A 72089-nucleotide genomic window follows, 5' to 3' on the forward strand; every position below is an offset into this window, starting at 1 on the left:
AGTTGTATGAACAAGTCGTCGAGTTCATCTTCAAAAGTTCGGAGATTGCCTTGGACTCGCCGAGTCTGTTCATACACTCGTCGAGTCCTATGATTTCCAGATCATGGCTCTATCTTAAACGTCACAACATTCCTTGGGACTTTTCTAATCTTCTGCTACACTCAACTGGGTTCCTTTGGAACCATAACAGAATGGGGACTCAAGCCTCAAACTCGCCGAGTTCCAAGAACAACTCGCCGAGTCGATGTAGTCCAAGTCTTATTTCTCGATTTCTGATGTACAACACTCATCCAAAAGATAGATTTGGGCTTCTAAGATCGATCTAGCACGTAAAGTTACGAACTTTACGTGCATGCATGGGAGTATAAGCTTAATGGACCCAAAATGAGGTCTAAAGGTGCATGGGGCTCTCTATGGCTACAAAATTGGCCACTTTATGCCATGTAGTCCCTTAAGGACCTTGGATCTGGAGTCCTAGCCCCCAACCATGCTTGCACTCATGATTGGTCACCAAAAATGGTTCCTAAAAGCCCTAATTCACTCCAAAAAGGGATCTAGAACATGAATGAGCAAGGTATCAGCTTTATACCTCTAAGGAACTGCAGATGCTGCACAAACTCGAAATCTTCTGGTTTCCTCTTGGCTCCTCAAGCTTTTCCTTCTTTCTTGTGATTACAAACCACCAAAATCACCAAAAAGGGCCTTAGATCTCACAAAACGATTAGGGTTTCAGTATGAGGTGTTTTGGGAGCATAAGGGACGATGGAGGCTGCATTAAGACGTTTAAATAGGGTGCAATCCCTTAGATTTAGGGTTTTTCCCAAACAGCGCCTACTCGCCGAGTCAGACTCTGACTCGTCGAGTAGGTCACTTAAACTTCCCGCGGATCCCGTCTCTACTCGACGAGTTGGGCCATCAACTCGTCGAGACCCAGAGAAAATGCATACAAATCTTAAATAAAATACATACCACGAATCCGGGCGTTACAGGGTTGGAAACCCTAATTAGGGTTTGGAAAATCCTAATGGCATAAAACCCTAATTTTGGGAATTGATCGGGACACACACGGGAATTATTTAATAAACCTAAATTAATAATTAATAATCATTGGTAAATTAAACTAAGGCAATATTGGACTTAATGGATTAAGTCCTTAATGGGTTAAGTAAGAAACACTTAACCCTAATCGTCATTTCATGTGGAAACCCTAATTTCACTTGGGCCTTGAGTGGGCCATTCTATTGGGCTTTGGTGATTGGGCTATTAATGGGTTTTCCAAGAATAAGTAAATGGACTAAATAATTGTATGGGTTTTAGGATAAGGCCCATGTGAGACTCTTGGGCCCAATTTGGAAAATTGGGCCATAGATGGGCCATAACTGGGCCTTTATGATTATGAGATATTGGGCCATTGGTATACCAATAGTTTGGACTAGAATTAATGGATGAGCCTTAAGGAAAGACCATGTAGAGGTCTGGGCCCAATTTGGAAAATTGGGCCATATGTTGGGCTTTGGCCCATTACTTGACTATTGGACCTTTGGAGTGTGAGTTGGACCTTGGGCTTGGAACCCAATTATTAATTGGGTATTGTTTAATGTTGGCAGTTCGGGAATCTGTCAATCGGCAGCTGGAGTTTCATCCGCGGGACTTCAGCAGTGCCACGTGAGTTATCCTCACTATACTAAGGGGTCTAAGGCACCAATGTCGGCCCATTGGATATGATATCCTAGCAGTTGGTAGTATGTTGAGTATGAGTTAGTGTTGCATGCTAGTTGCTATGTCAGTTAGGTAGATCTGTAGGACTACCTGTGTTATTATGTGATTATCTGTATGCGTATTAGTTGTGTTATATGTCGACATATTATGTGGGATGGGTTGAGGTGATACTGCTCCGTGCGGTAACCAACAAACCTGGGAGCATTCCAGATACGAGCTGAGAGCCAAGTGGGGCATGCTAGACTCGTACTGTGGGCTCGGTGGCAATCCAGATGTGAAATGTGGGCCCTGAAGGCAATCCAGACTCACACTGTGGGCCCAAGGGTAATCTAGTATGTAAAGTTGTGGACCCGGTACATGCTGTTATTTATATATGTGTTATTGCGGAGTATCGGTATTTTGGGGGAACTCATTAAGCTTTGTGCTTACGGTTTCAGTTTATTGTTTCAGGTGATTCAGATGTCTCGGCAAGGCGAATATGTGACCGTACACATCCTCATGTTTTGGACTTATGGTTTCTAGGATACTCTGATATTAAACTATTTTGAAAACATTTTGTAATAACTAATGACCTTTGGATGTTTGAAAAAGTTTTAAATTGGCTTGATTTTTATGGGTGTTACAACATATCACGCGTGGACGTTGCCATTGCAAAATAAAATATAAAAAAAATGTTAACTTGTGCCATGTGATGATTCAAATCCTATAATGGGAAACTTTTTAAAAAATAATGTTGTAATAATGAAAAAAGAAAGTATAGTGCAATGAGGAAAATTATATTTGTTGGAAATGAATTCCGTCAAAAATCGTATTTGAGAGATGTTATCATTCCTAAGGATGATGCCTAGAAATTAAATTCCACTTTCTATTTCTATGAAAAGACAAAACTACCCTTTCATGCCCTATATAATTAAACCAAGTAATGTAAACATCTATCTATATCATACTATCATACTATACTTATAAATGATGTATTTTTCCTTGAACCTCATGCATTTGAAACCCCCACAAAAATTTGCAAACACCTCATGCATTTGAAACCTCTTATTTTAATGAATACCACTCAAAAGTCTCTTAATAATGATTAACAATTCAAAGGTTTTATAACTTATATAATATGTTTAATAAACAATTAATGGTTAGTCTACTATAAAAAGCCCAATCTCTTTGAGTAGACACACAAATACAAATCACATACAAAATTCACAAAGAAAACATGTTTAAAGGTTTTTGTGTTGGTTTGAGGGCTTTGGACCATTTTTTGAGCCATGTTATTATGTTGAAGTTTTTAATTTGTAAGTTTGTTATATACTAATTCTTTTTTATATTTTCTTGGTTTAAGTATTCTTTTAAGAATATCATTGTATGTTGTGGTTTAAATTTAATGTAAATTAGATTAGATTCATGTTATCGATCATATATTATGAAAGATGATATATATATATATATATATATATATATATATATATATATATATAATATTTAATTAACTATTGTATACATGTTTGTATGTTCGTGTTGCTTCAAAGCAATAATTAACTAAAAATCATGGATATGTCATATTATCCATATTATCCGAGTAAGTCTCTTTTAAAATGTAAATGATCTATCTTATCACTTTATATTTTAGTATATGTTTAACATTTTAATTATAATAATAAGTGCTTTTTAAAAGTTTTCTTTCACTTATTAATAATAATAAGTGGTTTTAAAGTTAATGAACAATAAATATAAATAATAAAATCAAATTATAAAAATCATGAATATGTCATATTATCCATGCAAGCCTCTTTTGAAATACAAATTGTCTATCTTATCACTTTATTATTTAGTGTATGTTTCACATTTTAATAATAATATTAAGTGTTTCTTAAAAGTCTACTTTAACTTATTATTAAAAATAAGTGGTTTAAAACTAATGAATAATAATTTTAAAAGATAATAACATCAAATTATAAATTACATTTAGCTACAAATAAATTGTATTTTAAATGAACATCATTATTGAAATTAGAAAATGATCACATAAGTAAAAATATAATTAATCAATCATAATAATTGTTAAAAATAATACTAAATAAATCATTATATTTAATTCTATTAATGAGGAAGGTGAGTTGATGTCACTCAATATTATTGTTCAAAATAATTGAGATTATATATATATATATATATATATATATATATATATATATATATATAAATTAATGTCAAAATAATATCTAAAAGCTAATGTCAATAACATAACCATTTTAAACACACACACACACACACACACACATATATATATATATATATATATATATATATATATATATATATTTTAATATTTTAACAATATATATTTAAATTGCGTTGTGCAACGCGCGTGAATTCGTCTAGTATCTTATAATAGAAGCATTTTTCTAAGCACCACATTGATTTGAAACTCCTTTGTCTTTTCATATTTTCAAATGACTATATTTCTAAGCACCACATTGATTTGAAACTCCTTTGTCTTTTCATATTCTCAAATGACTTTTCAAATGTCTTCTAAGTAATTGATTTAACATTAAACACCAAACATGCTATATAAACTCTTACATGTAAGAAGGATGTCATAAGAAAATGAAAAGAAAAAATTTCAATAGGCACAATTATTTTGGAACGTATTTGCAGTGATGGAGTCCCTAAAAGAGCTCTACAAGTCAAGGTTGTGGATGAATGTATCATTTTTTACTTATAGTTTGATCTTGTTATATTTTTTTTCCAGTAGTATAAATGAGACCATTCAAAATCATATGTTTAGAGATATTTTGTTTTCTCAAACCAAACCATTCAAAATCATATGTTTAGAGATATTTTGTTTTCTCAAACCATATTGATTTGAAACCTACATAACTTTTTATATTCCTTAATTAATAACATTTATAATATTTATAAATTTTCAATAATTTTTTGCATTCTCTTATTATATATGTAGTTATATTAGTACATTTTTCTTACAAAAAGTCGTCATTTGGTTGAAGATATTGTGATTCATAAGTTTTCATATAGTTGAAGCATTCACGATCCAAATATGATGATTTGAAGAAATGGGTTATGTCGCATCGATGGTAATTGTAATATGATTTTTTCTTTCAACCAAAACAAATGAAGCTTTTCTATTTTTTCTTTATATTCAGTTTTCATTTGATTTTTATATATGATTTGTGTGTATTACTCAATCTTGAATGTGACTCTCCAAACATCAATGTTTTGCTTGGAATATCGTTTTGATTCTTCTTTTTCAAGAAAAACATTTTGATTGCAGGTTAGTGAAGAATTATCATCAAGTTTCTATGGTTGAATGCTGTTAAATGAATAAAGAAGATTCAGAAAACGGATATAGTTTTTTTTGTTTGAGCAAAGTAGACGAATGTTAGTTTTTTCTTTTGATTTAAATGTATATTTATGTAACATTTTTATTTATATATTCAACCACCCAAAATTCTTATTTATTTGATTGTAGTTTTTCTATTTTGATTATGTTTATTTTCTATTTTTTTTGTTGGGTTATCCTACATAACATATTTACAAGACAATATTTAAAAGATAACATAATTTTTAACATTTGATATGTAATTATGATTGACTTATCATGATATGTTCTTCATATGAAAGTAATTTATTCATATTGCTACGACAAGAATTACATATGACGTGTACGAAAATATATATTATATTGATTTGTTTAATATATATATGCACCTATGTATGTTATAAATTTATAATTAAATATTTTGATGTTTAATAATTAAAGGGATTAAAATGATGCATCAAAACCAATTATTTAGACTAATATAATAATAATAATAATAATAATAATAATAATAATAATAATAATAATAAATACACATTTCCAAGTACCACATTCATTTGAAACTCACACTACAACTCAAGAGTTTTCTAATTTATGTATATTTATTAGTTACAACTCAAGAGTTTTTAACTTATGATTTTTAATTAGTAATCACTAATAACTTTTTTTTTTTTTTTTATAAAGTTGTAGAGTTTTGCTCATTAAAAACATTAATGTATTTAAAGAGATTTGTGATTTAAATATAAAGAATTAATATAAATATTATAATAGATGTTTTAGTGTTTTTATGTTATTAAAAGTTGTAGTGTTTATTTTTCATATTTTTTTATGATTCGTTGTATATATATTTTTTTAATACAAATGTTATAATAGATGTTTTTGTATTTTTATGTTACTAAAAATTGTAGTTCATATTTTTGTTCATACATTTTGTTACCCGTTATATATAGATTATCATACGTTTGATATATAATTTACACAATTTTAAATGATTTATAAAATTATCAAATAATTGTATATATCACAATGACTTAAAAATTAAAACTATAATGTTTAATAAAACTAATATGTTAAGTATATGTTTGCTTCGCTACTTACATTTTGTTTCAAAGTAGAAATATTAAATAATAATTTTGTAAAAGTTATTATTTTAACTATATAATTGTATTCTCGCGCAACGCGCGGGGATTCACTAGTTTATCCAAAAACAATGCAACACTCAAAAGTGGCAATATTCTAATAGTGTTCTTATTCTACTTCTTGTAGGAAAGTATAGGGTTTGTAGTGGAGATCTGGATACCAACTTGGATCGTGAGAACATTTTCCGAACTGATATTTCTACCCTATGCCTGGGTTACAAGAAATTCAGTTTAGGATAATCCAAGTGGACACTTACGATTCTAGGCATAGAAATCGTAAGCCAAATTGCTAGAAAGATTCTGTGAGTGAATGAAAACCGAGAGCTAATTTTTGTGTGTATCTTTCTTCCCAAAATGAAGAGTCGTTTATATAATAAACGAGATTAGGGTTTCATTAGGGTTGGGTCGTCATCAGTTGCTTTGGAAGCAAGTCAGGGTAATCCGGATTTAAATGAGGATTTAGGGTTACCAAAACTAACAAGTTTCGTTAGTTTTACCATTATCACCCTCAAGAATCTGAATGTTCCACTATATTCCCATATGTAAAATTCGGAGAGGTTTTGGGGCGCTGCCAGAGGCTCTGCCCCTTGGACCCTGTTAGGGGTGCTGCCCTAGACCCCGCCAAAGGGGCGTCGCCCCTTTGGAAACCCCAGACCCCCGACTTATCGTCGAATCGACTTCTAATTTGATCTTATACATGCGTGCACTCCGCACCAACCCGTACATATATTAGAGTACAAATTATGAAGTCTGTTAGCTCACATGTTAATTCCAGTTACATAAAATGACATGATGACACTAAAATCATCAACACTTCTCTCATGTTTAAACTGATTTATAATATATCATTGTGTTTTATGTTTCGATTAACATTCCAAAAACAAATTGAATACAACTTATTTATTAAGCAAAATACATAAAAATGATTTCAATATAATTCAAAACTCATTGGTATAATGGGTAAATTATTTAAAATACAATTAGTGCTCTTGGTTTTATTTTTCTATCGATTTTATTTTAAATGATTGGACCTATGTTGCATAATGGTGATGTTACAGAAATTAAACGGAATTGGAATTCAAGATTTGATTCCATGGCATGTTTGGTTCACTTCCGTTGGAATCTATCAAATTCCATGTTCGATGGATTTTATCTTTCCTAGGGGAGGGTAAAAGAATTTCAATCCCATTCTTCTTTATTATTATATATACATATTAGTATATTTAAAATAAACAAAACTATTCACATAATAATAATAAAAATATATTTTTTTATTATCGAATTCAATTCCATTTCTTCCAAACACATTGTATGTCTTGAGTTGAGTGAACTGGTATCATTTGTTTCATGGCCAAAAATCTCTACTTTAACATTCCCAAGTCTATGACACTTATGTTATGTGTATGTATGTTGCCTTTTAATGGTGTAAATCATAGCACCTTAGAATTTACCTCTCAAATTAAGTGTGACTTTTCCAACATTGTAGGCATTGCTATTATAAAATACGCCATCACATTCACCTATCCTATCTCTTGTCAGTAAGTTTAAGTATATCACACCAAAATTTAATTTACTAAACAGTAAAAAAGCCACCCAAACCCAATTAAGGATCTTTCTTGACTGATAAGGTATCAAATACTATTAACAATATTTGACAGATATTATCAGCAAGTTGTTCATCCTTGCAATTGCCATTCGATATCAGCAGCTTTCAATGGTAAAGTTTATATGTTCTGTCCACAAGTTATATGAAACCTGTAAAATAAATAAATAAATAAACCCTTTTATTCTAACTAAAAAAAATAAAATAAACTGCGATTATTCAAGTATTAAATATGGGGATTTTAAAGAAAAAAAAAAACCTTTTTGTCAAATCACCTTCCAATCATGTTTTTTAATTGTCTTTTTGATTTTTTTTAAATTGGTTTATAATTATTAATTTTCTTTTAGTTTTAGTAAATCAAATATTTTTCCGATTTTAATTTTACGTTTCTTTTTTTTTTCTGTCCGACGTTTTATTTTCTTTCCGATTTTCTTTTTAATTTTATTTCTAAGTTTTCTCTTTCCTATTTTTTTCAATTAAATCAATTAACATTCCGATTTTTTTAAATATTTTTACAACTCTTTCTTGGTTGGAATAACTTTGAATTTTTATAAAAACAAAATCAAATTTTATATAGTATGAATCCATTATCATGCACAAAATCCGATAAAAACTTGTTCAGTTTTAACCGAAATCCAATACCCTAAAAACCGATTTTTATCATTCATTTTTCTAGAATAGAATTATTAACTACTATTACAGCCATTGGTAATAACATTTGATTACTAAAAAAATATATATTGTATTATTAATTGATTATTATAATATTATGACTAAAATATATATGAAAAACAATTATAAAAAAAACAGTAACTATACTCTCCAACAATAAATGACTAATCTGTTATATAAAAATGTTATATACAAAAATATTGAATAAATGATGCTAGTTTTATAGTAGTTGCATAAGTATATTGTTATTAAATTAAGATATGAAACTTGATAATTAAGATCTTCATTGCTGCAAAAAAAATGTTATATTAATTGGCTAAATACAAAAAGACAATAAATATACCACTTAACAAAAAAAATACTTATAGAAAACAATTATAATACAATGTTCAATCATTTTAAAGCAGCAGAAAGATCCTTATTTGCATCAGAATAATCATATCCTTTAATACTGATTTCTGAGCATATTACTTCAACTTCATTAAACCTCCCTTCTTCTGTAAGACCAATAACAAGCTCATTAGCAACACTTACACTTGGCAAAAACCCATTTCCAACCATTTCCCTATACCAAAAATACCCTTCACCAAACTTCTTAATATCACAAAGACCCTTAATCATAACATCATAAGTATCAGCTTTAGGAACTAATCCATTCGCCTTCATTTCATCAACAAGATCCTTTGACTCATGAATCTTTCCTTCCTTTAAGTACCCAATAATCAAGCAATTGTAAGCCATTTTATCAGGAACAATTCCCTTATTAATCATTTCATGAAACAATTCAATTGTCTTTTCCACAAAACCATGATCAAAATAGCAACGAATGAGTTCATTATATATCACCCGATCAAGATCCAAGTTCATATCTGACATTTCTTTCATGAGTTTCTCCACAAGTATTAACTCATTCTTGCATCCAGTAATTAGTGGATGATATGTATTGATAGTAGGTTTAATTCCAGATGATTTCATCTTTTCATGTAACTCTAAACACTTTTGGGTGTCACCCTTTATTGAATAACCAGATATTAAACAGTTATATGTAATAACATCACATTTTAGATATCCATTTGTGATTCTTGAAGCAAATTCTTCGGCTTCCTCAACCCTACCCTTTTTGCATAGCCCATTTATGAGTGTATTGTAAGTAACCAAAGATGGAACAACTTTATTTCTACACATTTCATCAAAAATCTTGAAAGCATCTTCTATCTTTCCCACATTACAATACCCATTAATAAGCATATTATACGTATTTGTGTTTGGGAAAATACCTCTACCTATCATATCTTTGAACACCACTTCAGCTTCCATAAGTCTTCCATCTTTGCACAATTGGTTCATTAGAGATCCATAAGTTACAGCATTTGGTTTTAAGCCATTAGTTTCCATTTCTTCAAGAATCTTGAAACATTTATCAAACTTTAAGTTTCGTCCAAATCCATCAATTAGTATGTTGTAGGTTACAACATCTGGTGAAGAACCCATTTCTGGCATCTTTTTTATCAATTCTTCTGCCTTTAAAAGATTACCAGATTGACAATACTTGTTGATTATTGGATTGAAGGTGAAGGAGTTTGGTGTTAAGCCATTGGATTTCATTTTTTCAATTGAGAAAAGGGCCATTTCTGTGTTACCTTCCCTGCAATGGCCATCAATGATTGTATTGAAGATTACCTGTGTTGGAACAAGTCCATTCTCCATTAAATTTACCAAAATCTCCTCAGCTTTGTTGGTTTTCCCTCCCTTGCATAGCACATTTAACAAAACACTGCAAGTGTATTCATTTATATGAATGCCATTTTTATCTATCTGTTTGTGTAATGAAATGCAAGCATCTATATCACCAGATATTGAAAACCCATCAAACATTAAGCTGTAAGTGAACCCATCGGGAACAAAGCCATGAATTTTCATGTCTTCAAAGACCTTCTTTGCCTCATCCATCCTCTTCCCTTTACAGAGACCACTGAGTAGTGTATTAAATGTAACAAGATTCGGCCCCACATTACAAGCCTTCATCTTTTCACGAACCCTATATGCTTCGTCTAAATTCCCGACTTTGCAATATCCATCGATCATTGTGTTATATGTAACCCTATCAGGAACTACATCTCTCTCAAGCATTTCATCAAACAGCTTTCGTGCATCCATCAATCGCTTCTGTTTACACAGCCCACCGATCAAAACATTATACACAAACGTACTAACATTCATTCTGCCAGTATTCTTCATGCAATCCATCAAATCCATACCCCGTCGCAGGTCTCCCATCTTCACTGCTGATTGCACAGCCTTCCCGAATGTAAACTTATCAACCCTGATACCCGAACTAATAACATGATCAAACAATTCCAACACTTTACTGTACTGACCAGATGAAACCAAACACTCCAGGAGTAAATTAAATGAAGCAATGGAAGGGAAAACACCATCTTTCCTGATTAACATGTACAAGTCGATGGATTCATTTGGGAAGTTTGCTTCTGCACAAACCGATAAAATCAAGCTTGAAAAAACTTTGGGTTTTTCCATATACTGAGTGTAGATATCAGAAGGAGAAGTGAAGATGGACTTGGAAGTAATTAGGGATTTGATTAGATTTTTGGCTGTTTGGGTTTGGCCTTGCTGCAGTAGTGTGTGAAGATTTCTGAGTTGTTCATGTGGATCATTGGTGACTGCAATACCATTGTTTTGGGAGTTTGAAGAGAAGAACTTAGGTTTCGAGATGGAAGAGGGAGAAGAAAGTGTTGTTGTGAGCTTGGGAAGGAATGGTAGCCTTCCTTTCGCCATTGCTACTCTCCTTGGGGTAGCGACTGAATTTGATCATACGAAGATGAAGCGACTCGACAGACAGAAGAAGATGTTAGTTGAGCAAAAGAAGACGACGACCAAATCGCTGCCCTACTCGATGGGTTTCGCGGATTCCGGTAGAATCCGAATTGGAATGGATGATTCTTCCGATACGTATTTGACATTCGGGTCGGAGCAAGGTTCTAAACAGGATTTAGGTGTGGTTTTGACAGGCACGGTCAAGCCTTATCAGGAGTTATGAATGACAGTTTTATGGTTTTATAGTAAAAAAAACAAATTTCTAATATCAAATATATCAAATTTCTAATTTTAAAAAATTTAACAAAAACTCAATTTTTGCATGTTTGATCAGGGAAAAAAAACAAACTCGTGTCTGCCATACTTTTTGCACGTCACGCTCACGCCTAACAGACGTCTTGCGTGTTTTCGAAACAACTCTCTCACGTCTCGACGTTATGACACGTCTTAGCGCCGCCGTGACACGTTGTTTAGAATACTAGGTATGGTAGAAATAGGACTACCAGATAATTCAAATGAATTGTCTTTATTTCTATTAAAAATATAAAATTATCCCTTTTATAAATAATTAAAACAGATTGTCACTTATATACTACAATTATATTGATTAAACTAACTTATATTGACATATCCTTAACAAAATAATCAATTTAGAATTTCACAAAATAATTAATTTTTTCAAACAACGTATTTCAGACTTGATTCCAGATTCCAAAGTTGTTATGAAATGGAATTCTAGAGTTTTCAAGTTTGGTATTTTCAATTAGAAACTACAAATTGTAAATACAATTTCACACAAATACTTATCTAATTAGTTGTATAAAATGAACAACCAAACTTTTACATTATATTTTATCTTCACCTACCACTTTATTATCATGCCTACACCTCCCTAACTAGTTATGATTTCTCACCTACCACTCAAATCCATTAAATTTACCACATACCTTTATATTCATAATCTATTTACATTAGTTTAAAGCTTACTTTAATTCACACCAAAATCTATTAAGCTACTCTTTGAAAATGTCTTTCGATTAGTCGAAATTCATTCTTAAGTCTAGCCGTCATTTAAGCTTCACCAACGAGCTAAGGTGTTGAGACATCTCTTAATCTATGAGGAAAATAGTAAAAGACAAAGAAGCATAGTACGGAAAATTGAAAGTGGGATCTAAGAGACTCGGACAACAAATGCAGGTTAAGTTATGAGTCATGGAAGACAAGAAAAAATGGATAGTTGAGACGAATAAAATAAATCCAACATGTTGAGCATCGGATAAAAAAAGGTTGGGCGTGTCCGTCATATTGTAAAGTATGAGTTTTGGCAAATTTGTGAGAAAATTGATGTAATTAAATCATGATTTTTGTTGCATAAACATATAAAACTACGAGTTGCCAAAGAAAACATATTTGATCATTTCTTTGCCAAAAGAAATTGCAAACATATTTTCCAAAAGCAAAGGTTAGCACATAATAATGAATATTTCTAACATGTAAAAAATGCTTTGATACCACTTATGAATTTTGACTAGCTAAAAACGATATTTTATATAAAACTATTATAAGCAGCAAACAAAAGAGATTTTAAAATAACATTTATTTTAAGACCATTTTAAAATAAAACTACCAATGATTTAATTACATGATATAGAAAGATTATAATCAACACATGAGGTGTTTAGGAGACAACCTTTGAAGACTTTGATCTCACTTGGCAATTGGGGAGTTAATTGTTGATACATGAAAAGTATCTCTTAGCAATCTGAAGTGAAGCCAATTCCGAGGTAGATGAATTTTAGGATGATACCAGTTCTGAACTGAAGATCTGTCCAAGACACATCCTTTTGTTGCTTGCTATCTGTATCTGTATAGTGCATTAAATGTTCCTAGTACTAGTTTGTCTTTTAGTAGTTGTTTTATTGTACAGTATATAGGACAAGATCAACAGATGCGGCCTTAGCAGTCTGTTGATCTTCAGTTGTCTTCTAGTCCATGCACTTTATGGGATTTGTCTTATTTGTCTCACTCCTTTTCTATTTAAGGAGATGTAAGTTTGATTGTTTACACATGTATGAGTGCAACATTCTCTATCATATCAATACCAATAATCATTCAGTCAAATCACTCTCTTTTATATTCTTATTGTTCTCAAGTCACTTTACATTGTTCATACTTATTAATCATTTTTATCTTGAATACTTTGTTGAATATCTCTATTCCGTGACAAGAATGGTTTACCAAACTTGACTGGATCTTCTTAGCAGCAGACATTGATCTTAAGTTAATTCCAGGTTTGAGTTTTCAAACCTTGTCCGCGTAGATCGTTTCTTGCTTTCACAATTGGTATCAGAGCCTAAGTGGTTGTCCTTTGAATCCATAAGAACAAATTCTAGTTGATTGAAGATTACCTTGGTATCTTAATCATTTTTGTGTTTAGGATAAAAGTTCTTCTATATACAACTTTAGCTCTAATATCTTAACCTCAATGGTTGCTTCAGTGTAAAGTAGCTTCATATCGACACTTGTGATACAAATAAACTGAGTGGGTCAGGTTGGGAAACCTGGTGAGTACATAGGGTTTTCAACCCACAATAATATAATTATTATGTTTAAACATCAAACAATCAACCCAATTACCCATCCCCATTATCTTCTTTACTCTTAAGGATCTACCCTAAGAATCAGCTATTCCTCGTTCATTTATTCCTAAGGATTATCCAAAGGAATTGGCACGAAATCCATCGTTGCCAGGGTTTTCTCAACGGGCACTAAATCCATAGTTACCAAGGTTTGCTCAGCAGGCGCTAACTCCATAGTCGCATGGGTTTAATCAACAGGCGCTAACTCCATAGTCGACGAGGTTTATCTCGTTTATTGACAGTATCGTTTTCGAGAGTCCACTCACAATACATGTCAATGGGTTTTTAGAGTACACCGGTGAACACATCGTTCACAACACTTACAGGTTGCGAGCCTGCTAGTGTTCCACTCGACTGTCTAGAATAATCTTTGGTTGTCATCCATACTCTGCTAGATTACGGGGCCAGCATTTGGGAACAAGGCTTCTCACATCGTCCACCTCTCACCCTTACCTAATGGTCTATATCACCTCTCAACTCATCATCCAACTCATATTTCATCTACCCATGTTTTACCCAACATATTATGTAGATATAAATACATATACAGTTTAAATCATATAAAACTTGTATAAAATCGTTCATCCAGCATAGATAGCAAGTATAGAGATAATATGCACACATAGCACGTAGTTTATATAAAATACTTCATATCTATGTGTAAGATGAAAGTAACTATGCACTCACTTGTTAAAGTGATGATTCCAAACTCGGGCAGCGCTTCGCTTCTAACGATTCTATTTTCCTCCGACGAAACCTAGTATTATTACCACTAGATTTTAGTCTAATATTTACCGTGACTAATTATTAGTCTTAGCATTATTGTTATTATATAAGCGTTTAAACAATATTTTCCAACCACTATGTACAGACAGGGGCCAGACATAAAACACCGGAGGGCGGGACCATTTTGGCATATAACACTTCTGAAATCCAACAACCCTATGCGGCCCTTTAAACCAGATTCCCCGTACCGAAAGTGGTTAAAAGATATTATAACGACACTTATATAACTCATAATAATAGCCCAAATACTTATTATAAGGTCCTAATAACATTACTATATTAAAACATAAGATATACTAACGATAGGGTAGGCGTAGCTCACTTACAGCGGGTCTTCACAAAACCAGGCTTCGCTGGAGCAGCGTTCCCGAGCCAAAAGGATCTTTTATCGGGGCTTCGGGAGCCTCGGGGTTTCCTTTGGGTTCTAGGGGTTTTACCTAGGCTTAGGGGGGTTTTGGAGGCTAGAGAGAGTTTAGAGAGAGAGAGAGAGAAGAGGTTGGAATGGTGTGAAGAATGAGGGAACCCGACACCTCTATTTATAGCCTACTGATCGCTTTGTTTAATTCTTTCGGCTTAAGTCAGGTGCTACATCGAACTTGGTTCTCGGAACCACGTAACAGACTCGTCTTAGGCGGACTCAAATTGATATGACCACTAGGGTCGGAATAACAGCAATCTTATTAGTCTTTACCGAAACAATGGTAACGACATACTTAAATAAAACGGAATCAATTACTAGCTTCTTGGTAACCTTGTGATTTTCCCTGATCCAAGTGCGAGTCATGTGCTTCCGGTAATATAGGCCTCTACTACCATTCACACCTACTCATACTCGTCCCAAGTATTGTCTCGCAGTTCTCCAAGTTATTATCACAAAAACAGTTTTAACACATACAAATGTGTCCAAACAATCATATAATTTTCTCTAGACTCTACTAGGACTTCTTCCATGCGTATCTTCAATCATCCATTATGCTTCAACTCGGTTGTCAGACAATGGGATAACTTCATGGATTATACCAAAAATCTTTCTTTTTGCTAATCGAAAGTGTACTTCTCCTGTACTAGACGTATTATTTATTAGAGGTATTCTAAAGGCAAGATATCACTCTTACGATATCTTCCGATAGGTATCATTCACTATCGTAAGCCTTCTCATTTCCTCTATTTACTCAATTCACTACGAGTCTTCACCATAACATTCTATACACCAAAGCAGGCGTTCAGTGTATCGAGACGAGAATATAGATAGAGGAGGGTTTAGATGTGTAATCCTCCTTATTACTCCGAAAAGTTACATGCCAGTTCTAATATCGTAATTAAACGTTTAGAAGTCTGAACACATAAAATTTCCAGATCCGGTCGGCAACAGACCATAGATCCGATCATATAATGCATATCTTAAATCATTTAGCACATAAAAGCATTTTAGGCAGCTTCCCTAATTAAGCTAGTGCTTGTGTCTATTCAGGTGTACTACCTAAAATATATTAGACACTCTTCTCATGATTATCGCTTAGCATTCTAAGTTTAAGTCTAGTAATAAATCCATATTCCTAGTTCGCTTAAACTAATGCTCTGATACCAACTGTGACATCCCTATTTTCACGGCCAGAAAAGACCGATTTTGTTTATGCTTTATAAAAATCAGAGTACCTCTTTTAATAAAAATGTTGCGAAATTTGTTCCCAGAAAAACATGATAAATACGTTATCAAAGCATTTCCGAAGAAATGTATTTTTATCCATTTTAAAACACATGGGATGTCATCGTCAATACAGAAACATAAGCATAAACAGAACTTACATTCATTTACACTAGTGATCTACATCTCTTTTAAATCCCTCAGTGTAAAGTAGCTTCATATCGACACTTGTGATACAAATAAACTGAGTGGGTCAGGTTGGGAAACCTGGTGAGTACATAGGGTTTTCAACCCACAATAATATAATTATTATGTTTAAACATCAAACAATCAACCTAATTACCCATCCCCATTATCTTCTTTACTCTTAAGGATCTACCCTAAGAATCAGCTATTCCTCGTTCATTTATTCCTAAGGATTATCCTAAGAAATTGGCACGAAATCCATCGTTGCCAGGGTTTTCTCAACGGGCACTAAATCCATAGTTACCAAGGTTTGCTCAACAGGCGCTAACTCCATAGTCGCATGGGTTTAATCAACAGGCGCTAACTCCATAGTCGCCGAGGTTTATCTCGTTTATTGACAGTATCGTTTTCGAGAGTCCACTCACAATACATGTCAATGGGTTTTTAGAGTACACCGGTGAACACATCGTTCACAACACTTACAGGTTGCGAGCCTGCTAGTGTTCCACTGGACTGTCTAGAATAATCTGTGGTTGTCATCCATACTCTGCTAGATGACGGGGCCAGCATTTGGGAACAAGGCTTCTCACATCGTCCACCTCTCACCCTTACCTCATGGTCTATATCACCTCTCAACTCATCATCCAACTCATATTTCATCTACCCATGTTTTACCCAACATATTATGTAGATATAAATACATATACAGTTTAAATCATATAAAACTTGTATAAAATCGTTCATCCAGCATAGATAGCAAGTATAGAGATAATATGCACACATAGCACGTAGTTTATATAAAATACTTCATATCTATGTGTAAGATGAAAGTAACTATGCACTAACTTGTTAAAGTGATGATTCCAAACTCGGGCAGCGCTTCGCTTCTAACGATTCTATTTTCCTCCGACGAAGCCTAGTATTATTACCACTAGATTTTAGTCTAATATTTACCCTGACTAATTATTAGTCTTAGCATTATTTTTATTATATAAGCGTTTAAACAATATTTTTCAACCACTATGTACAGACAGGGGCCAGACATAAAACACCGGAGGGCGGGACCATTTTGGCATATAGCACTTCTGAAATCCAACAACCCTATGCGGCCCTTTAAACCAGATTCCCCGTACCGCGAGTGGTTAAAAGATATTATAACGACACTTATATAACTCATAATAATAGCCCAAATACTTATTATAAGGTCCTAATAACATTACTATATTAAAACATAAGATATACTAACGATAGGGTAGGCGTAGCTCACTTACAGCGGGTTTTTCACAAAATCGGGCTTCGCTGGAGCAGCGTTCCCAAGCCAAAAGGCTCTTTTCTCGGGGCTTCGGGAGCCTCGAGGCTTCCTTCGGGTTCTAGGGGTTTTACCTAGGCTTAGGGGGGGGGGGGCGGGGTTTGGAGGCTAGAGAGAGAGTTTAGAGAGAGAGAGAAGAGGTTGGAATGGTGTGAAGCTCGAGGGAACCCGACACCTCTATTTATAGGCTGGAAAACAACTCTACTCATCGAGTAGGAGGTCCTACTCGTCGAGTCCATGGCCAGGTGTCACCACCTGGTGGCTTGCCTTGGGGAGAAAGCCTTGGCCCATATTCAGCCACGTCACCCGATTTCGCACAGCACCCTGCCGAATTCTAAACCCCGTAACTTTCGCATACGAGTTCTGTTTTCGACGTTATTTATATCCACGCATAGGTAAAAACAAGTTCTACAACTTTCATTTAGACTCTGTCGGCTAGTTCTCGACCCATCTTAAATTTAACAGTAGGAGGAGATTAGACTGTTAAATGACCGCGAAAAATTTGTAACTCCTTCATACGGACTCCGTTTTCGTCTGTCTTTTTACCGTTGAGTTCCTATTAATGAGATATTCAATTCTCATTTAGGTCGCGTAGGCCAAAACCGCTCGATCTAAAATTCGAGTTTCGGGTCGTGCACTGCTATGCCAAATCTTAAAAAATTCTTAATTTCCTCATACGAAGTCAGATTTGGGCGTTCTTTTTTTTTTGTATGTTCTCAGTTTAATGTATACAACTTTTGTTTAGATTTCTAAGGCTAAAAAAGTACTTCATCGTAAATTCACTATTTACGTCTCCCGGTGCCGTGCCGGTTTTGCCGTAAAACTTCGACGGGCCATAACTTCTTCGTTATAACTCGGATTTCGGCGTTCTTTATATGTACGGAACCCTTGAGACATATTCTACAACTTGGTTAAGATTATTTATTCTAAATAATCTTTTGTAGAAAAGTCGTTTTCGACCCCTATTATCTCTAAATTAACTAGCCCGGATCTACGGGCATTACACAAGACCAGCAGGGAGAGTGCTGAAAATGGGTCAGGGTGAAGCAGTGCAGGACCCAGCCGTTGTCACCGGTACGTTCCTACTTAACAACTCGTATGCATGAATCTTATTTGATAGCGGAGCAGAACGAAGTTTTGTGAGTAATAAGTTCAAACACTTACTAAAACAACAACCCCAAAAGCTTAATGAAGCCTTCACGGTGGAAATGGCTAATGGGAAGACGGAATCAACTAAGGATATCTATGTAGGGTGTACACTAACTCTAAACAATCACACCTTCCAAATAAACTTAATGCATGTAAATATTAGGAGTTTTGATGTAATCATCGGCATGGATTGGTTAAGCCCCCATCATGCCGATATTATGTGTCACGAGAAGGCCGTTCGCCTTCATCTTCCTAATCACGAAACCCTAATAATCTACGGAGATAAACCCGGTGCAAACCTTCGCCTTATCTCGTGTATCAAGGCACAAAAGTGTCTACAAAAGAAGAACTACGCCTTCCTTGCTCACGTGGTGGATAAAACCAAAGAGGAAGCGAGCATTCACAACATCCCAGTGGCATGTGACTTCTCGGACGTGTTTCCAGAAGATCTTCCGGGAATACCCCTAGAACGACAAATCGAATTCCAAATCGACCTAGTGCCTGGAGCCACTCCAATCGCCAAATCACCCTATAGGTTGGCTCCTGCAGAAATGCAATAATTATCAAGCCAACTGGGCGAACTCCTGGAGAAAGGATTCATCAGACCCAGCTTCTCGCCGTGGGGAGCTCCGATTCTTTTCGTTAAAAAGAAAGACGGATCCTTCAGGATGTGCATCGACTATAGGGAATTAAACAAACTCACCGTTAAAAACCGGTATCCACTTCCACGAATCGATGATCTATTAGACCAGCTTCAAGGAGCTAGTTACTTTTCAAAGATAGATCTGAGATCCGGTTATCATCAACTCAAAGTCCGAGATGAGGACATTCCTAAGACTGCTTTCCGAACTCGATACGGTCATTACGAATTCGTCGTAATGCCCTTCAGTCTAACAAATGCCCCCGCTGCATTTATGGACCTCATGAATTGAGTCTGTCGCCCATTCCTTGATAAATCCGTAATCGTTTTCATCGACGATATTCTCGTGTACTCTCGAAGTGAAGAAGATCATAGCCAACACCTCCGACAGATTTTAGAAACCCTACAGGCTGAAAAGCTGTATGCGAAACTCTCCAAGTGCAAATTCTGGCTCCGCAGTGTAAACTTTCTGGGCCATGTGGTCAGTCAAGAAGGAATACATGTGGACCCCTCCAAGATCAAAGCAATCGAAAACTGGGAAATTTCGTCAACACCAACAGAAATTCGCCAATTCTTGGGTCTTGCTGGTTACTACCGAAGATTCATTCAGAACTTTTCCAAGATAGCCAAACCCCTCACCACGTTGACCCAAAAGGGCGTACCCTTCAAATGGACCGAAAAGCAAGAGCTTGCCTTCCAAACCTTGAAGCAAGCCCTTTGTAGTGCTCCAGTGCTATCTCTACCGGAGGGAACCGAAGACTTCATAGTTTACTGTGATGCTTCGAATCAAGGTTTAGGTTGTGTCCTCATGCAACGAGAGAAGGTAACTGCTTATGCATCCAGACAACTGAAAACGCATGAAGTAAATTACACCACGCATGATCTCGAACTGGGGGCGGTGGTCTTCGCCTTAAAAATTTAGAGGCACTACCTATATGGTACCAAGTGCACCATCTTTACAGACCACAAGAGCCTCCAGCACATTCGAAATCAAAAGGAACTGAACATGAGGCAGCGAAGATGGGTTGAGCTGTTAAATGATTATGAATGTGAGATCAAATATCATCCAGGCAAGGCTAACATGGTGGCCGATGCCCTGAGCAGAAAGGAGTATTCAAGTCGTCGTGCGAAGACTCTGTCGATCACCATCCAATCTCATCTAGCCTCACAGATCAAAGAAGCCCAACTGGACGCATTGAAGACAGAAAACGTCGCTAGTGAGTCACTACGAGGAATGGAGAAGGAGCTCGAAGCTAGAGACGATGGAACCCGCTACTTCATGAATAGAATCTGGGTTCCCAAAATTGGGGGATTCGGAGAGAAAGTCATGCATGAAGCCCACAAGATGCGATATTCTATTCATCCGGGGTCAGATAAAATGTATTTGGATATCAAGCAGCAATATTGGTGGCCTAATATGAAGGCAGAGATAGCTACTTTCGTGGGCAAGTGTCTTACTTGTGCCAAGGTGAAAATGGAATACAAAAAGCCCTCGGGGCTATTGCAACAACCAGCGATACCCGAGTGGAAATGGGAAAGGATTACCATGGACTTCGTGACCAAATTACCAAAGACAGCAGACGGATTGGATGCTATATGGGTAATCGTCGATAGATTAACAAAATCCGCTCATTTCCTGCCAATAAAGGAATCCTACAAGATGGAAAAGCTGACCCGAATCTACCTTAAGGAGGTTATGAAACTCCATGGAGTGCCAGTATCGATTATCTTGGATCGAGATAGCATATTCACTTCAAGGTTCTGGCAATCTCTTCAGAAGGCAATGGGAACACAGCTAGATATGAGCACCGCCTACCACCCACATACGGATGGTCAGAGTGAGCGACCATCCAGACACTCGAGGATATACTCCGAGCTTGCGTGATTGACTTCGGCAAATCATGGGATGCCCACTTGCCTCTGATCGAATTCTCTTATAACAATAGTTACCATACGAGCATCAAGGTTGCTCCCTTCGAGGCTCTCTATGGTCGTAAATGTAGATCGCCCCTATGTTGGGCCGAAGTGGGTGACACTCAACTAGCAAAAGGGCAATCGCCAGCCGGTGCTCTTACAGGACCTGAAATCATCGTGAAACAACTGAGAAGATAGTCCAAATCAAAGCTCGACTTCAGGCATCGTGAGACCGACAAAAGAGCTATGCTGACAAGCGGCGAAAGCCACTAGAATTTCAAGTCAGGGATCGCGTGCTATTAAAGGTATCTCCATGGAAGCGAATGATTCGATTTGGGAAAAGAGGAAAATTGAACCCGCGGTACATTGGACCGTTCGAGATTCTTGCCCGGATTGGTCCAGTGGCTTACAAGTTGCAGCTACCCGTCGAGCTCAGCAACGTACACCCACTGTTCCACGTTTCCAATCTGAAAAAGTGTCTATCATATGAAACCCTTGTCGTCCCTTTGGAAGAGATAGAGTTAAACGATAATCTCCTGTTCGTCGAAGAACCAGTCGAGATTATAGATAGGGAGGTGAAGCGTACAAAGCAAAGTCGCATCCCGATCGTGAAGGTTCGATGGAGCGCAAAATGCGGACCGGAATTTACGTGGGAACGTGAAGACCAGATGAAGCAAAAGTACCCTCACTTATTCTTTCCTTCACGATCCTAGTTTTCAAAAGAATTTCGGGACGAAATTCCCTCTAACGGGGGGATGATGTCACAACTGGCATTTTAGCTGGGAAATTCTATTCCTGTGTAACCATTCAACTATTGTAAAACATATACTCTAAGTAAATCTCACTCAATGCTCATTTAGATTCACCATTCATATTTATCAAAGAGTCTGAAGCCCTAAGATCCATGGTTTAAGTCCACATTGGATTAGGAGTTCCTTATTGGGCCTAATGGACCAATAAGCATCCAATTCAAATTTTTTTGGACTTAGAAGCCCAAATTGGATCCTAATTGGACCCAATTCATAAATCTAAAACATTTGGACCATTTGGGCCTAGAATGATTCATTCTAACCCTAATGGGCCTTATTGGGCCATAACTAATCCAATTAACCTTAGTGGGCCATAAGCCCATTCTATTATTCTATTTAGGCCGTGAATGCTTCCAAGGGCCCAATAGGTCAAAAAAGTTTATGTTTAGGACCCAAAGATCCTAACTAAAGTTAATGGGCCCAAACTACTCCACCCTTTCTTCTTGGCCCAAAATCTCGGCCCATGTATATGAAAAAAAAGTGAAATAGGGGGAGGGTTGACTTTGGAGGTGTCACCTCCATTTTGTACATCATGTATCCATGCAAGGACCTCCATACATCCATACTAGTCACCTCACCACTCTCTCTCCCCTCTCTTCTTCTACTCTCGGCCAAGAGCCACAACACACACACACTCAAAAATCCTCTCCAAACATCTCTAAAATCATCCTCTTCTTTCATCAAAGATCACAAGGTTTTGTTTGTGCTTCAAGAGTAATCTTCAAGGTTTCAACTTCTTAGTAAGTGTTTATTATATATAAACACATATTATCCATCTTAATGCTAAAAATCTTTTCTTACATAACCTTCCTTCATGTTCTAACTCATTAGAAGTCCCTAAAGTTTGAAAACTACTCAAGGGAGTTGCTAGGGCCGGAAATCACTTCATCTCTTTCCATTCTTCTTCAAAAACCAAAACATCAAGCTAAGGTGAGTTCATACCCCCCCCCCTTGTTTTTGGTTTTCATATGATTTTTGGGGGAGAATGCAAGTAAAATGTGTAGATCTATGTGTTATATGCATGTTTGGTGTGAATACTTTGTTTATTTGGTAAAAATGTGTTGGATCTTAACAAATCTCGAAATTCTAAGTATTATTTAGCAAAGATCTATGAACTATGACATTATATACATCATATTATCATGCAAAAAGTGATTACATGTTTTAGATACAAAAGATTTCAACAAAAACCTTGTTAAAGGTCAAAATTGTCAAGAAAACAAAAGATAAGGGCAAAAAGGTACGTTTTTATAAGGGCCAAACAGGTCCTACATGTATAAAAAGGTCTTTTTATGTTAAACACACTTTAAAAAGAGGCAAAGATGCAAATTTAAGCTTAATGGGCCAAAACTTTGGGCCTCACGGTTTTGGGCCTAATTTGCGAAGAAAAAGAAGTTTTGGGGTTAAAAATGTTATTTGGCCAAAGTTTGAGTCATAAATGTAAATAAACCAAGTTTAGGGGTAAAAAGAACATTTATTTTCAAATTGGATCAAAAATGCAAAGTTTTCCAAAATTTGGGCCGAAAGTGTAAACTTTTACAAATAAGGGGTTGAAAAGGTATTTTCTGCAAAACAGGGTTCTAAATGTAAAAATATAACTTTTTGGGCCAAATTCACGAAATTCCAAACAATTGGGACAAAATTACAAATTTTTATAAATTATGGACTAAAGTGTCATTTTTACAAAACTTTGGGCCTTAATTAAAAATTGGAGGATTATTGGCCAAAAATGTCATTTTACAAAAATGAAAGCTTCTTATCACCAATTTAATAAGCCTCGGACTAAAACAAACAACGAATAATACAAACGAACGAAATACGTCGATAACTATTTATTGAGCCTAATATACACGTTACTTGACCATTGGACCCTAAGGGCCCAATTAAGTGTATATTGAGCCCAATGTTTTCCATGATGTGTTTATTGGGTCTTGCGACCCACTTACATGTTAATTTGGGTCTAAGTCATGGATAACATGTTATTGGGCTTTTGTGGCCCATTTACATGCCTACTGGACCTAAATTACCCTCTTTCATGTTATTGGGCCTTTGTGGTCTAATTACATGCTAATAGGGCTTAGAATGGAAATTTCACACGTTAGTAGGCCGTAACTATACCATTGCGTAATCATTAAACTTCGTATACTTATATATGTACTTTTCGAATACAAAAACGTACCACATATATGTAAACATTAAACATAGAACAAAATGGGGTTGAGAATCTAGTGAGACATGTCGGTTGGCACCTCCGAGTGTACAATCGTAGCATGTAGTTATAATCAGAGTTTCATGGTAGGAAAGCGGGAGTTTGTGTATAGATCTATACGGGGTGACCCCCTACGCCTTAGTTGTTCGCTACAGCTAGACTAGGCCGGTCTAGGGCGACAAAATCCTTAGCAAGACCGGCATTTGGAAAAATACCAAGACGGGCGACCTAGTCATTATCATGCATGGTTATAACGGCTCATATAGGGATTCAATACCAAAAGTTTAACCTTTTGAAGATAAACTCTTTAATTGTGTCAATGCAAAACGACTTATCTAATGATACAAGAAACTAGACGTTGTTATAAAACAGAAAATATCGGATTTTCTAGGGAAATTATTCATATACACTTATCATTTATTCAAAATAAAATGAATCTAAACTACACTCATACAAGTTTTAACTATGAAATTCACACATGCATTTATACTTGATTTCCACATCATTTTCAAACATTTTACAGAAAATATCGGATTTTCTGGGTTTTTATGAAAGATACAAAGACTTTTACTCAAACATACTTATGAACTCACCAACATTATATATGTTGACCGTTTTCAAAATAACTTGTATTCTCAGGTAATCGTTAAGCTGGAAGATATGCAAGTATGTATGGTTTCGTTTTATGTAATAGCACTTATCGTACTTTTAACAATTTGAACTTATGTATTTTAACAATGTACTTGACGTGAACAATGCTAGTTGTATTATGTAATGTGGGTGATGATCGTGTTATGATTCATGTATATTCATTGTGATGATTATTCAATTGTTAGTCACACGAGCCCCCGGACGTTTCCGCCGTCTGGTTCGGGGGTGTGACAAGGAGGCATGGAGGCTGATAAGGAACAAGGCTTAAGAATAAAAGACGCTTAAAATAGGGGTAAAACCCTAAAAATGAGGGTTTCTAGCTGAAGGGAGTACGCTCGGCGTACTCAAGAACCACCCGCGACCAGACCAGGCATTACTCCCAACATACTTGGTGAGTACCCCCCGCGTACTCGACCAAGCTCCAAAACACCTAAACTTCATCTGGCCATAACTCCTTCGATCTAAGTCCAATTTCGACGAACTTTATTTCCACGGAAAGGTGACGAGAAGCCCTACACGTCTAACAACTCACCCCCGTTTAAGACTTCCCGAACAAAACCCAAAATTCATAAAGGCCCGAACTGCCAAATTACGATTATACCCTTGGGCTCCGAAACACAATTGAACACTCGGATCACTTAATCTATAATACCCACATCCAAAAAGGGCTAATTCTCTCTTCCTCTAAGGCCCGAAGCCTTAAGATAACTGATGAATAGGCCACAACCCCGAATAATGAAGCGATTCGAAACCGAATGTTACAGTGATTCTAAGTCCTTTTAACTAAATGCATCAACAGTCTCAAAGAAAAACGAACCAATTTAGGCATTTTCCACCAAGAACAAACCCTAACCTTAAAATTCACAAAAGTAGTAAAATTAACAAGATTAAAGTGTGGTAATCTTACCGAAATTGAAGAGGAAAACTGAAATTAAGAAAAGCTTGAAGAAAATTGGTGACAGAATCAAGTGTGGGGACCGATGGTTCTCGTTTGTGCGTGAGTAGTTGGAAGTGGTAGTCAAAGATTTGAGATTACGTATAAAATGGTCCCCCCGTGCTTTTTATATCTCACGTCGTGAGGGATGAAGCTCACGTCGTGAGCTGCAAACTGATTAAAAAAGCGGGTCAAATTTGTTTTCCACGTCGTGGGGCTTAGTCCCACGTCGTGATTTTGAAGTTTTTGACCAAAAACATTAATTTTATTAAAAAAATTAACCACTCTTGAATTTAACCCCACACTTGATTTTTTTTACTATCTATTAAAATTAAGATGATTATGATGACGACTTATCCTAAAACTTAAATGAAAATGAAAAAACTAAAATAAAATGAAAATGAAAACCGAGCTCGCGTTGCCTCCCGAGAAGCGCTTCTTTGTATGGAGTCATGAGCGGACTCTATGTCGCCCTATGTTGTATTGGTTGGAGGTACGATCTCCATTTGCACTTTTTGTTCCTTCCACCTTCTTTTGTAAGCTTGAACCCTTCTTATATATGCTTTTTTAGAATTTTCCTTCTTTGTTTTGGTATGCCTTCCTCCTGTTTCCGCTTCAACCCTTTATTCCTCGCAGCAGGTTGAGATTCTCCCTTTTCTTTTTGTTGTTCCCTAGCATTAACATCCAGCTTGTCCAAGGTTGGCTTGTTCAATTCTTATGTAATCTCATTGTCACTTACTTCTTCATCATCACTTGAGACCAAAGATACTTCACTTTCTTCATTCACTTAGGACCTTGGTGTTGTAAATGAGAAATCTTTAAAGATCATTGGAATTGATTCTCTTGGATTGGTACGCTTGATTTCCTCTCTTGTATGAATTTCTTCTTCCATTAATTTTTCTAACTGTTCAAGCTCATTATCTTCATCCATATAGAACACTTCGTTTTGAGCCTCATTCTTATTGAATCTGTCTTCAACTCCAAATGTCATCTTGTTGATAGAAGAAATTTGGGAAACACTTGAACAAATGTTAGTACAAGTTTATAGTTGCGGAATAAGTTAATCTCAAAGGATCATGAAAGCTCAACAATAATAAGTTAGATTTGTTAGAATGTTAGTTGCGGAAATTTAAAAGAAAAGTAAATGACAACAAGTTATATATCAAGTAAACACTAAGCTGATTCGTAACAGGGTTTGCATTCAAACACGAGTTAGTAAGTGAGATCAGTTTAAAGTGAAGAGGATCTTCGATGATGATCAGTAAGCAAGATATGAGAAGATGATCTTTATATTTCTAAGAGAATCAAAAGATCATAGTAGAGAAGATATAAGAGATAAGAAGGAGAACTGGAATTAGAAGTGAATTCAGAAGTGAGATTAGAAGTGTGTTGATACAAAACATGAGTACTCTATTTATAGATTCTCGAAGACTTACATTCTGAATAATCAATTAATAAACTACTGACTAATATGGTCATACAAGGTCCATTGGATAAACAAATGCTATCACACTAAGTCGGTACAAAAGTTAAGTCTTCATTACAGTTCACTTCTTGATTGCAGTAGCAGAGAAGTAATTGCGGTAGAGAAAAGAACAGGTTGTGGTAGACATAAGAGTTGCGGTAGTAGAGATGATTGCGGGTTGCCAAGTTTAAGATGGGCACTTTTTGCTTCAACACATCTCCTCTTGTCCCACTCGCAAAGTAAGTTTTGATTCACAAATATCTACTAATGCTCGCACGGTATTAAGTAGTGGACGTCCAAAGATAATAGGGACATCTTCATCCTCTTTCATGTCTAGCACAATAAAGTCGATTGGAAAAATAAATTTTCTAATTTTTACTAATATATCTTTATTCATGCCTCGAGGATGAGTCACCAAACGATTTTCCATATGAATTGTTATCCTTGTGGCCTTCACTTCTGGAAGGTTGAGCTTTTGGTAAAACGAATATGGCATTAAATTAATACTTGCTCTAGAATCGGCTAACGCAAATGTCTTCATGTTATATCCATACTCACATGGAAGTGTAAGGTGTCTTGGATCTCCCATTTTCTTTGGTATTCCCTCCATAATCACCATGGAACTTTGCTCACTAAGTACTACCTTTAAGGTTTTCTCTATTTGTTGACGAGTGTTGAGGAGATCTTTCAGAAATTTAGCGTATTCGGGAACTTTGGCGAAGGCTTCAATAAATGGGGTATTGATTAGAACACCCTTGACTTGATTCATAAACTTCTTATGCTCCTGTTCCAATGGATGTACTTTAGCTCGAGAAGGAAACGGTAATGGAGGATGATATGCTTTGACAAAAGAGATTTTTTTCTGATCAGACCCAACCCACAACGTAAGGGAAGGATCCTCACGACGTGAGAATTACGTGTCAACTGGTTCATTTTTTCTTCAGTTTTCTTTCGCTTTGGCTATGGATCAGGCTGCTTTGTGTCTTCTTCTAATTCCTCCAAAAACTCAGAAATAGTGTCTTCTTCATTGGATATGGCCATGACATGTGGTTGCTTCTTTTGATCGGGAAATTTAGGTGGTAACCGTTCGTGAACTAGTGTGGTCAATTGCTCGAGTTGAGTCTCAATATTTTTGATGGAATCTTGTTGGTTTCTAATTGTAACATCAGTTGCATCATGTCGTTTTTCAGAAGTCTCCATGAACCTAGTAAATCCACCTTCTTCTCGGGTTGTGTTTGTTCTCTTTGGTAGTAGCCTCGTCCAGTTTGCCTATATTTTTCATCTTTTTCTTTCTTGTACTCTTCATAGGGCAACCATTCTTTCTTTGGCTTTCTCCAATCTTCATCATATCGGTCTCCACTAGAGTAACAAACTTGCACTTTCCTATTCCCGTTTTCGTCTAAATGGCAATCCTCAATCAAATGCGGCCCATTGCAAATTTCACAACCCACACATATTGCATGTATGGATTGGTCCATCTTTGTCATTCTTCGATCCATGTTACTCAACATTGCCAAAGCAGTCGCGATGTATTCCGAAACACCATTTTCGATTCCCCATCTCCGTCTTGTCGAGGGTTGTGGTACTCCCTTGAATGCTTGGAAAATTCTTCGATTAGCTCCTTAATTTTAGCGGGATTCTTCTTTGTTAATGGTCCTTGAGAATCAAGGAGTTTCCTTGTCGTTACGTTTACCCCATCGTAGAAGATCGAGACTTCTTGTTGCTCGTTTAGATCATTTTAGGGACAATTCATTAGTAACCCCTTATACCTTTCCCATGCTTCATATAAAGATTCCCACGCTTGTTGCTCGAAATTGGCTATGACTTTCTTGAGTTTAGAAACCTTTAATGGTGGACAAAATTGTTGGAGAAATTCTACACGCATTTGGGCCCAAGTGGTGCTCGTACCAGTTGGGAGTGCCTTTATCCAATCTTGTGCTGCTCCTTTGAAGGTAACCAGAAGCATTCTTAACAAGACCGTTTCTCATGGTACATTCTGAATATTGAAATAATTGACGATGTCATTGACTTCATCGAGGTGCTTGTATGCATCTTCATGATCTTTTCCAGATAATGGAATATTCTTTAGTGCGTAAAGGATGCGTCCCTTAAGCTCGAAGGTGGCGGTGGCGGGAATTACGGGTTGCACAAGCCCTGGACTGGTGTCCTCACGTATTTTCTTCTTGTATGCGTCTATCGTCATGTCAGCTATGTCCTTCATGTTGTTTTCGGGCTCGATTTCGGGTTCGCTACTTTTGTATGTTTCTGTTTCGACTCGTAACCAGCTTCCTTTTTGTTAGGAGTCTTCTCAAAGCTTTCGAACGTGCTTTCCTTTTTTTGGCTTGTTGTTTGATCCTCCTACGTACTTGTCCTTCTTTTTATGGAATTTTGACTCATGATCTTCAAATGGTGGTGCCAATGATGTCTTTGATCCGCGGGTCATATACTACTGAAACAAAAACAAAAATAAAAACGTAAAAACGAACTAAAACTGATCAAAAAAGTAAAAACGAAATAAAATTCTGAGATATCAGATCTCACGTCGTGAACAATGGGAGCTCAAGTCGTGAGTTCAGTATTTCAGGAAACTTAACTAATGCTAAAAAGTAACTTTTTGCAGGGTTTAACCCACAAAAGGGTCGATTAACCTAAAGCAATTTAACTAATAACGGAAATAGCCGTTCCCCGGCAACGGCGCCAAAAACTTGTTGTGTGCAAAATATATCACCTATCTAGCTTTAAATTTATAACCTAACTACTTATTTACTAATGCACTTATAGGCAGTGTACCTAGTCAGTTTATACTATAGTAAAGTAAGTTGGGTATCGAACACAGGGAACAGATTCAATTTATTAAAATAACTACTAAAAATTAATCTAAAAGCAGGCAATAATTAAAAAGGGTTTTTTTATCTAATTTTTCAAGTTCTGATAAACTTGAGCACTCAACTAAAAACGATTGTAATCAATTTATTTAAAACACTTTTGTTTAGTTTCAAATCTACCTTTTTCCTATGGTTAGTTACTATTTATGGATTAATAAAGTTGGTTACCAGTTATTATGTAATTAGCAATCTTTGTCCAATCTACTAATATTTTCACCAATTCATGTACTACTATGTAATAGTCCTACACAAGCAAACACATAATTAGTTATTAATGATAATTGGACTATGTAAGATTTATCTAAGACAATTAAGCAAACACAATTATGATCACAATTATGTTCTCCAACACAACTAAAGTTGTTACTTTTATCACTTATCTAAGATGTGGTCACTCCTAGATCTAGCAATTTAATGGTCACTAAACTACTAGGTAAACAAGTTCATGTAATTTAATGGTAACTAAGTTACACTAAACTTGAATTTAAGCAACAAATATACAAACTTTAACATTCTAGGTAATGATAATTAAACACAAACACCAAACCAACTTTATAAAATCCAATAGATAGTAAACCAACTCATAGTTTCAAGGTTTCATCTAGCTAAGTGAAAGTAAACTAACTTAGCTACTCATGGCTGAAAGTAAACACACAAGTTCATAAGAAATTAACATGATTAAATAAGCGCAAACCGAATGTAATGAATTAATCCTCAAATTCTCGCTCTTCAAACAAGCTCTCATTCCAAAGATGTTTTTTCGCAAGTTTCTGACCTCCAAACTCGAGTATCTCAGAATATCCCTCCTCCCAAAAGCTCTCCCAATCGTAAATACAAAGGGATATATATAGTTTTCGTAAAACGTGGCTTACGTCGTGAGATTAGTAGAAATTCTAGTATCTTGCAAGGATTTTGGCTTCCGCGTGTCTATCTTCTAGAATCTTGCTCCTCACGTCGTGAGTTTGGTTTTTGCTTAAATCTTCTTCTTTTAAGCTCCAATCCTCCAAAGTTCCAATGTTTGTCGCTTCTAGTTGTGACAACCCGATACTTTCTAGTCAACAAAAGTCAATCTCCGTTAAATAAAATGCCGAATTTTGTTTATTCCATTAAGCTCTTGTGGGTTAGAAAATAATCTAATATATATAAATAAAATTTATATAAGTTTTAGGAACCAAAAACACTCGAAAATCAGCAAAAATCGTTCAGCCCAGTGTTTACGGTCGCACACCCGTTTACGGCCGTAAACCCATTCCCGACCGTAAACCCAGCCGATATATAAGATTTTACCGGAGAGATTCCTCATTTTTCATCTTTTTCACCCAAAAACTCTCTCAAATCTCTCCCAAGAACCTCCCAAGAACATTCAAATCATCAAGATCAAACCTTCAAATCTTCAAGTTTTACCTCAAGAACACCAAAACACCAAGAACAACCTTCAAATCTTCAAAGGCCACAAACCGTTCACAACCGAAAACCGTTCACGGCCGCAAACTCAGTTCACGACCGCAAACGGCCTTGAGCCGTGAACCTTGTCCACAAACCCTCGTTTTCCACAAACACAAGTCTCGGTAACATTCCTAAACCAAAAGCAAGTGTTTTCTAACACTTTAATTAATGGTTTCGCTAATTAAAATACAATTATGTGTTTAATTGTCATTAGGATTCCGTTAATTCCGCGTACAACAACTCAATGGTCATCTTTCCAGTCTCGCCGTCTGGAACATACACACAACCAACAGTGAGTTCATACGCCTACACCTTTACTCCTTTTAACGTTTTCATGGGGGAATACAAGCAAAACACAAAGAAATCTTGTGATTTTATATAAAGGATTTTTAACATGATTATAACTTATGCAAACAATAAAATCAAGAGATCATTACATTTTATAAAACACTTAGATATTTTATCCCTTTTGTAATATGTTGAGCATAAGGGAAGTTTTCAACATACAACCTGAATTGCAAAGTTTTCAGTATAATACACGAATTGAATACATAACATACATGAAAACTATAATAGGTATAGTTTGGGATTCCACACGCGGTTTTATCGATTCTAGAGTTTATACATTAACAAACATATAAACTATAAAGGTATAGTTTACAGAACAATTACATTATCAATGCACGAAACGTAGATACAATGTGAATAAACATATAAACTATATTAGTTATGGATTATACAAACAGTCTTTTAAATTCAGAGGATTCATTTTATTCTAAACTTAATCGTTAGTATAGCATTTTATGAGTGAGCATCTTCGCGTACTTACCTAAGTACTAACAAAAGTCCTGAGATTATAACCAGAGTCTCCTGGAGGGAGAACATGAGTTTGTGTATTGATCTATACGGGACTGACAATCCCGCACCGCAACTGTTAGCTACAGTTAGGCCGACAGGCCTGGGTGACAAAGTCATTTCGATTCCGACGCCTGAAGAACGTCGTTCAGGCAATTCTATGGTCAAGTATGGTTATATCAACTCATAATTTGGTACTAAATAATACGATTAATGTATGAATGGTAAACAACTTCAATTAGTTTTATTTTAAATTAATAGAACTACTATACATACTGGTGGATTCCAGGGTTCTCATACAAGAACATACTATACATACTGGTGGTAGCTAGGGCTTTCACACGGAATACATTATACATTATTGGTGATGGCCAGGGATTTCCTACCATAGTTTTCATACAAAACAATACTATACAATTCCACTGGTGGTATCCAGGCATATAAACTAACACTTTCATATACAACTACAAGAACACAGTAACGAACATACACTTTGGTATTAGGGTTTAAGACTACTTTTCAATACTAGAGAAAAACTGGATTTTCTTGAGAACATGCCAACATTTTACAGATTCACAGACAGGTTTTCCATACAAAAACATACTTATGAACTCACCAGCTTTAATGCTGATACTCTTTCAAAACCGCTTGTACTCTCAGGGAATCAGTAGGCAGGTACTCCCGCAGGCTTTTGTGAAGACGGAGCTTATAGTGTCTCGTCTTTTATACTTTTTTATATACTTTTGATGTCATACAAACTATGTATCGAACATATGTAAATACTTATATATATATATATATATATATATATATATATATATATATATATATATATATATATATATTCAATGTAATGGTAGTGTTTGCTTTGATTACTATGATGCAATTGTTGTGATAGTGTACATGACGTCCTCCACCCCCGAACGTTTCCTTCGTTCCGGTTTGGGGGTGTGACATATTGGTATCAGAGCATTGTTTATAGTGAACTAAGTATATCAAACCTTTCATGATATACAATTATAAACGCTAAGGGGCCGAAGTGCTCTGAACTAAAAGTATACTTTTAAAATCTAAGTATTTTATAAGAAGTATACAAGTATACATACATACCAGAACCAGTATCAAAAGAAGAACAAAACAAAAGTATTTAAATGTTGGAAATTGCTGTTAAACCTGGGAAGTTATGTAATCGTATTTGGGATAAATATAGCCTGATCAACTATATTTATTTGAGATACGACCGACATGTGCTTGGGAGTGATAGTGGTGTTACGATAAGTCTAAAACTTACCAAACTTCATACAAAAGAGATCAATAGAATAGAACACACAACCTAAAATACTATAGGAGTATTTTATCTAGAGCCAAACACGTCGTACAGATTTCATTCCAAGTGTTGCTATTTATTTTTCTAGCAATTGTTTACTTGCATTAGTAGACTTCTTCTGTAAAATCGCTTAATAGAACACTTTATCTATCAGGGTGAGATATATATTGTTCAATATCACCTGACATTTGACCACCGTAGAGGACTTATCTTCGTTTTCTCATAAATTATTTTAGAGAAAGATGCCTCCGAAGAAGAAGTCCAATCGAAAGAACAACAATTCTCCACCGCCGCCACCTCCTCAGTTCGACCCTGCTGTGTTTCAAGCAGTAGTTACAGCCGTTGTGGTTGCCGCTATGTTGCAGATCAATTCTAGCAGCACTAGCGGATCGGGAAGTAGTACCCATCCCCTCAACCTCGAAAGCAACCAGGGACACTCAAAGGAGTGTTCCTACAAAGACTTCATGAAAGCGAAGGCCAAATCCTTTGACGACAATGGAGGTGTCATTGCTCTAACTCGTTGGTTCGAGAATATCGAATCAATTTTCGAAATATGTGTGTCCCCCGAGGCAAGCAAGGTGAAGTTTGCCGCCTGCACCTTCACAGATAGAGCATTAACTTGGTGGAACAGCCGAGTCAAATCCCTAACTCTGCCCGTGGCCAATGCCATGAGTTGGGAAAATCTGAAGGAACTGATGCTCGTTGAGTACTGCCCAAGGGGTGAGATGCAAAAGCTAGAGCAAGAGCTCTGGAACCTGAAGATGAAGGGTTCCGACATTGCTGCGTACACAGCTAGGTTTAGCGACCTGGCTCTTCTGTGTCCCGGGATGGTCACCCCGGAAAGAAAGAAAGTTGAGAGGTACATGTGGGGATTGACACCCCCAACTCAAGGGAACGTTTTGGCGGCTAAGCCTCGCACATTTGACAACGCTAAGTGTCTGGGGCAGACTCTGATTGATCACGGGGACAGTCATGAACCCGTAGCAGCCGCTCCCGAACCTTCACAAGATCCCTCCAAGAAGCAACAGACTGTGGCAGTCCACGCTGCTACCGTCCCTGCTGTTGTTCCCACTACTCCAACAACTCCCAACCGTTATGATGGAAACCTACCCCTGTGTAACAAATGCAACTTCCATCACTTGGGGGTTTGTAGGGAAATGCAATGCGACAAATGTGGAAAAAAGGGGCACACAACTCGTTTTTGCAAGACTCCAGCACAAATCCAACCAACCAAACAGGGTCCTGGAGCGGGAGTAGGCCAAACCTGCTATGGTTATGGAGAACCCGGGCACTTCAAGAGGAATTGCCCCAAAACAACAACAGTTGGCAACACAGGGAAGGTGCTAGCAATTGGCCAAAAGGAGGCAGTTGCTGATCCCACCGTAGTTACGGGTACGTTCCTCCTCGACAACTCTTATGCATGCATTCTCTTTGATAGTGGTGCGGAGAGAAGTTTTGTCAGTCATGCATTTAAACATCTAATTGAGCGTAAATCCCAACCTTTAACCGAACTGTTCACCGTCGAAATGGCTAACGGAAAGAAAGAGAGTACTAACGGCGTATTCGTAGGATGCACCCTCACTTTAAACGATTATTCCTTTCCAATCGACCTTATGCTGATTTCCATAAAAAGCTTTGATGTAATCATCGACATGGATTGGTTGAGCCCTAATCATGCTGATATCCTTTGTTACGAAAAAGCCATTCGCCTCAATCTGCCATCTGGCGAAGCCCTCATTATCTATGGCGACAAACTCAGCACGAACCTCCGTATCATTTCGTGCATAGAAGCCCAAAAACACCTTCGAAAAGAGTGTCACACATTCCTAGCCCATGTCGTAAACAAAAAGAAAGAAGTTAAGGACCTCGAGAACATCCCTGAAGTCTGTAACTTTCCCGATATCTTCCCCGAGGATCTTCCAGGAGTTCCTCCCGAGCGTCAAGTCGAGTACCGAATCGACTTGATTCCCGAAGCTACCCCCGTAGCCAAGTCCCCGTATCGTCTAGCTCCAGCGGAAATGCAGGAATTATCCAGTAAACTTTACAAACTACTCAGCAAGGGATTCATTAAACCAAACCTCTCACCCTGGGTAGCACCGGTCTTGTTCGTTAAGAAGAAGGATGGATCTTTCCGGATGTGCATAGATTATCATGAGCTCAACAAACTCACTATCAAGAACCGCTACCCTCTTCCCAGAATCGACGACCTCTTCGATCAACTTCAAGGAGCTAGCTACTTTTCAAAAATAGACCTGAGATCAGGGTACCATCAGCTACGAGTCCAGGAGAGTGATGTTCCAAAAACAGCTTTCCGAACTGGATATGGTCACTATGAGTTTGTAGTGATGCACTTCGGTCTAACCAACGTACCTGATGTATTCATGGACCTGATGAATAGGGTGTGTCGTCCATTTCTAGACAAGTTCGTGATAGTATTCATAGACGACATACTTATCTATTCACGAAGTGAGGAAGAACACAGCCAACACTTAAGGCAAGTTCTAGAAACATTGAGAGCAGAAAAGCTTTACGCGAAATTCTCTAAGTGCGAGTTTTGGATCAGGAAGGTAACTTTATTGGGTCACGTGGTTAGCAAAGAAGGCATACATGTGGACCCTTCCAAAATTAAGGCAATCGAGAATTGGTCAGCACCGAAGACGCCCACAGAAATCCGTCAATTCTTGGGTCTTGCTGGCTACTATCGCAGGTTCATCCAAAACTTCTCCAGGATTGCTAAGCCTCTTACCGCCCTAACTCAAAAAGGTGTAACCTTTAGTTGGGGAAAACAAAAAGACACTGCATTCCAAACTCTAAAGCAAGCCCTGTACAACGCACCTGTCTTATCTCTTCCTGAAGGGACAAAAGACTTCGTAGTTTACTGCGATGCATCCAATCAGGGGCTAGGCTGTGTACTTATGCAGTGAGGAAAGGTTATTACCTATGCCTCGAGACAGCTAAAGACAGACGAAGTCAATTATACTACTCACGATCTTGAGTTGGGAGCAGTGGTCTTCACACTGAAAATCTGGAGGCATTACCTGTATGGCACTAAGTGCACTATCTTTACCGACCACAAAAGCCTACAACATATCTTTGATCAGAAGGAGCTCAACATGAGACAACATCGATGGGTAGAGCTACTCAATGATTACGAGTGTGAAATTTGCTATCATTCGTGCAAAGCCAATGTAGTAGCGGACGCCCTTAGCCGGAAGGAATACTCAGGTCGTAAGGTGAAGGCACTAACCATGACAATCCAATCGCATCTGATCATGCAGATCAAAGAGGCTCAGCTAGAGGCCTTGAAGCCAGATAATGTGGCAGATGAAGCCTTGATAGGAATGGAGAAGAACTTCGAAATCAAGGGTGACGGGGTTCGTTATTTCATGGACAGGATCTGGACACCAAGGTTCGGTGGTTACAGAGAGGTGGTCATTAATGAACCCACAAAACCCGATATTTCGTTCACCCAGGTTCAGATAATATGTATCTAGATCTCAAGAAACTATATTGGTAGCCAAACATGAAAGCAGAGATTGCCACCTACGTGGGCAAGTGCCTAACTTGCGCCAAAGTCAAGATAGAATACCAAAAGCCCTTAGGTTTACTTCAACAGCCAAAGATACCTGAGTGGAAGTGGGAGCGGATCACAATGGATTTCATCACCAAGTTACCCAAGACTCTGGGTGGTCATGACACCATTTGGGTAATCATCGATAGATTAACCAAGTTTGCTCACTTCCTACCAATCAAGGAAACATACAAAATGGAGAGATTGACTAGAACCTACATTCAAGAGATAGTACGACTGCACGGTGTGCCTGTATCCATTATCTCAGACAGAGATAGCAGATTCACCTCGAGATTTTGGCAGTCACTATAGAAGGCTCTTGGAACTAAGCTGGATATGAGCACAGCTTACCATCCTCAAACAGACGGGCAGAGTGAGAGAACCATACAAACCCTTGAAGACATGCTGAGAGCATGCGTTATCGACTTTGGCAAGTCATGGTATACCCATTTGCCACTAGTTGAGTTTTCATACAACAACAACTATCACACTAGTATTAAGGCTGCTCCATTCGAAGCCCTCTATGGCCGTAAGTGCAGATCCCCTCTGTGTTGGGCTGAGTTGGGTGACACGCAGCTAGCTAGAGGTCAAGTCCCCGATAACACTCTCACTGGCCCAGAAATCATCCGAGAAACCACCGAAAAGATTGTACAGATCCAAGAACGACTAAAAGCCTCGAGAGATAGACAAAAGAGCTATGCCGATAAAAAACGAAAACCCTTGGAATTCTAGGTTGGTGACCGCGTACTGTTGAAGGTCTCACCCTGGAAGGGCATGATACGCTTCGGAAAGCGTGGAAAGCTGAATCCAAGATACATCGGGCCATTTGAGATCCTTGCTAGGATCGGTCCCGTAGCTTACAAACTCCGTTTACCCCAAGAGCTTAGCAACATTCATCCCGTCTTCAACGTGTCAAATCTTAAGAAGTGTCTATCCGACGAGACTCTTGTAATTCCACTCGATGAAATCGAGATCAACGAGAGTCTTAACCTCGTGGAAGAGCCAGTCGAAATCATGGATAGGGAAGTCAAACGAACAAAACAAAGTCGCATCTCGATAGTGAAGGTTCGCTGGAATGCCAAGCGGGGACCTGAATTCACTTGGGAGCGAGAAGACCAGATGCAACATAAGTATCCACATCTCTTTCCCTAGTCCATTTTTTTATTCATTATAGAATTTCGGGACGAAATTCCCTTTATCGGGGGGATGATGTGACAACCCGATACTTTCTAGTCAACAAAAGTCAATCTCCGTTAAATAAAATGTCGAATTTTGTTTATTCGATTAAGCTCTTGTGGGTTAGGAAATAATCTAATATATATAAATAAAATTTATATAAGTTTTAGGAACCAAAAACACTCGAAAAATCCAGTTTCATTCGAAAAATCAGCAAAAATCGTTCAGCCCAGTGTTTACGGCCGCAAACCCGTTCAAGACCCTAAACCCAGCCGATATATAAGTTTTTCCCTGAGAGATTCCTTATTTTTCATCTTTTTCACCCAAAAACTCTCTCAAATCTCTCCCAAGAACATTCAAATCATCAAGATCGAACCTTCAAATCTTCAAGTTTTCCCTCAAGAACACCAAGAACAACCTTCAAATCTTCAAAGGCCACAAACCATTCACAACCGAAAACCGTTCACGGCCGCAAACTCAGTTCACGACTGCAAACGGCCTTGAGCCGTGAACCTTGTCCACAAACCCTCGTTTTCCACAAACACAAGTCTCGGTAACATTCCTAAACCAAAAGCAAGTGTTTTCTAACACTTTAATTAATGGTTTCGCTAATTAAAATACAATTATGTGTTTAATTGTTGTTAGGATTCCGTTAATTCCGCGTACAACAACTCAAGGGTCATCTTTCCAGTCTCGCCGTCTAGCACATACACACAACCAACAGTGAGTTCATACGCCTACACTTTTACTGCTTTTAACGTTTTCAGGGGGGAATACAAGCAAAACACAAAGAAATCTTGTGATTTTATATAAAGGATTTTTAACAGGATTATAACTTATGCAAACGATAAAATCAAGAGATCATTACATTTTATAAAACACTTAGATATTTTATCCCTTTTGTAATATGCTGAGCATAAGGCAAGTTTTCAACATACAACCTGAATTGCAAAGTTTTCAGTATAATACACGAATTGAATACATAACATACATGCAAACTATAGTAGGTATAGTTTGGGATTCCACACACGGTTTTATCGATTCTAGAGTTTATACATTAACAAGCATATAAACTATAAATGTATAGTTTACGGAACAATTACATTATCAATGTACGAAACGTAGATACAATGTGAATAAACATATAAACTATATTAGTTATGGATTATACAAACAGTCTTTTAAATTCAGAGGATTCATTTTATTCTACACTTAATCGTTAGTATAGCATTTTATGAGTGAGCATCTTTGCGTACTTACCTAAGCACTAACAAAAGTCCTGACATCCAGAGTCTCCTGGAGGGAGAATGTGGGTTTGCGTATCGATCTATACGGGACTGACAATCCCGCACCGCAACTGTTAGCTACAGTTAGGCCGACAGGCATGGGTGACAAAGTCATTTCGATTCCGACGCCTGAAGAACGTCGTTCGGGCAATTCGATGGTCAAGTATGGTTATATCAACTCATAATTTGGTACTAAATAATACGATTAATGTATGAATGGTAAACAACTTCAATTAGTTTTATTTTAAATTAATAGAACTACTATACATACTGGTGGATTCCGGGGTTCTCATACAAGAACATATTATACATACTGGTGGTAGCTAGGGCTTTCACACGGAATACATTATACATTATTGGTGATGGCCAGGGATTTCCTACCATTGTTTTCATACAAAACAATACTATACAATTCCACTGGTGGTATCCAGGCATATAAACTAACACTTTCATATACAACTACAAGAACACAGTAACGAACATACACTTTGGTCTTAGGGTTTAAGACTACTTTTCAATACTAGAGAAAAACTAGATTTTCTTGAGAACATGCCAACATTTTACAGATTCACAGACAGGTTTTCCATACAAAAACATACTTATGAACTCACCAGCTTTAATGCTGATACTCTTTCAAAACCGCTTGTATTCTCAGGGAATCAGTAGGCAGGTACTCCCGCAGGCTTTTGTGAAGACGGAGCTTATAGTGTCTCGTCTTTTATACTTTTGTTATACTTTTGATGTCATACAAACTATGTATCAAACAGATGTAAATACTTATATATATATATATATATATATATATATATATATATATATATTCAATGTAATGGTTGTGTTTGCTTTGATTACTATGATGCAATTGTTGTGATATTGTACATGACGTCCTCCACCCCCGAACGTTTCCGTCGTTCCGGTTTGGGGGTGTGACACTGGTCCTTGTTCACCAAGATTGTCCACTTCTGGCTTCAAAACAAAATTTAATTCAATAAGTACCAACTATCTTTGCAATTAACCAAAATATTACTTAAAAAATATTAAAATATTGCCTAAATATATGTATAAATATGACAATATCAGCGAAGATGATGGGGGATGAAGTTAAAAACCCTAATAGGAGTGTTCATGGGGATTGAAAAGAATTGTCAGAAAATCGAGTGTGTTTTTTGTTGGTGATTTTAGTGTTATCAACATGTTTTAACTGTGTCGTTTTAACTTAGTAAATAAACCCGATTCGATTTTTCATTTGGTAAATATACTATCTCACATATCATTTCTTTCCTCCATTATTGTTTAACCATTCACATTTTCTTTCCTTCATTATCATTTATTAGTTCACCCCATTGAACATTACTGTTATCCATCAGCATGAAGATCGAAGATAATCAATATTTTTGCTTCCTTATCAAAGTTATTGCTTAAATCGTGCATCTGCCGATTCAAGTGTTAATCGTGAATCCTTTAATCATAATCTTTAGTTGATAAAACGATATAGTTTCATGTGGTTTACTACCTAAGCTTAAACTCAGGTAGGGCTGTAATGTATATTCACTTTCTATATATATATATATATATATATATATATATATATTATTTTTGTTTTTTTAATTGTTGTAATAAAAGAAGATTGAAAAATAAAATAATAATGGACAAATCCGTAATTATAAAAAGATTTAAAATTTTTTGACCTACCACGCAACAAAATAAAATTTTTGGACCGAATGGTGTCCAAACCTTTTTGGATTAAAATAGTAATTTTAAGCTAAGTACAGGTGCCAATTTTGTTTAAAAAAAGGTAAATGCTTCGATACATGCTTTTAATACGACCACCGAATAGACTTATATATATCGTTAAATATGTATTTGCGCGGAGGTTATTGTTGTGAGTTTTGCAAAGAAAAAAATGTGGTGGTTGTTTGAAATGTTGGGCCACGTCTGCTTGCTGGTTTGCTTCTGCCGTCGGCGATGGCGTGGAGTGCCGGAGATAGCGGCGCCAGATGCAATGAATGTAGCACCTGAAGTTCTCGCCGGCGATGGCGCTCTTACCTCTGCCGATTTTCTGTTTGGGGTTAGCACAGTTGGATCGAAATATCGCGATGTGAAGCATCCATTTATCAACCTGATGGTTGTAATCGGCTTCGTTACCTCGATACTGACGATCGTGATACAATTAGGACTTAAATTGTTGAACGCTTGTAGCTCCATCACCATAAGAAGCAACATCATGTGACATAGAATGTGTTACGATTTCATATTCATCGGAACTTGTTTGATGTCCATTGTGATTTTATTTGAAGTCAATGCTGCAGTAGAGACGAAAGAGGAATGGATCCAGTGGCTTGTTTTCGGAGGAAGTTATTTTCTGGCGGCCTTTATCATAGCTTATGCATACACAGTGTTCGTTAAAGCCTTGACTACTGCAAATCCGGCCAGAGCCAGAGTACTTAACCGGTAGGTTTTCCGTTCTATCTGCTTTAATTAAATTAAAATCAATTGTTGATTCATATTCAATTCGATTTCAGGATCATTTGATTGTTGCTAGGATGCTACAGGTGATTCAGTAACTAAATTGATACTAAGTAAATAAATAATGTGTAATTTGAATTGAATTGGTAAGTTTTGTATATGCTAGGTTGATTGATAATTTTGTATATGCTAAATCGATTGATCGATAATTTTGTATGCGATTTTAGTTTTGTGAAATGAAACACGATTAAATAAATATTTGTGATTAATGTTCGTTTAAGATGTTTGTGTCTGCATCGCCGTTGGCATATTCCGATGTCTTAGGCTTATGGCGTCCGGTTCTAGAAAGGTGTGGCCCAACACATTAACTAAAGCGACGTCATCCGTTCCAAACCTAACAACTGTAAGTTTCTCAATACAATCCCTCAATGTAGCATATACATACCTCATTGCAGTGCTTTCTTCAAAAATTTCAAGATCACCTAATTGTCACGGGATCACTCTTACGACTAGTCTATCTCGTGTGCCACTTAGTCTTTCTTCAACTAAGTTAGGCTACTTCGACGATCTTAGATGTATTAACGAAATTGGAAAGCAAGAGACTAACACTTCAATAATACAAATAGTGCTTGTATTATAAGAACTCAAGAGATTACAACAACTTCTCGATGATTTGCTACAAATAACTCTACCCCTATTTATAGGGTTCTTACACCTCCTCAACGGAAGGTTCTAGAGCGTGATATTTCTTGACTAATCTAGACTCTTCTAACTATATATATGATATTTACAAGACTCTAGAATATTCCATACTTGTCTATGATGTCCTAGAGATTTCTAGGACGTTCCCGTATTATCTAAGTTGTTCTTATATGATCTAGTGTGTTCTGGATCGTTCTAAGGTCTTCCGAATTATTCTAGCATCTTCTTGATTATTCCGGTCCGTTCCATCTTGTTCCATGATCATCTACAATATTCTAGCATCTTCAAGGGTCTCATAGAGTGTTCTTGATCACTCTAGAGACTCGTCGTGTATTCTTTTTATCGTTCCAATATTTTCTACACGGTCCCGGAGACTTCCAGAAATTTGTCAGTGACATAATGCTGAAAATTGCAACCAATCACAAACTATCACCTCTAGAAGGTAGAAAGTAGATTGAAAAGAAAAAGAAAAGGTGAATATTTCAGAAACAAAAATAAATAACTTATAATATTAGAAAGCAGAGATGAGAAGTATACCAGATATAATGCCCCACCAATTTTCTTTTCCGCATTTTGTTATCACAACTAATGGCATTTCTGCATTTGATGATGATTTGATTGCATCTCATGTATTGTTGATGTTGTAAAACTGAACTTAAAACAACTTTCTGCAAGTCTTTTAGGTTGTGTTGGAGCTCACAACCAAATGACAAAATTAGCCCTTGGTTTTCTGCTTCTAAGTTGCTCTTATAATCTTAACACAAATATTCACCTCATTAATTAAAAAAAGTAACTGATGATCTCTGTTATTTGTCAAATCCTCATCCCTAAAAGTTGTAATTTGTGAGATGTAACATGAAATTGATATCCTTTGACCTGTTTTGCATCACTATTCCCTTGATAACAATCACATTCTTGAATGTTTTTCTCCCAATCCCCTCTCCCCTGTTTGTTTGTACACTTGATTGAATAGAATCAATACAAGTAAAACAGATTTTAATTTTGGGGTTTCTGGTGTTTGCAATTAAAAATGCAAAAGAACATGAGCACATACATCTTCACATAACTAATTCATTGTTTTGAAAGTTAAAAAGTTTTTTTGATAACCTGTTGCAATCTGTGTTTCAGATTGTAAAAATCAATGGTTGAGTCAAGTGTAGCAATTCCCACAAGTGTTTAAGGACCCTTGTGCACTTATCATATTATTACTATGAATCAAATAATACATGAACTTGAAAGATTAAAAGTTGTATAGTTTTTGCAAAAAAACATAAACTTACTCGGAGAATTCTCTTGTAGCAACAAATTCAACCATTCCTCTACATAACTCATGCCTTTCATCAACATCCCAAGGAAGTGTAAGCACATTGAAAAAGACAAGGAGCTTGTGATAATTTAATAATAAAATATAAAAAGAGTTGATGAATTAGCAAAATCTCATGGATGATCTCATAAATTTCATGATTAGGAATGCTTTTGATGTTGATTGTTTTGTAGGAATATGAACATGTTTTCCAAGAAATTTGACAGGCTATGTGACAAAAGCTACTTATTTTTCACTAGATTAAGTTATCTAACTTATTTTCTCATGCTTCTTTTAGGTAACAAATAAGTAAGATGAAGGATCTGTATTCAAACTTTTTCAAACTACAGCTGCTGCTCCAACACTTTGGAATATTACTCAGGATAACAATTTTTTTTTTTAAATTTCAAAATTTAGAAGATGAAACGATTATAATCTGATTTAATTTGTTTTTTTTTTAATTTTTTTATTGAAGGACATATGCCACACACATGAGTTAGATCTGGGCATTAAGGATTAAAGGGCATTTTTTGGTGCAAGGTATGCAATCATAGTTCCTTTTTGAAATTCTGTTTGTTATATTTTAATTTTTGGTGAATATATAGATCATATTTGTATTTTTCAATCAATATATATTCTAAAGCTTACTCTAGCATATTTGTATTTTTCAATCAATATATATTATAAATATATAGATCATATTTGTATTTTTCAATGAATATATATTATAAAGCTTACTCTAGCATATATATATATATATATATATATATATATATATATATATATATATATATATATATATATTAATAAGTATATTTGAAAAAGATACCCAACTCTAGCATATATATATATATATATATATATATATGACATAAAATCTTCATCGAGCATAAGCATCTGAAAATTAAGTCAAGAGACGATTAATCACAAGGTTCTATAAAAGCTTATTATGGCAAGTCTTTTTTTGAAGATTTGTTTTTCTGAATGTTTTTGGAAATATTGGTTATTTGAATGTTTTTTGTATTTTTGAAAGGAAGGCAATTTTCAATTGTTTTTGAATTTTTTGAATGAAAGTAAACACACTTTTGTACAAACAAAAAGTAAAAGTTTAAGGATGGATGTTATCTGGATTTAACATTCCTAGACGGCCTAGGAAGTATTGAAACTTTGTTTCATCGAGAGCCTTAGTGAAGACATCGGAAATTTGATCTTCGGTGTTGATGAAGTGCAATTCGATATGACCCTTTTGAATGTTGTCTTTGATGAAATGATATCGAATGTCGATGTGCTTTGTCATGGAATGGTGAACGGGATTGTGAGAAATGGCAATTGCACTGGTTGAGTCACAATATATGGGAATTTGTGAAATTTTGAAGCCATAGTCACGCAGTTGAGTTAGCATCCATATGACTTGTGAACAACAGCCGGCGGCAGCGACGTATTCAGCTTCTACTGTTGATGTGGATACACAAGTCTGTTTCTTTGAAGTCCAACTCACTAGTCTACCTCCTAGGAATTGACAGCTACCAAATGTACTCTTTCTATCTAACTTGCATCCTCCGTAGTCTGAGTCGGTGAAAGCGTTCAGCTGAAAATCGGATTTAGCTGGATACCAAAGGCCAAGTTTGGGAGTGCCTTTTAGGTATTTGAAGATGCGTTTCACAACAACTACATGGGATTCCATAGGATTTGCTTGGTATCTGGCACAGACACATGTGGAAAACATGATGTCAGGTCTGCTGGCAGTGAGGTATAAGAGTGATCCGATCATTCCACGATATCTTTTCTGATCAACAGGTTTGCCATTTAAGTCTGCATCGATTTTGCATCCAAAAGCCATTGGGGTTTTTGCGGTATTGGATTTGTCCATTGAAAAGCGAGTGAGTAGGTTTTTGACATAATTCTCTTGGTTGATGAAAATGCCATCAGTTGACTGTTTGATTTGAAGTCCGAGAAAAGTAGTCATCTCCCCAATCATGCTCATTTCAAATTTGCTCTTCATTAGATCTGCAAACTTAATACTCAAAGATTCATCAGTAGAACCGAAAATAATGTCATCAACATATATTTGTACGATTAAAAGATGTTTATTAAAGATTTTACGAAAGAGGGTTTGATCGATTGAACCTCTTTTAAAACCTGATTCTTCGACAAAGGTTGACAACGTGGCATACCAGGCTCGGGGTGCTTGTTTCAAGCCATAGACAGCTTTCTGCAATTTAAAGCTGTGATCAGGAAATTTGGGATCTTCAAAACCTGGTGGTTGTTGGATGTATATGTTGCGATCTATCTCTCCATGTAGGAATGCACATTTAACATCCATTTGGAATACTTTGAAGTTCTTATGTGCAGCATATGCAAGAAAGATGCGAATTGCTTCAATTCTGGCAACTGGAGCATATGTTTCATCGTAGTCGAATCCTTCTTGTTGTGAATATCCTTTGACTACAAGACGTGCCTTGTTTCGACAAACGATTCCTTGATCGTCAGTCTTGTTTCTGTATACCCATCTTGAACCTATAACAGTAACATCGGGTGGGGTAGGAACAAGATTCCACACATCATTTCTTTCAAATTCTGCTAGCTCTTCTTGCATAGCTTTTACCCAGTCTGAATCTTTGAGAGCAGAATGTATGGTTTTGGGTTCAGTCATGGATAAGAAGGCTCCAAATAAACAATCATTAGAAGTTGCGGCTCTAGTCTGAATGCCTGAGTTGGGATCTCCGATGATTTGGTTTGTAGGATGGTTTCTGGTCCACTTTATTAAGCGATTCTCTTCCGCTATAATAATTGGAATTTCAGTATCCCATTGTTCTTCTCCGAGTGTTTCATCTTGGAATAGGTTTGAAGGTTCCCCCATAAATGATGCATCGGGATTGTTTTGGCTATTTGGGGATTGGGTGTTCAAAGGAGGATTTGGTGTTTGTTCCAAAGAGGAAGTATGTGTAGGTGGTTCCCCCTCGAATTGATCTGCATCATTTCGGTTTGTTTGTGGAGTTCCTTCAGTGGTTGTTCCTGTAGAATCAATAGAAGTAGTTAGAAGTTCAGAATTGTAAGCGGTTTTGGGTTGTTCAAAAAGTAAATCAAGATCGATTTCAATATCTCTGTCAGGAGAAGGTGTTTGTTGAATTGGATTTTGAAAAATATTATCGATCATTTTTGAACCAAAATGTTCACGATCCAATTTCCTGACATAAAATTCATCGAAATGAACATCGGTACTTTCTTCAATTACTCTGGTACGTTTGTTCAGTACTCGATAAGCAGCTGAAGAAGATGAGTAACCAAGGAAAATTCCTTCGTCCGACCTTGATTCAAATTTTGAGAGGTGGTCTTTATTGTTCTTTATGAAGCATCGACAACCAAAAATATGGAAAAATTTGATGTTTGGTTTTCGGTTGTTAATGACTTCATATAGTGTTTTATGAAGATGTTTATGGATTAAGGAACGATTTTGAGTGTAGCAAGCTGTGGCTATTGCTTCTGCCCAGAAGTATTGTGGCAGATCAGCGAAGATAAGCATTGATCTTGCAGCTTCACATAGAGTTCTGTTCCTTCTTTCAACAACTCCGTTCTGTTGTGGAGTGTATGGGGCTGAGAAGTTATGTTCAATTCCTTTATCTTTGAGAAATGAATCTAGAGTCTTGTTTTTGAACTCTAAACCATTATCACTTCGGATTCTTTGAACAGGTCGTTTGAGCTTCAGTTCGATTTGTTTTATGAAGTTGATCATCTCTTCAGGTGCTTCTGATTTTAGTCTTAAGAAGAAGACCCAAGTAAAGCGCGAGAAGCCATCAACGACAACAAGAATGTACTTCTTCCCTTGTATGGTTTGGGTTTTGGCAGGGCCACAAAAGTCTATGTGCAGCAATTCTAGTGGTTCGGATACACTAGATTCTGAGATGCTTTTGTGAGTGGATTTGGAAAGTTTTCCCTTTTCACATGCAGCACACAGAGTTTCATTATCAAGCTTCAGAAGTGGCAGTCCTCTAACAAGATCATCGCCGATCAGTTTGTTGATGTACCCAAAGTTTAGATGGGAAAGGCGGCGATGCCATAACCAACTGATATATGCTGGGGCTTTTGATAGCAGACATATATCGGGTTTACCATAGATAAGATCCATGTCAAGCGGATACATATTTTCGGCACGGTAAGAATCAACAATGATTTCTTTGGTTTTGGCGTCCATGATCAAGCTTCTTTGTTTGGTGAATAGGACTTCAAGATTGTTATCACACAGTTGAGAAACACTAATGAGGTTGTGTTTCAGGTCATCGACATAGGCAACTTTCTTTATGGTGAAGTTACCATTTGTTATTTTTCCATAACCCTTGATTTTTGCCGTCATGTTGTTGCCGAAGGTAACGTCTTGATTGGTTTGGGTGGGTTTGAAGTCACGAAGGTAGTTTCGGTTTCCTGTCATATGCTTGGAGCAGCCACTATCAATATACCATGTATCATCCTTGGGTTCTCCAGCATTATATACCTGCAATTTAGACAGAAGATTTAGGTACCCAAATCTGAATGGGTCCTGGTTTGTTAGTTGTTTTTATTTTGGGTTTTTTGTTTACTGAACTTCTTGTAGCATTTGACTTCATATTGCTATAAGAGTTTGGTTTATAAGGATGGAATGGTTGAGGTTTGATTTTATTTATCAAATTTTCCCAAAAAGTGATTTTTTCTGAAAATTCGTTGGTTGATAAAATCTGTGATTTGGTGAATGATATCCTATATGTGAATTTTTTTTTGAAAAGTTCTCTTCATATCTGGGATGTGATTGGCGGTTATGAAAGGCTTTTTGAAGATGATGTTTTGAAACTTTCTGATTTGGTCGTTTTTGAAAGTTCCTTGAATTTTTAAAGGTGATCTCTTGAAAGCGGTTTTCAAAAGGTTTTTGAAAAGGTTTTGGTTTTTGTTTGGAAACCTGTTTTTGAGGTATGACGTATGGTTTAACAGGTTTCTTTGGTTTGTTTTCAAAAGCCTTTGGTTTGTTAAGTGGGGTTATGGTTGCTTCATTGGTATGTTTGATTTGGTTTGTTGAAGAACTAGCAGAGTTTGTTTCAGATTTTACAACTCTTTTGATAGACTTTTTGGAAACAGTGAAAGCAGTGTCATCTGGGCTACAGTTGATAACTGTTTCGTCATCTGAATCTTCCTCATTAGCAGATGTGAAAAGATCTGGAAGAGTGGATTCAGAGTTTTCACAAATTGTCATGTTTTCTTGTTTAGCTAGTTCATTTTCAAAGGATTCTCTTCCAATTCCTGGTCTGTAATTCGTATCAATTTTGCCAGTTCCTAAGGTGTTTGCTTTGGTGAAAACATCATCACTTAGTTTTCTAGCAATTTTGATAGAATTCATATTCCATATCAATCTTTTGTTTTCAGATTCAAGAAAATTGGTTTGGTTTAAAGAATCAGTCAGTTTTTCATTTAAAGTTTTGTATTTTTCAGTTGATTCTTGAAAGTTTTGTTTCAACTGAAGGATTTCCTTTTCTAAAACATCTTTTGTTTCAGAGGAAATGACTGACTGATTTTTTTGTTCCAAATCCTTTTTCTGAATTAGGGTTTGATTTAATTGTTCCAAGACGTGATTATAATCTTCTGATTTTCTTTCAACGTCTCTTTCCAATTTGTTCTTTATCCTTGTTGATTCTCCAAATTTGAGTTGCAAGGTTTGTAACTCAGATTTGTAGATATCGGAATTGATCATTGTGTCATGATATTTTTTGAGATCAGCTTCTAGACTTTTCTCAATCTTGGTTATATGGGACTCAAAAATTGATTTCGAAAGACCAAGTTCAGAGATCATAGACCATACCTGTTCTATGACGTTTGGAGCTCTTGAAGGTCTATCAACACCAACTACGAAACAGAAGTTTGATTGTGTTGGTTCATTGTCAGCTTCGTCTTCAGAATTTGGCCAGTATTCCACGTTTGGTTCATGGATTGCCATCAATGCTCTTTGCTTATCTTGATTTTCCTGTTTCTTTAATTCATCGGCTTTTTGAGCGTAGTATGCTGAGTCTTTGACTTTGGTTTTGTTTTTGGCTCGGCATTCTCTGGCATAGTGATTAGTTCCTTTGCAGTTGTGACAAATGATCACTTCTTCATCACTGTCATCCTTTTGACTTTTAATCGGAAGTCTTTCAGGAGCTTGAGTTTGGATTTGTTGGGAAGATTGGGAAGGGTTCTGTTGGAATCCAAAATTTTGGTTGTTTTGAAAGCCATTGTTTTGATTAGTGTAACCTTGATTTTGGAATCCTCTGTTTTGGTTTTGAAAACTGTTGTTTTGGTTATTGTTATGATGACTTGAGTTGGGATTGTTTTGAAATCCCTGGTTTTGAAAACCTTGGTTTGAATCGTTTTGGAAGGAAGGTCTTTGAAAATTTTGTCCAAAATAAGGTCTTGGTTGAAAACCTGAGTTGTTTTGAACAGGTTGAGGTCTTGGTTGAAATCCAGAATTATTTTGTCCAAATGATGGTCGGTTTTGAAATTTTGGTTTAAAATTCGATTGACCGTGATTTTGAATAAATCTCTGGAGGTTTGTGTTTGCTACCAAAGCACACAGTTGTTGGTAGTCTGCTTCATTATTTAAATCAGATTGATCAAAAGAATTGTTCAAAAAGGGTTGGTTTTGAAAAGATGTCTGATTAAAATGATTGAAGTTTTATTCATTAAAAGGTGTTTGGTTTTGAGAAGATGTGGAAACGAGAGCAAGTGGTCATCCAAAAGCTGTAGTGGTTGGTGCGTCAATCGAGGATTCATACGATTGAAGTTCTCCATACAAATTGTATAAAGTTTCAGTATGAATGGCTGGATTTCCATGAATGATGAGTTTAACCATCTTCCAGCTTTCGTAAAGATTGTTTAGAAACTTGAGATTTATCTCGTGTTGTGTCTTTTTGATGCCCAAATTGTTCATTTTTACCATGATAAAATTGAACCTATCATGAGCATCATGGATGGTTTCTGATGAAAGCATCTTGAAATTATCGAATTCATTTAAAACAGATGTTCTTTTGTTTCCAATAATTCTTTGATTTCCACAAAAACGATTTTTTAAATTTTCCCAGATTTGATTTGCAGTCAACAGTATTATGTCATCCATTTGACTTAGAATACTGTGGGGAATTCCAGACACAAGTTCCTTTTTGGCTTGGAGTTGCAGCCTTTTTTCGGTTTCAGCAAGAGTTGCTTGATTTGTAACAAGAGTAGTCATGTCTTCTGGAGTAATATATGTTCCTTCTACACAATTCCAGACATTTTCATTTATGGAGTTGAGATGAAGATTCATACGGCCAACCCATGAATTATACTCTTCGGGAATAAGTATGGGTGCCCGTGAACCAGATCCCAAGCTGTTAGCAATAGAAACAGAGTTCATGTTGGAATAATTAGCAGAAGACATAATAAAATTTTTGTTTTTGAAAAGATTTTGAACAAGTGATATTAAAATGAAATTTTTAAAGAAAAGCTTATGGAAGGTTTATAACCGCTAACCAAAAGTTTTCGACAAAAATTTCAAGGTAAATCACACAAGCTCTGATTTTTTTTTTGTTTAAGATTTTTTTTTTTTTTAAAATTTTTTTTATTTTTTAATTTTTTTTTTTTTAAGGATTTTGAACAAGTGATATTAAAATGAAATTTTTAAAGAAAAGCTTATGGAAGGTTTATAAACGCTAACCAAAAGTTTTCGACAAAAATTTCAAGGTAAATCACACAAGCTCTGATACCAATTCAAAAGGTCTCAAATGTAGCAAATTCTCAATGCTAAAACAAAATATCTTTTTACAATAAATCGATATTGATCAACAAACAGGATACTATCAAAGAAGAAGATGCAACAACAATGGATTTCCCGGGATACTGTAGCCTTCATCACTGAAGATTCTTAGTTGCAAACTGCACTATGAAAATTGCTAAACCCCTCTACATGTATTTCCCGACGGAGAGAGAGTGAACGTTAATGGCATGAATGAAGAAACCCGCTGAGTAATGCCGAAACCAGTCTTATGTGATTGATTATCTAATAATGAGACTAAGTGACTTTACAGGAAAAGCATAGCTGAACACCTCCAATATGAGTGTGAGTCGTCAGAGAGAGATATCACTCATTTTTAGTGATCATTAACTTGTTCTGCTGCCAGAACAATCAAACACCCAAGTCAAGTGTGAGCTATACCTATGAGCGTTCATCTGAATCAACCTGTTAGACCACTTGTCGTCATTAATAATGCTATAAAATCTAAGGAAATTTCTTTAGATACATATATGACTACCCTTTGATAACCGAACCCGAGACTTTGATTCGGAAACAAATTTCTGAAAATCTTTTACATAAGATATGTTAAACCAAGTCACAAACTTTCAAAACGATTACAATGGTTTTATATATATCTTCTCATTGACAAAACTTTTATCCCATATCTTCAAGATTAAAACTGTTAATGTGATTATATCTATCCTTATTTCATCAATGATCACATAGGGGGAAATTGTTGAAAAATGTTTTTATATGTGATCATCACTGAAATAAGACGAATTGGTTTTATATTATCTAACAAATATTATCAGTTATTTCAGGTTGCGTGGATTCGTGCTTAATTATGAAATAGAAAAATATGCAAAAGACGAAATACGCAAAGACGGAAAAATAGACGCAATATTTGGTCGTTTGAAGACAAAACAAATCAAGACTAAAATTGTCAAGAATTTAAAAACCTCAAGGGTCAAAAATGGAAATTCAATTCACAATTGGATATATATATATATATATATATATATATATATATATATATATATATATATATGCATGCATATATATATATATATATATATATATATATACATGAATCATGCATATATATATATATATATATATATATATATATATATATTGGAAAGAAATCTTCACAAAAGCAAAAGTACCAAACATCATGTGTGCTTCCAACCTTTACAATCAATCACTTCATTACTTTTCCTTAAACAAACAAGAGTTGCTTGATTCCTTTGCATATATATAGATGCATGTTTACATGAGTTTTAGTGTGTGTTTTGTGTTTCCTTGTAATATATCTCCTAATACTCTCTCATCTCCAGAAGAATAAACACATAGCCAACCTCAAAATACTCTCCAAACACCCTCCAAATACCCTCCTTAAATCTCCTCCAAAAACCATTTCAAATCACCACAACCATCACCACCTTGCTGTTTTTCGACATCGGAATTTGCAAGTTAAGAAAAAATTCACCGAGCACAACTCAACAAGATATACAGGAGAGATTTGCACCGCAAATTATTCAGGACCTTACCTACATCCAGGAATTTTCCTCGATTTTTTTGACCACTGCAAACCCCAGAGAGACGCGAGAGAGAATTGGCTATCCAGAGAGATTTACTACGAAAATCTATATTCGTAACCACCCAAAGCTCTTTCAACATCACCCTCTTTGTTACCTTATACCACCAAAACTACAACCTTATTACACCTTCTACCACCCTCCAAATACCCACTTCAACCTCATCAAATCACCTTAAAAAACCCCATACCCACATACAAAAAACATTACCCGTGTATTTTGTATCGTTTTGTAAACAATTCATTGTTACATAAAAAGAACTTATTGTTACTTACCGGATTGAACTTTGAACAAATAGAGACACAGTCTATTAAGATCCAGTCCAATTCTAAACCAGTTCAGTCAATTTATTGACGAACAGACTTTATATATATTTATATATTTATAAATTTTATTACAGCTTTACGTCATTTAAATACTGTCATTTATTTCATTTATAGCTTTCAGTCATTTATAGCTTTCCAGTTTATATTTATTCCGCACTTCTTATTTTTTTTTTCCGCATCTTATCTCCTTAAATATATATATCTGTCACCCAGTAACTGGTATCCGAGCCTTTATTCGTGGTAATCAGATCGTATATTTTCAACAATTGGTATCAGAGCATGTGTGATTTACCTTGAAATTTTTGTCGAAAACTTTTGGTTAGCGTTTATAAACCTTCCATAAGCTTTTCTTTAAAAATTTCATTTTAATATCACTTGTTCAAAATCCTTAAAAAAAATTAAAAAATTAAAAAAAATTTAAAAAAAAAAAAAAAAAAATCAGAGCTTGTGTGATTTACCTTGAAATTTTTGTCGAAAACTTTTGGTTAGCGTTTATAAACCTTCCATAAGCTTTTCTTTAAAAATTTCATTTTAATATCACTTGTTCAAAATCCTTTCAAAAACAAAAATTTTATTATGTCTTCTGCTAATTATTCCACCATGAACTCTGTTTCTATTGCTAACAGCTTGGGATCTGGTTCACGGGCACCCATACTTATTCCCGAAGAGTATAATTCATGGGTTGGCCGTATGAATCTTCATCTCAACTCCATAAATGAAAATGTCTGGAATTGTGTAGAAGGAACATATAGTACTCCAGAAGACATGACTACTCTTGTTACAAATCTAGCAACTCTTGCTGAAACCGGAAAAAGGCTGCAACTCCAAGCCAAAAAGGAACTTGTGTCTGGAATTCCCCACAGTATTCTAAGTCAAATGGATGACATAATACTGTTGACTGCAAATCAAATCTGGGAAAATTTAAAAAATCGTTTTTGTGGAAATCAAAGAATTATTGGAAACAAAAGAACATCTGTTTTAAATGAATTCGATAATTTCAAGATGCTTTCATCAGAAACCATCCATGATGCTCATGATAGGTTCAATTTTATCAGATTTGATTTGCAGTCAACAGTATTATGTCATCCATTTGACTTAGAATACTTTGGGGAATTCCAGACACAAGTTCCTTTTTGGCTTGGAGTTGCAGCCTTTTTTCGGTTTCAGCAAGAGTTGCTTGATTTGTAACAAGAGTAGTCATTTCTTCTGGAGTAATATATGTTCCTTCTACACAATTCCAGACATTTTCATTTATGGAATTGAGATGAAGATTCATACGGCCAACCCATGAATTATACTCTTCGGGAATAAGTATGGGTGCCCGTGAACCAGATCCCAAGCTGTTAGCAATAGAAACAGAGTTCATGTTGGAATAATTAGCAGAAGACATAATAAAATTTTTGTTTTTGAAAGGATTTTGAACAAGTGATATTAAAATGAAATTTTTAAAGAAAAGCTTATGGAAGGTTTATAAACGCTAATCAAAAGTTTTCGACAAAAATTTCAAGGTAAATCACACAATCACATCCCAGATATGAAGAGAACTTTTCAAAAAAAAATTCACATCTAGGATATCATTCACCAAATCACAGATTTTATCAACCAACGAATTTTCAGAAACAAATCACTTTTTGGGAAAATTTGATAAATAAAATCAAACCTCAACCATTCCATCCTTATAAACCAAACTCTTATAGCAATATGAAGTCAAATGCTACAAGAAGTTCAGTAAACAAAAAACCCAAAATAAAAACAACTAACAAACCAGGACCCATTCAGATTTGGGTACCTAAATCTTCTGTCTAAATTGCAGGTATCTAATGCTGGAGTTGGGTATCTTTTCAGATATCGAAATTGATCATTGTGTCATGATATTTTTTGAGATCAGATAACATCCATCCTTAATTTTCATACTTATTAATATATATATATATATATATATATATATATATATATATATATATATATATATATATATATATATATATGCTAGAGTAAGCTTTATAATATAAAATAGAAAAAGATACCCAACATCTTGATGGTATTCCTTTTGCTTTTCCTGGAAATATGGTGAGTGGAAGACAAGGAGGGAATTAAGGAATTGAGATTCCAACAATCACCCCCGAATCTCTAAGTCCTTCTAGAGATTCCCGATCACCGCCAATCTTTAAGTCCTTTTAAAGATGTCTTCAATCCCGATCAAGTCCCGCATTGTCTTGAACTTGGTTCGAGCCAATGGTTTTGTGAGAATGTCTGCCTTTTGTTCTTCACCTGGAATGTACTTCACCTCCACTTGTTCCTTTTCAACACACTTACGAATGAAGTGAAACCTCGTGTGAATGTGTTTGCTTCTTCCGTGAAAAACAGGAGTCTTCGTGAGTTCGATAGCTGACTTGTTATCAACTCTTAGGACCACCTTCTCTTGTGCTTTGTTCATGATTTCGCCTAGCAAATCTTGAAGCCATATTGCTTGACATGCAGACGCAGTTGCAGCCATGAACTCCGCCTCGCAAGATGATAAAGCAACAGTATCTTGCTTTTGAGAACACCATGTTATTGGAGACGACCCATAGTAGAAAATATGACCAGTTGTGCTTCTTCCGTCATCTGGATCAACATTATGACTACTATCACTGTAACCAATTATTCGATTTTGTCCCATCCTCTCGTACTTGATTTCGTATCCTGTTGTTCCTCGTAAATACCTTAGGATGTGTTTGATTGCAACACCATGTGATTCTCTTGGATCTTGCATGTATCGACTAACAACTCCAACCGCATATGCCATATCGGGTCTTGTCTGCAAGAGATATCTAAGGCATCCTACCAACTTTCGGTATTGTGTCGGGTCGATTTCGGGTTCATCTTCGGCCTTCGACATTTTGGTTCCTGGATCCATGGGAATGTGGGTAGGATTGCAATCATGTAAACCGGTTTCCTTCAGAATGCGTTGTGCATACGCTTCTTGGTTTATTGTAATCCCCGATTCATCCTGTTTGACTTCAATGCCCAGGTAGTAAGTTAATCTTCCAAGATCAGACATCTCGAAGTTCTTGGACATTTCAAATTTGAACCTTTTGATCATGCTCAAATTTGTACCTGTGACAAACAAATCATCAACATAGATTGCTAAAATTAGCAAGTTGGATCCTTCGTTCTTCCGGTACACCGATGGTTCTTTCATGCACTTGTGAAATTTCATTCCTTTCAAAATCCCATCAAGTTTTGTATTCCATGCTCTCGGTGCTTGTCTAAGACCATATAGTGCTTTTGAAAGACGGTACACCTTGTGCTCGTCGCCTTTCCTTATGTAGCCTTCCGGTTGATACACATAGACGGTTTCTCTCAACTCTCCATGTAAGAAAGCCGTCTTGACATCCAAGTGGTGAAGCTCCCATTCATTGGTAGCGGCTAAGGCAATGAGAAACCGTATGGTTTCGATGCGAGCTACTGGAGCAAATACTTCTTGAAAGTCAATACCAGGTTGTTGTACGTACCCTTTAGCAACCAATCTTGCCTTGTGTTTGTTTATGGTGCCATCTGCATTTTTCTTCAGCTTGAACACCCATTTGAGTCCAATGGGCTTCACCCCCATAGGCTTGTTTACGAGAGACCAAGTATTGTTCTTGTTGATCGAATTGATCTCTGTATTCATGGCTTTGACCCACTCTGGTTCTTTCTTCGCCTCTTCAACCGATACCGGCTCGTCATTGGTTGCTAGGAGAAGTTCTTCAATGTCATCAACATAAAGTACATAATCTCGTAATCGAATTGGAAGCACATTTTGTCTTGTGGGCCTTTCTTTTTGAACATTGTTCACGTTGTTGTTGATCGGACTTGGTTGCTCATTTTCTTGTACCTCCACTCCGTCTTCAATCTCGTGATCCGATTCGTTTGGTTCGTTGTTTACATTGTTTCCTTGGTTGTTGTTTGCCTCATCTTCCGGTAAATCCCATGGTACTATGAATGATCCTGGTTCTTCATTGTCAGGTGTAGCTTCGTTAACCCAATTCCATCCTTTGGTTTCATTAAAAATAACGTCTCGACTTACGATTATTTTTTGTGTAACCGGGTTAAATAACCGATAGGCTTTTGTACCCGGTTCAGAACCAAGATGAACCAATGGTCTTGATCTTGCATCCAATTTTTTCACGTTTACCGGTTCAACTTTTGCATACGCTAAACACCCAAAGATGCGTACGTTCTCCAAATTAGGTTTTCTTTTATACAACTTCTCGTACGGAGTTCTATCACCAAGTACTCTTGTGTAAACACGGTTGATCAGGTTTGTGGAATGTTTTACCGCTTCTCCCCATAGGTAGTTTGGAACATGCATCGCCTTCATGATACTTCGTGTCATGTCCATAAGTGTTCTGTTTCTTCGTTCCACAATACCGTTTTGTTGTGGTGAATATGGGGCGGTAAGATGGCGTTTGATTCCATTTATATCACAAAAGGAATTAAACTCGAGCGAAGTAAACTCACCTTCTCGATCACTTCGAAACACCTTTAAAGACTTTCCGAGCTCATTCTCCGCCAAAGCTTTAAATTTTTTGAAGTGTAAAAACGCCTCATTTTTCTCTTTTAAGAGAAAAATTCACATATACCGTGAAAAATCGTCAATTAGTGTGAAAATGTATCGATTTTGACCCTTCGTTGACGGTGTTATCGGACCACATAAATCACCGTGAACTAGCTCCAATGGTCGTGTTGCTTTGTACGTCGTCATTAATGGAAATGACTTTCTTGTTTGCTTGCCCACCAAGCAAGATTCACACAATTGATTCTCACTGTCAAAATAGGGTAACCCTTTGACTAGACCTTTCTTGGACATCTTTTTCATTGACTCGAAATTGATGTGTCCAAGTCTTGCATGCCAGCGCCACGTGTCTTCACTTAGTCTTGAATGAAGGCAAATAGGTACTCCAATGGGCAACTGTATTTTATAAAGGCGGTTTGGAGTTCTTTGTACCTTCATTAATAAGCAGTTGTCAGCATCATGCATTGTCAAATAGTTGTCTTTCATCCGAATATCGCACCCGGCTTCGGTTGCTTGTCCGAGACTGAAAATATTATTTTTCAAATCAGGAATGAAATAAATCTCCGTTATCAATCGTTGTTGCCCCGATTTTCCTTGGAAAACAATTGAGCCTTTCCCTTTTATTTCGACACACGAATGATCCCGAATTTGACCTTTCCGGTTATTCCTTCGTCGAGTTCGGAGAAAAATGAACGATTTCCCGTCATGTGATTACTTGCCCCGTTGTCCAAATACCACACATCGTTTTCTTGTGAGTTGTATCGAGACGGTATCACCTTCTCTTCGTTCAAAAATACGCACTCGTGTAGAAATACTGTTTCATCGGCATCGTCGTGTTCAGTAAAATTACTTTCTTGGAATTTTTGGGTTCGGTCCGGACATATGGATGCGTAATGGCCCGATTTATCGCATCTGTAACAAATAATTTTTGACAGATCTTTTTTCGGGTTACGGTTCGAGTCCGAATTAGAATTGGGCCGGTTGTTGTATTGTTTGGGCTTATTATTGGGTTGGGTTAATTTTGACCCAGATCCGTTTGAAGACCCGGCTCCACCGGATCCACCTGACCCGGTTCGATTAAAACCCCCCGAACCCCCTTTTCTTCCCTTATTCGACTCCTTCTTCCCCGATGATCCTCCAGAACCGCCACCACCTTCGTTTCTCCATCCGCCACCACCACTCGTTCTAGCCATCAACACCTGTTGTTGCCCGTCTCCGCCCTCATCTCCTCTGATTCTTTCTTCGTATGCTTTCAGACGCCCTACGATGTCGTCTAAAGGTACCGTCTTTAAATCTAGCACTTGCTCGAGGGAGGTGACGATATGAAGAAACTTTCTTGGTACGGTTTTTAGCAGCTTTTTCACCATCTTCGTTTCTTCGATGGTTTCTCCCAGTGACGCCGATTGGGAGGCGATTCCGGACAGTTTCCCGGCGAAGGAGTCGATTGATTCTTTCTCTGACATCATCAATCTGTCGAATTCGGAGTTTAGGGTTTGAAGTCGGGCTTCTTTTACCCGATCGGCGCCTACATGTCGAGTTTTGATTGCATCCCAGAGAGTTTTAGCAGACTCGACATCACCCAATTGCATGATCGATGATTCCGGCATTGCTTGGTACAACAATCCGATTGCCAGGTAATTTTTATCATCATTACTATCTGTTCCTGGATCAATCGATGTCCAAACCTTGTGTATACGCAGGACGATCTTCATGCGTAGAGCCCAGACAGTGTAATTTGTCTAGGTTAACATCGGGCAAGCCACCGATGTGGTTCCGACTTCCTTGATTCTGACCAGAGGAGTAGCAGCACCAGCACCTCCATCATCTTCAACAGAAGACATCTTCTAAACAAATAAGATTCCTTGATTTCACAGCTCTTCTTGATTGATTTCAAAGCTCTGATACCAATTCTAGTATAGCAATTGTATAGTATAGCAATTGTATAAACAATTCTAGTATAGCAATTGTATAAACACAGACAAATATATCAAAATATCTCTTTGATTGATTTGGAAATATAACTCAAAACCAATTACATATATATGTCTGTGTATGTTGCTGTGTTTTGTTGTATATTACCCTCTTGGTAATTCACTGAATATATAGGATGGACTTAATCATTTCAATCCTATATTAATAAGTATGAGACCCAACCAACTTGTTGGTGTCCCCTCCTATATATATATATATATATATATATATATATATATATATATATATATATATATATATATATATATATATATATATATATATATATATATATATATATATATATATATATATATATATATATATATATATGCTAGAGTTGGGTATCTTTTTCAATTCCTTAATTCCCTCATTGTCTTCCACTCACCATATTTCCAGGAAAAGCAAAAGGAATACCATCAAGATGTTGGGTATCTTTTTCTATTTTATATTATAAAGCTTACTCTAGCATATATATATATATATATATATATATATATATATATATATATATATATATATATATATATAGAGCATATATCGAGTTATGAAATATGTAGTACAACACAAACACAGTGTAAACAAGTTTGGTTTTGAGTTATATTTCCAAATCAATCAAAGAGATATTTTGATATATTTGTCTGTGTTTATACAATTGCTATACTAGAATTGTTTATACAATTGCTATACTATATAATTGCTATACTAGAATTGGTATCAGAGCTTTGAAATCAATCAAGAAGAGCTGTGAAATCAAGGAATCTTATCTGTTTAGAAGATGTCTTCTGTTGAAGATGATGGAGGTGCTGGTGCTGCTACTCCTCCGGTCAGAATCAAGGAAGTCGGAACCACATCGGTGGCTTGCCCGATGTTAACCCAGACAAATTACACTGTCTGGGCTCTACGCATGAAGATCGTCCTGCGTATACATAAGGTTTGGACATCGATTGATCCAGGAACAGATAGTAATTATGATAAAAATTACCTGGCAATCGGATTGTTGTACCAAGCAATGTCGGAATCATCGATCATGCAATTGGGTGATGTCGAATCTGCTAAAGCTCTCTGGGATGCAATCAAAACTCGACATGTAGGCGCCGATCGGGTAAAAGAAGCCCGACTTCAAACCCTAAACTCCGAATTCGACAGATTGATGATGTCAGAGAAAGAATCAATCGACTCCTTCGCCGGGAAACTGTCCGGAATCGCCTCCCAATCGGCGTCACTGGGAGAAACCATCGAAGAAACGAAGATGGTGAAAAAGCTGCTAAAAACCGTACCAAGAAAGTTTCTTCATACCGTCGCCTCCCTCGAGCAAGTGCTAGATTTAAAGACGGTACCTTTCGACGACATCGTAGGGCGTCTGAAAGCATACGAAGAAAGAATCAGAGGAGATAAGGGCGGAGACGGGCAACAACAGGTGTTGATGGCTAGAACGAGTGGTGGTGGCGGATGGAGAAACGAAGGTGGTGGCGGTTCTGGAGGATCATCGGGGAAGAAGGAGTCGAATAAGGGAAGAAAAGGGGGTTCGGGGGGTTTTAATCGAACCGGGTCAGGTGGATCCGGTGGAGCCGGGTCTTCAAACGGATCTGGGTCAAAATTAACCCAACCCAATAATAAGCCCAAACAATACAACAACCGGCCCAATTCTAATTCGGACTCGAACCGTAACCCGAAAAAAGATCTGTCAAAAATTATTTGTTACAGATGCGATAAATCGGGCCATTACGCATCCAAATGTCCGGACCGAACCCAAAAATTCCAAGAAAGTAATTTTACTGAACACGACGATGCCGATGAAACAGTATTTCTACACGAGTGCGTATTTTTGAACGAAGAGAAGGTGATACCGTCTCGATACAACTCACAAGAAAACGATGTGTGGTATTTGGACAACGGGGCAAGTAATCACATGACGGGAAATCGTTCATTTTTCTCCGAACTCGACGAAGGAATAACCGGAAAGGTCAAATTCGGGATCATTCGTGTGTCGAAATAAAAGGGAAAGGCTCAATTGTTTTCCAAGGAAAATCGGGGCAACAACGATTGATAACGGAGATTTATTTCATTCCTGATTTGAAAAATAATATTTTCAGTCTCGGACAAGCAACCGAAGCCGGGTGCGATATTCGGATGAAAGACAACTATTTGACAATGCATGATGCTGACAACTGCTTATTAATGAAGGTACAAAGAACTCCAAACCGCCTTTATAAAATACAGTTGCCCATTGGAGTACCTATTTGCCTTCATTCAAGACTAAGTGAAGACACGTGGCGCTGGCATGCAAGACTTGGACACATCAATTTCGAGTCAATGAAAAAGATGTCCAAGAAAGGTCTAGTCAAAGGGTTACCCTATTTTGACAGTGAGAATCAATTGTGTGAATCTTGCTTGGTGGGCAAGCAAACAAGAAAGTCATTTCCATTAATGACGACGTACAAAGCAACACGACCATTGGAGCTAGTTCACGGTGATTTATGTGGTCCGATAACACCGTCAACGAAGGGTCAAAATCGATACATTTTCACACTAATTGACGATTTTTCACGGTATATGTGGATTTTTCTCTTAAAAGAGAAAAATGAGGCGTTTTTACACTTCAAAAAATTTAAAGCTTTGGCGGAGAATGAGCTCGGAAAGTCTTTAAAGGTGTTTCGAAGTGATCGAGGAGGTGAGTTTACTTCGCTCGAGTTTAATTCCTTTTGTGATATAAATGGAATCAAACGCCATCTTACCGCCCCATATTCACCACAACAAAACGGTATTGTGGAACGAAGAAACAGAACACTTATGGACATGACACGAAGTATCATGAAGGCGATGTATGTTCCAAACTACCTATGGGGAGAAGCGGTAAAACATTCCACAAACCTGATCAACCGTGTTTACACAAGAGTACTTGGTGATACAACTCCGTACGAGAAGTTGTATAAAAGAAAACCTAATTTGGAGAACGTACGCATCTTTGGGTGTTTAGCGTATGCAAAAGTTGAACCGGTAAACGTGAAAAAATTGGATGCAAGATCAAGACCATTGGTTCATCTTGGTTCTGAACCGGGTACAAAAGCCTATCAGTTATTTAACCCGGTTACACAAAAAATAATCGTAAGTCGAGATGTTATTTTTAATGAAACCAAAGGATGGAATTGGGTTAACGAAGCTACACCTGACAATGAAGAACCAGGATCATTCATAGTACCATGGGATTTACCGGAAGATAAGGCGAACAACAACCAAGGAAACGATGTAAACAACGAACCAATTGAACCAAACGAATCGGATCGCGAGATTGAAGACGGAGTGGAGGTACAAGAAAATAAGCAACCAAGTCCGGTCAACAACAAGGTAAACAATGTTCAAAACCAAAGGCCCACAAGACCAAAGGTGCTTCCAATTCGATTACGAGATTATGTACTTTATGTTGATGACATTGAAGAACTTCTCCTAGCAACCAATGACGAGCCGGTATCGGTTGAAGAGGCGAAGAAAGAACCAGAGTGGGTCAAAGCCATGAATACAGAGATCAATTCGATCAACAAGAACAATACTTGGTCTCTCGTAAACAAGCCTATGGGGGTGAAGCCCGTTGGACTCAAATGGGTGTTCAAGCTGAAGAAAAATGCAGATGGCACCATAAACAAACACAAGGCAAGATTGGTTGCTAAAGGGTACGTACAACAACCTGGTATTGACTTTCAAGAAGTATTTGCTCCGGTAGCTCGCATCGAAACCATACGGTTTCTCATTGCCTTAGCCGCTACCAATGAATGGGAGCTTCACCACTTAGATGTCAAGACGGCTTTCTTACATGGAGAGTTGAGAGAAACCGTCTATGTGTATCAACCGGAAGGCTACATAAGGAAAGGCGACGAGCACAAGGTGTACCGTCTTTCAAAAGCACTATATGGTCTTAGACAAGCACCGAGAGCATGGAATACAAAACTTGATGGGATTTTGAAAGGAATGAAATTTCACAAGTGCATGAAAGAACCATCGGTGTACCGGAAGAACGAAGGATCCAACTTGCTAATTTTAGCAATCTATGTTGATGATTTGTTTGTCACAGGTACAAATTTGAGCATGATCAAAAGGTTCAAATTTGAAATGTCCAAGAACTTCGAGATGTCTGATCTTGGAAGATTAACTTACTACCTGGGCATTGAAGTCAAACAGGATGAATCGGGGATTACAATAAACCAAGAAGCGTATGCACAACGCATTCTGAAGGAAGCCGGTTTACATGATTGCAATCCTACCCACATTCCCATGGATCCAGGAACCAAAATGTCGAAGGCCGAAGATGAACCCGAAATCGACCCGACACAATACCGAAAGTTGGTAGGATGCCTTAGATATCTCTTGCAGACAAGACCCGATATGGCATATGCGGTTGGAGTTGTTAGTCGATACATGCAAGATCCAAGAGAATCACATGGTGTTGCAATCAAACACATCCTAAGGTACTTACGAGGAACAACGGGATACGGAATCAAGTACGAGAGGATGGGATAAAATCAAATAATTGGTTACAGTGATAGTAGTCATAATGTTGATCCAGATGACGGAAGAAGCACAACTGGTCATATTTTCTACTATGGGTTGTCTCCAATAACACGGTGTTCTCAAAAGCAAGATACTGTTGCTTTATCATCTTGCGAGGCGGAGTTCATGGCTGCAACTGCGGCTGCATGTCAAGCAATATGGCTTCAAGATTTGCTAGGCGAAATCATGAACAAAGCACAAGAGAAGGTGGTCCTAAGAGTTGATAACAAGTCAGCTATCGAACTCACGAAGAATCCTGTTTTTCACGGAAGAAGCAAACACATTCACACGAGGTTTCACTTCATTCGTAAGTGTGTTGAAAAGGAACAAGTGGAGGTGAAGTACATTCCAGGTGAAGAACAAAAGGCAGACATTCTCACAAAACCATTGGCTCGAACCAAGTTCAAGACAATGCGGGACTTGATCGGGATTGAAGACATCTTTAAAAGGACTTAAAGATTGGCGGTGATCGGGAATCTCTAGAAGGACTTAGAGATTCGGGGGTGATTGTTGGAATCTCAATTCCTTAATTCCCTCCTTGTCTTCCACTCACCATATTTCCAGGAAAAGCAAAAGGAATACCATCAAGATGTTGGGTATCTTTTTCTATTTTATATTATAAAGCTTACTCTAGCATATATATATATATATATATATATATATATATATATATATATATATATATATATATATATATATATATATATATATATATAGCATATATCGAGTTATGAAATATGTAGTACAACACAAACATAGTGTAAACAAGTTTGGTTTTGAGTTATATTTCCAAATCAATCAAAGAGATATTTTGATATATTTGTCTGTGTTTATACAATTGCTATACTAGAATTGTTTATACAATTGCTATACTAGATATAGATCATATTTGTATTTTTCAATCAATATAAATGGGAATACTCAATGGAGGGTGAATTTAATGAAATGTTTTTATTATTTTATAAAAGATAAATTTTTATTATTCTGTTTTCAAAAAAAAAAAAAAGAACAGATACAAAAGATGAAGAATTGAAAAAGTGGAAATGGAAAGTTAAAAAGTGAAGAAGGAGAAAGGAAGCTATTTAAAATTGACCGAGTTGGGGTAAATGAGTCAAACAGTGAACTTGCACTTTCTTTTTATTTACAGAATTTATTCAATTCTTATCTTTTTTATGTGTCTTTATAACAATCTACTTTCTAGTTTCGTTAGAAATTTATATTTTTTCAAAAGTTTAAACAACCCACTAAACATCATAAGCTAATTCAAGTTATGTTTTTTATTTGAAATTTAATCAAGCCATTAAAGACTTGAAGCTAAAGTTTTGTTTTTTTATAGAAATGTTTTATAGAGTTAACTGTAAAAAAAAAATTAAATAATATTTGTACAATAGCATCTCATTTGTATGCAAAATATCAAAGGACGATTTTGCCCCTAATGTTGTTTGTCCCATGACACTTTATTTGTTAATTTGCAGGTTATGGGGGTTGTGTGTGTGCAATGATTGTCATGAGCAAGATGGAGGATTTTTGCAGTTACTACCATACTTCTTTGTTATTCAGAGGGTTATCAATTCAGTATGCTTAAATGTTGCCTAAAATATTTATTTATATTTTTTCCGCATTATTTTTGCAAGCTTATATATAATCCAAGAATTATTTATATTATTTCAACATTATCAAAGAAGGGTGTATTGCAAGTTTCTTTTAAGATTTTTTATTGAAAATTAATGGATAGATCTTACATGTGGCTATTTGTATCCTGGCAAAGGGTATTCAATGAAAATTCCATTTAGCCAAGAAACTAGCTTTTATCGTTTATTTATTTATTTTTTCCTATTTTTTTTAATTTTGGTCTTATTTTCTTTTAATGATTGTGTTCCGGAAAAACACAAATTGTCGGATGCTTTCCAAAATTATCATCAAATAGACAAATACCCACAAATTTTGTTAGAATGTTTTTGTGAAATTACTTTAAACTACAACATTATGTTGATGACATCATGATGATATTGTCATGTACGATTTGTTGTTATTTTCAGTCTATAATTTACTTGGAGGATATGCAATCTTAACTCAAAGTCAACCTGTGTAATACTTGTAACATCCGACCTTTTTAAGCATTTTTATACTATAGTTTAAAACGTTTTCTAGAATTAAGCCACGTTTATGAAAATATGGTCCCACAATTTTTCATAATAAATTAAACAGTTTATAATTGCTTGCAACACCCGATCTTTTTAAACATTTTTATACTATGGTTTTGAAATATTTTTTTAGCATTAAGCCATACAATTCGAGCAACCAAAAAAATCAAAGCGAAAAGGCAAACAGCCTAAAGCGTTCCAACAAGAGCCATGAATTGGAAGGAACCGGAAGAAACAACTTTAGCTAAGGCTTTGATTGCGGCTAGCCAAGACCCGATCAAAGAGGGAATATGAAAATGGGAGATAGTTTTTGGGAAACCGTTCGAAATATATTCCATGAACAAATTGATCAAGTCAAGTATCGAACGACCGACTAATTAATTTTCAAATGGTGCGACATGAGGTTAAGAATTACCGAACTCAACGAAATCACAACAACCTCATGAATATGCACATGAGTGACGCAAACGATTTTGATGTCTTTGTTGCGACACTTAAGTAATACCAAGAGTCACAAGCAACCTCAAAAACTTTTCCTTATGTGAATGCTTGGTATGAGTTGAAGAAATGTCGCAAATAGCTTATTGCCGACGATTTGGTTTCTTCCGGTTCGAAGCCTCAAGAAAATCTCAATCATATAGTCAATCACAACAATCAGAAGGGCGGACATTTATCAACATCAACGATGACCCAAATGAGTTTCAAAATGAAGAACCTCTACGTCGGCCAGTGGAATAAATAAAGCATAAAAAGTTGCTTTCAACTCTAGTTCGAAAAATTCGCAGGCTAATAGTATCGATCACTTTAAAGAGAAATATGAACGATACATCTAACTCCAAGAACGGAAGGTTGAGATCATGGAGGAGCAAAACAAGATTATAAAGAAACGTAACTTGTTAGAAAAAAAAACGATTTAGAAATTTTGAAGATGAGAACCAAAGATTACGAGAGGGATGATCTAGAGATATTTCTTACGGTCAAAGAAAGCATCAAAACTAAATATAGAAATATGTAACTTTATTTTTCAATGTTTTGTATTTTTTTCAATGTTCATTTTCAGGTTTAAAAGAAAAAAAACAATTTAATGACATAAAGTGGTGGATATACCTAGAGGTACAAACGAGTCAAGTTACTCGTGAGCTACTCGGGATCGAATCATCAAAAGATCGAATCAAAATCAATTTTAAACAAGCCCGACGCGAGCTCGAGCTTAAGATTAAGCTTATTTATTAAACGTGTTAATAAGCCTGATTAGACTCGCAAACCTAAACGAGCCTCTATATATATATATATATATATATATATATATATATATAATACAAAATTTACAACATTATTTTTATATATTAAAATAAATAAATATTTAATAAACATCATTTTCGGAAATTAGGGTATACCGTATACAAGTCGAGCCAAAGCCTATATAATTCTAAACGAGTCGATCTCGAACTTTGTTCCATAAGGCTCGAAACGAACTGTAACATCTTGATATTTGATATTGAAGTATTTTCATTTTTAACCCCAAGTATGTGAATTAATTGTATTTTGGGCCCTTAGTGGCATTTTCGTAATTTTTGGAAGTAGGGTGTGTATACTTGGCGTAAATTTGGTACGCTTGGCGTACGTGGCCAGGGTGCAAACCCAAATTTTTAGGGGGTGGACCCTATTTAAACATCCTTAACCCCCAAGTCTTCTTTCTTTCATCGGCCTCTAGTCCTATTTTGACCCCCCCCCCCCTTGCAAACCCTAATCTATTTGAGAGCATTTGTGTGTAACACCCAAAAAATTCAAGCCAAATTAAAACTTTTTATTACATTTTAAAACCATCAAGTTACTATAGTTTGCTTTCAAAATGGTTTAGACATCAGAGTATCCCTATAATCAATTCATAAAACCATAAAATAAGAGGAGCTGTACGATCATGCCTTTGCCTTCCTGCGTTCATCTGATTTACCTGAAACAATAAACTGAAAACTGTAAGTCCGAGAGCTTAGTGAGTTACCCCAAAATACCAACCTCAAATAACCATAATCATATCATATCAACAAATACAGAACAGCATGCATAATGAGTTGTCAGCCTGACTGGACCGCCTCACTGGCCTTTAGTCTATATGGACTGTTCTCCGAGCCTTCGGCACGTCTGGACCACCTCGCAGGGCCTACAGCCTATCCGGACCGCTCGTCGGGCCTTCGGTCTGACTGAATCCCTTTGCAGGGCCTTCAGGTTAACCGGACCGCCCTGGGTATGTTGGCCTCCAGCACAAAGCAGGACTGCCTCAACCCAACCCCAAATCAAACAAGCATGTGTACATAAATATCATACATTTACATATATATAACAGTCATACCAATCTAACAGATCACCAATCATAACAACATCCTATAACCAGGATACCGACCTAACCAGGTCACTAACATAGCATCATCCTATATACCAGGATACCGATATAACAATCATAATAGCATAACAACATCCTATCTACCAGGATACCGATCTAACAGATCATAACAGCATACAAACATACTATAACCAAGATACCGATCTATCCGAAATCTAACATAGCAACCATCCTAAACCAGGATGAAATCTAGCATATCAATAACATAGCAACCATCCTAGACCAGGATGTAATCTAGCATATCAATAACATAGCAACCATCCTAAACCAGGATGTAATCTAGCATATTAATAACATAGCAACCATCCTAGACCAGGATGTAATCTAGCATATCAATAACATAGCAACTATCCTAAACCAGGATGTAAATCATAAAGGTTCGGCCTTGGTGCCGTAGACCCTGTTGATATAGTGAGGATAACTTGATGGGTTTTCAGCATTCTAACACTCCTATGGTGTACATGCAACCCTAGAAACCTTGGATCTATGTTTGACTAAGATACATGCAAATAATTATTTTTCCAAGGTTCTTATCCTAACTAGCATGGCATGGGGTACTTGAATCAAATAAAACTAGTAGAATTACTTACCTTGTAGTAGTAGTTGATCGCTTGGAGTTTGAGAGCCTAGCACAAATAATGTGGATGCCTCAAATGGAAGTCACAAATCACCACAAACTTGGAAACTTGAGAGAATAGTCACAAACTTCTTGAAATCGGCCCTCTTAGTTTACACACATCAACTAGTGCAATTTCAAGAACCAAAGCCTCATTTATATAGTGTGGTGGATTAGGGTTACATCCATGTAAACCCTAATACCCATGTCTTTTCATTTCCATGAGATCCATGGGTTAAAGCTCCATGGAGTATCCATGGACTTTCCATGCAAGCCTAGCCCATTCCAAATAAGCATTAGCCCACACTATATAAATACAAGAGCCCATATTTAATTAGTCATACTTTTGATCTCTAAATTAATTATAGATCAACACTAATTAAATAATATGATTTTATATTAATATATTAGAACTTATAATATATTAATAAATCATAACTTATACTATTCTCAAAAGATTATCCGTAAATTGTTCGGGTGAAGTGCAACCCAAATGGACCATGTCGGGTCGGGTCAAGTACATACCAAATATAGTTATGGACTTAGACACTATATCCAACAGTCTCCCACTTGGATAAGTCTAATAACTATAGCTGCAAGTATGACTTCAGGAACCGATCAGCAATCGTAGCTCTTTAAACTCTGTTGAACTATGAAGCGCCATTTTAGATAAGTGATCATATAATCCTCTGTTCTAGATATCAGCCGGACAAATACATGGAACATGGTCTTGCTTATTGTCCAGCATTTGTTTCCCGATTTCCGATTTGTTTGACATAAAACTTAACTGAACACATCAATTTAGTTCTGACCGGGCCCGGTACATAGGTCAAAACAAAATCATCGAGGGGCCCAGATATCGCTTCTAATTCTAGAAGGAATAGATAAACTTCGACTCATATGTTTGCTCTACTACTTGTTGAATTACACACAAAAGCACGGTTTATAACATCGAGTTACCAATGTGTTTTCGTGCAATCAATGCATAACCAACTCATAGGCAACAAATCATATCTCTAGGTTTGAAGACTTATATGATATTACCGTCTCACGATCACTCGAGATAAATTCCATGAAGTGATACAAGTGAGCGTGGGTTGAATCCAATACTCAGAACTTATGAGCACTCATGAGTGCTGTAGCCCCGCTTTGTCTAACATCTTAGACCTCTACAAGCCAACCCATGACAGTCTTGATTCATATCTACTTCCAACATATGACCGACTGTGAAGAGTTTGAATAATATGATATAAACCATAACATAATTATTCTGGAAGTCAAAACATGCAAAAAGAAATAATAGTAAACGATTGACAAGAGATAGCAACACTTTACTCATAAATAACAGCTTTTATTTATCATCAAATGTCAATTACATTTTACAAATTTCAAGATTATCTAACTACTAAAACTAATATCATCCTTCAGCCCTATGCTCCGAGCATGCTGGAGATGCTTAGCCCGAGTCAGTCCCTTCGTGAGGGGATCTGTTGGGTTCTCATCCGATGATACCCTCTTTGCC

General features: G+C 36.4%; 1 protein-coding gene and 1 non-coding gene across 2 annotated transcripts; one reads left to right on the forward strand and one right to left on the reverse strand.

The window, feature by feature from the left end:
* Positions 1-8819: 8819 nt before the first annotated feature.
* LOC145132948 (pentatricopeptide (PPR) repeat-containing protein) lies at positions 8820-11468 on the reverse strand. Its single transcript, XM_079067899.1, has one exon. It carries the CDS (start codon positions 11267-11269, stop codon positions 8867-8869), a length of 2403 nt encoding a protein of 800 aa, XP_078924025.1. The 5' UTR covers positions 11270-11468; the 3' UTR covers positions 8820-8866.
* A 17906-nt stretch (positions 11469-29374) lies between these two features.
* LOC145134985 (small nucleolar RNA R71) lies at positions 29375-29481 on the forward strand. Its single transcript, XR_013719467.1, has one exon. It is a non-coding gene; the product is annotated as a small nucleolar RNA R71 (small nucleolar RNA).
* Positions 29482-72089: the final 42608 nt, after the last annotated feature.

This window comes from Lactuca virosa, chromosome 8, assembly GCF_052849685.1.
Source record: "Lactuca virosa cultivar CGN04683 chromosome 8, Lactuca_virosa_CGN04683_v6, whole genome shotgun sequence".
Classification (NCBI taxonomy): domain Eukaryota; kingdom Viridiplantae; phylum Streptophyta; class Magnoliopsida; order Asterales; family Asteraceae; genus Lactuca; species Lactuca virosa.

Coding starts and splice junctions, on each gene's coding strand:
- LOC145132948 (XM_079067899.1), bottom strand. CDS start 11,269: ATGGCGAAAGGAAGGCTACCATTCCTTCCCAAGCTCACAACAACACTT.